At 46.9% G+C, this 58,990-nt stretch overlaps 3 protein-coding genes across 18 annotated transcripts; 1 reads left to right on the top strand and 2 right to left on the bottom strand.

Moving 5' to 3' along the window:
- Positions 1-17,855: 17,855 nt before the first annotated feature.
- Positions 17,856-19,362, top strand: LOC120641985 (WUSCHEL-related homeobox 4-like). 2 transcript variants are annotated; one of them, XM_039918353.1, is made up of 3 exons: positions 17,856-18,306; positions 18,474-18,755; positions 18,856-19,362. In XM_039918353.1, the coding sequence occupies exons 1-3, from the start codon at positions 18,067-18,069 to the stop codon at positions 19,036-19,038; spliced, it is 705 nt and encodes a 234-aa protein (XP_039774287.1). In that variant the 5' UTR covers positions 17,856-18,066; the 3' UTR covers positions 19,039-19,362. The 2 variants fall into 2 exon arrangements, with proteins under 2 accessions (XP_039774287.1, XP_039774288.1); XM_039918354.1 differs by having other exon boundaries at positions 17,863-18,306; positions 18,483-18,755.
- Positions 19,363-21,857: 2,495 nt separating this feature from the next.
- Positions 21,858-26,888, bottom strand: LOC120641984 (filament-like plant protein 4). Of its 8 annotated transcripts, none has more exons than XM_039918345.1 (7): positions 26,730-26,877; positions 26,235-26,414; positions 25,226-25,326; positions 25,007-25,139; positions 22,994-24,893; positions 22,862-22,925; positions 21,858-22,622 (listed from the first exon to the last, which is right to left on the bottom strand). In XM_039918345.1, exons 3-7 carry the CDS (start codon positions 25,277-25,279, stop codon positions 22,104-22,106), a joined length of 2,670 nt encoding a protein of 889 aa, XP_039774279.1. In that variant the 5' UTR covers positions 25,280-25,326; positions 26,235-26,414; positions 26,730-26,877; the 3' UTR covers positions 21,858-22,103. The 8 variants fall into 8 exon arrangements, with proteins under 8 accessions (XP_039774279.1, XP_039774280.1, XP_039774278.1 ...); XM_039918346.1 differs by lacking the exon at positions 26,730-26,877 and adding an exon at positions 26,535-26,689; XM_039918349.1 differs by having other exon boundaries at positions 21,882-22,622; positions 22,862-22,922; positions 26,730-26,802.
- An 8,151-nt stretch (positions 26,889-35,039) lies between these two features.
- Positions 35,040-38,988, bottom strand: LOC120641981 (APETALA2-like protein 5). 8 transcript variants are annotated; one of them, XM_039918337.1, is made up of 11 exons: positions 38,721-38,988; positions 38,096-38,599; positions 37,784-37,809; positions 37,619-37,649; positions 37,387-37,474; positions 37,141-37,289; positions 36,911-36,970; positions 36,641-36,768; positions 36,401-36,567; positions 36,195-36,293; positions 35,040-36,110 (listed from the first exon to the last, which is right to left on the bottom strand). In XM_039918337.1, exons 2-11 carry the CDS (start codon positions 38,479-38,481, stop codon positions 35,805-35,807), a joined length of 1,440 nt encoding a protein of 479 aa, XP_039774271.1. In that variant the 5' UTR covers positions 38,482-38,599; positions 38,721-38,988; the 3' UTR covers positions 35,040-35,804. The 8 variants fall into 8 exon arrangements, with proteins under 8 accessions (XP_039774271.1, XP_039774270.1, XP_039774272.1 ...); XM_039918336.1 differs by having other exon boundaries at positions 38,096-38,988; XM_039918338.1 differs by having other exon boundaries at positions 37,141-37,286; positions 38,096-38,978.
- Positions 38,989-58,990: the final 20,002 nt, after the last annotated feature.

Raw genomic sequence — 58,990 nt, 5'->3', positions numbered from 1 at the left:
TGCATGTGTATTCCACTAAAAAATTTTCAGGTACATAACCTATGTGCATATTTGTGGATCTGTTGTTGTTTAGTTTGTTTTCCTAGGGCTAAAATAAATGTTTTCTAACACCAATAAATGTTGGTAAATTTTTGTTGCATGTCCTTTCAATATCTTGTCTTACTGGTAATTTTTGGGTAGCTCGTTTAGGTCTGTAGGCTGTGTGTTTGCATTTATTTCGTTCCTAACTGCAGTTTTCCTTTTGTTGTTCCTTTTGTTGTTAAGTAAATTCTATTATGCGTTTGTGCTTTTCCGTATTTTGTGATCAGTGGTAATTGGTGCTAGTCGTGTCCTTCTTTTTAGTACCTCACTTTGCATCATGAGTACCTTGTATCATTTCCTTGCACTGTTTTAATTGTTGCATGGCATCTTTTTTACACGTGTAGACGCCACAAACGAAGCCGTCTACGAGTTGATCGCTGAGCCGATCCAGGAGCCACAAGCAAGAGAACAGCAGGAGGATGCAGTCGAGCACGCTCACGAAGAAGTCGCTAACCCCGCTGACTTGCAAGGCAAGCCCCGGAGCATGACCCATTAATTCAGTATATTAATATTTGTCGGTACCATGTAACAGGGATACCCACTCTTACTGCAGCAAGGCAGGACCCGCGTAGTTACCCGTAGCTGCGCGGGAAAGATGGAGTAGCCAGGCCCCACAGGCCAGGTTATTCCCTCACCAGGCCAACGGCCCCCGGACCGTTCCCCGCCTGAGGATGGGTCCGGTGACGCCACGTGTCTACACAAAAGGGAAGCTCCGAGCTGACCGCCGAGGCCTCGGACCCCCAGAGGGGTCCGGGACCTCCTGCGCCCGTCCGGACTCCCCTCACCGTGTAGGGGTCCGGAGCCGCCACGTGTCCCGGAGACGTGGGATTGTGCGCGAGTCTTCCGCAGGAAGACTCGCCCACCTACCGCATTTAATGCGATGGACAAGGCGTGCTCTGCCGCCGCGGTACACAAGACAGCCTTTTGTCAGGCCCTGCTGCGCGCCGCGTATTACCAAGGAGCACAGTGGAGCCGCCTGAGCCGCGCCCGCGCAGAGCCCGTCTGCCGCGTTAAATGGATACGACGGCCCGGCACTTTTCCATCATGCCACCTACGCCGCTCCCTACACAGCCGCTCAGCTACGTAACAGGCGATGCTACTAGCTGCGTCGGGCTCCGCCTCGACAAGACAGCGCCAAGACATGATGGACGGAGGGCTCCGGGGGCAGGCGAGGGAATCCAAGAGAGAGATCTCCTTTGCCTGCAACGCCATAATGTATGAACACCCTGTTATTTTATATCGCATCGTTGGACCCACCTGTCGGGGATCCAACAGCCGTGTACGCGCCCCCTTGAGATATAAAAGGGAGGTGCCCGCTGTGCACAGGACAATCTCCACAATCCAGACAGGCTGAAACACTCGCACCTTCTCACTCTCGTGGGAAGGCAATACAACACACAGTGGACGTAGGGTATTACGCTCCGGCGGCCCGAACCACTCTAAATCCCGTTGTGTTCATCGAGTTCTTGAGGAAGATTGATCTAAGACTAGCTAACCCCCGAGTACACACCCTCTGGGCTAGGGCGGGTGCCTTCCGCCACCCGGCTGTGGTTTGCAGCACCACGATAATATTTATTTAAGTATTTGTGCATTTACGTTCTAGGAGTTGTATGGAACCCTAGTATGCATGTTCTCCCTAGGTACCTGAGGGTCAATATTAGTATGCAGGTGTCGTTAGAAATGCACCGCTAAGTAGGATCTCGGTAGAAGTCGAGTGATTCTTGTCACTCGCAAGATTTAAGATCTTGTTACTTATGGCAATGTGGTTTGAGAATGAATCAATGAAGAAAGAGAAATGAAGACCGGGCGGAAATGAATTTGGTTCTAGATATGAAATGGATGGCAAGTAAGCCTCCGCTTGTGTCGATTGAGGACCGTACCGTTGTTGGAATTGTTGATCGAGGATTGAACAGTACTAACCACATGCCGTGAGTAGGAGGTAGTCGAAACCGGTAAGCTAATTACCTGATTTGCAACTATACTTTGAATCGTGAACTGCTACTCTGGGAGTGGTATGATGGCGGGTGTTGGATAGTATGTCGCCTCCGGGTTCTCCGGGAGTTCGCTGTGAGGGACCCTTCTCCCGAGTTTTGGTAGACGTGATTCAGACGTCGGGGTGATGATGGGAACAGTTGACGTGTGTGGCCCGACGGGGCTTGCACGTGTCGTGTTGGTTAGGTCCACCTTGCAAGGTTAAATCAGATCGATTCGCCGTGACTCGCGGATATGAGAGCCTTGGTCACTGTGTCACATCGTAGTAAAGAAGTGGAATGAGAACGGAATGGAAATGTTGGTTCGTATGTTACTGAAAGATAATTTGATCTACCATGTGTGCTCTAGATGCTATAGCGAACCTAGTTGGTACTCGAATACTAAACTTGAGCTAAAATATTGAAAGTAAGGATTTACTACTAGTAGCTTTTCAGCAAAACCAACTCCAGAGCCAAAAAGCTTTGCATGTCTAGATATTGGGCTAAGTATACCCATAGTCGGGTAAGCCTTACTGAGTATTAGTATACTCATGGTTGTTGTTGTAACCCTCCTGAGCAGGTTGTGTCCCGCTGACTTCGAGGAGGTCTGTGCGTCCTAGATTGGACAACCGCTCCCTCCGGGGTGGACCGTCGAGTGGGCCCCATCTTCTCCATGAAGATCGGGCAGGTTGGCATCACATCGGTGGGCGGGATGTGGAGCTCATCTTGTTTCGTCGTTCGTAGTTACCGTTTTGTATTTCGAACTCTGTTTTAAACTTCCGCTGTGTGTTTGAACTCTGTCGTTTGTATTCAAAACTTTTATATAAAACCGTGTTGTAAATTAATTTGAGAATCTTTGTATGCTTGTATCACCTATGCTCGTCATCGTGCGAGACTTCCTAGTGCAATTATGATCCTGGAGTACAGTAGTTTAATCGGGAATTACCCGACGGACTGCCGGATTACACCGTTTTAAGTGTGTGGTAACTTGATTATTCTTTAAAATAATGGTTAGCGCACTTAAGCCGGTTTAATTTGGGCAGATCTGCTACAGGACGGTCCGCGAATGCTCAGTTTTCACGTGTTTTGAATATAACGGCTAGATCCCGAGGGGTACTCTATATATATATATATATATATCTCATGTCCGGCCATAGGGGAGCGCTCTTGGCCTCTTGGAAAGCTTTCTTGACATACTAGAGTTTGTTTCCCCCTCTATCACATACTCTTTGCTTAGGGATTGCATTCTTGTGAGTGTGAGAGCATCCTAGTGCATTGTATCAAGAGTTTGAGCTTTGTGGCACTAGGGAATCTTCAAGCAAGCGTCATCGACTTGTTACTCTTGGGAGTTGCCGCTCTCTAGACGGCTTGGAGGAGTTGATTTCGTGCAGACCTTCAAGGAGATTGTGGAGGAGCCTCGAAATTGGTTGTGAGAGGTCTTTGTGCTCACCTCGCCGGAGTGGTGAAGAGCAACTCTAGTGGAATTGAGGTTTGGAGAGGTTCATTGATTCAAGCCGGCTCAAGATCAAGGGGAGTCTTGATAAAGGAGCGGTTGATTCTTTGAATCCACTTCAACGTGGATTAGGGGTGACCGGCAAGTCATCGACACCACGTAAAAAATTCTTGTGTCAAGCTTGGTTATTTCTTTACTCATTTCAATACTTGCAATTTACTTTCCTGGTGCTTGAATTGTCTCTTGTCATCCTAGGTTGCAAACCCAACTACTGATAGGTCTTGCTAGAAGTTGAAGCTCTCTTGTTTTACTAATTAAATTTCTCTAGTGTTTGTGTTTGAAGTTTAAAACCACCTATTCACCCCTCTCTAGTCGGTGTTCTTGATTCTACAAGTGGTACCAGAGCTAAGTACTCCATTAAAAAGGATTTAATCATCTCGGAGTAAGAATAATGACTAGTGAAAATGAGATTCATGTTGGGAAGCCACCTCAATTTGATGGGAACAATTATGATTATTGGAAAGTTAGAATGACATCTTATCTCAAGGCATTGAGTAGAAAACTATGGAGGGTCATGAATGATGGATATGTCATTCTTGATGAGAAAAAGTTGATACCTCTAGATGAAGAGAACGACTTACTCAATGATCAAGGCGTGAATGTGTTGTTTAGTGCTCTTGATGTTAGTGAGCTCAACCGGGTCAAAGATCTTACCAATGCAAATGAAATATGGAAGAAGCTCATGGAAATTCATGAGGGTACATCAAGTGTGAAAGAGACAAAATTGTATGTGCTCAAAGGAAAGTTTAGTGAATTTGCCATGAAGAAAGAAGAAAATGTGCCCGAGATGTTCAACCGATTGAATGACATTGTGAATGATCTCAAAGGTCTTGGATTTGATGTACCAGATGAGGATTTCTCTCACAAGTTTCTTAGATGTCTTCCGGAGAGATATGACACTATTGTGACTTTGCTAGTGAGATCAAATTTGAAGACCACAACTCCCACACAAGTTTTGGGAGAAGTGCTCACTCATGATATGTTCAAGAAGTCGCAAGATGAAGTGTATGGTGTGACAAATAATGAGAAAAAGAAGAGTGTGGCTTTCAAGGCACAATCCTCCAAAGGAGAAAATGATGAAGATTGTAATGAGGATGAGTCGGATGAAGAGATGACTCTTTTTGTAAAGAGATTAAACAAATTCATGAGTAAGAAGAGTTATGGAAGGAAAGGTCAATATTCAAAGAAAAATCACTTCATCAACAAAAAGTGTTTTGAGTGTGGTGAAGAAGGTCACATCATTGTCAATTGTCCAAACAAGAAAAATGACAAGAGCAAGAAGGGCAAGAAAGATGATGACAAGAAAAAGAAGAGATTCACCAAGAAAAAGAAGAATGGCCAAGCCTATTTTGTTGAGTGGGATTCCGATGCAAGCTCCGATGATGATGATGATGATGATGATGATGATGATGATGATGATGATGATGATGATGATGATGATGATGATGACAAGCCATCCAAAGGTGTTGCCGAAATCGCCATCAAGGAGGCTCCTTCACTCTTCTCCACATCACATTGCCTTATGGCAAAAGGTGGCGAAAATGTATTACAAGATGGTGAACTTGATGAACTCACTTATGATGATCTTGTTGAAATGCTCACTGATGCCGATGAATTTATGAGAAAAAAAGGCAAAGTTGAAGGACTTGAAGTTGAAATTCACCTCACTTCAAGCATCCTATGAGGAGCTAAAGACTTCTCATGAGAATCTCAAAGAAACTCATGAGAAGTTTGAGAAAGCTCACAACACCTTGCTTGTTCATGAAAACAAGGCAACATTGAGTATTGGTGTTAGTTGTGATTTAATCAATGATAAGTGTTGTGCTTCTAGTTCAACTGACCCCATCTTGTAGCACAAGTGACTTTTCATGCTCAAGTAATACATCCTCTTGTGATGAGTCACTCATTGTGGAAAATGAATTGTTGAAGAAGGAGGTCACTTGTTTGACCAATGATTTGAGAAAATGCTATGGTCAAATGGCTAAATTCAATCATTGTTGGGGGAATCAAAAATTCTCAATGAACAAAGAAGGCCTTGGATACATTCCCAAGAAGGGAAGGGCAGCCTTTGTCCACACATGGACCACTTTTGTGAAGGCTAGTGGTGTTTCTTATTGTGAAAATTGTAAAAATCTTGGTCATGATGAGAAAAACTGCACAAACAAGAAAGCTATATCCTTTGATCCTAGATATGTTCTTTTCAAGAATTCTAAAGATTGTGTTAGTTCTAAATTTATTGGTATACCTATAAATGGTGCTAAAAAGAATGTCATTTGGGTGCCTAAGGCTTTGGTCTCTAACATTCAAGGACTCAAGAAAGTTTGGGTACCTAAACGAGGATGATTTTCTTTTGTAGGTGAACTACAAGGCCGGAGGAAGACATTGGGTGCTTGATAGTGAATGCACTCAACATATGACCGGTGATCCAAGTATGTTCTCCTCTCTTGAAGAAAATATTGTTGGCTATGGTGACATAATCTTTGGAGATAATAGTCGAGGCAAAGTTGAAGGAGTTGGTAAAATTGCTATCTCAAATGATCACTCTCTCTCAAATGTGTCGCTAGTTGATTCACTCAAGTTCAATCTTTTGTCGGTTACTCAACGTTGTGATCTTGGGTACAAATGCTCTTTCACTAGTGATAGTGCAGAAATGACTAGTTTGGACGGTAAATATCAAATTTTCAAGGGTTTTAGACATGACACTATTTATCGTGTGGATTTCTCTTCCGATGATGCAAAGTTGACAACATGTCTATTCTCAAAATCATCTATGGGTTGGTTATGTCATAGAAGGCTTGCTCATGTTGGCATGAAACAACTCAACCGGCTCTTGAAATATGATTTGGTTGTTGGGTTGAAAAATATGAAGTTTGAAAAGAATAAATTGTGTAGTGCTTGTCAAGCCGAAAAGCTAGTTGGAAATTCACATCCCTCCAAAAGCACTATGTCAACCTCAAGACCATTGAAATTATTGCATATGGATTTATTTGGTCCTACTGTATATAGAAGCATTGGAGGAAATTGTTATTGTCTTGTGGTTGTGGATGATTACTCAAGATACACTTGGGTATTCTTTCTAAATGATAAGGCCGACACTTATGACATTTTGAAGAAATTCTTGACAAGGGCCGAAAATAAATTTGATCTCAAAGTGAAGAAAGTAAGTAGTGATAATGGAAGTGAATTTAGAAATAAAAGAGTTGAAGAGTTGTGTGATGGCAAGGAAATCAAGCATGAGTTCTCATCCAAGTACACACTGGAACAAAATGGTCTTGTTGAGAGGAAAAATAGCACTTTGATTGATATGGCAAGATCAATGCTCTCCGAGTACAATGTTTCGGATAGTTTTTGGGCTGAGACAATCAACACCGCTTATCTTGCTTCAAATAGGCTATATTGTCATGGAGTTCATGACAAAACTCCATATGAGCTGCTAGTTGGAAGGAAGCCAAATATTTCTTATTTGCGAGTCTTTGGTTGCAAATGCTACATTCTAAGGAAAAGAACTCGGTTATCAAAGCTCCAAAGCAAGTGTGATGAGGGATTTCTTCTTGGATACTCATCTTGTAGTAAGGCTTATCGGGTTTATAATAAAACTTATGGTATTGTTGAAGAAGTGTATGATGTGGAGTGTGATGAAACTCAAGGCTCACATGAAGAAAAAGATAACCTTGATGATGTGAGAAGTGATGGCTTGAGAAATGCAATGAAGAATATGTCAATTGGTGATATTCGACCAAGAGAAGAAGATGAGGAAGAAAATGATTTATCTATTCCTATTAGAGTGATTCCATCTACCTCTACTTCTACTTCAAATGATCAAGCTCAACCAATTGATCAAGCCACTCATGATGATGATTCTCAAGCTTAAGATCAACCGGACTCATCTACCTCACCATCTACTTCAACTCAAGAGCCCGTAGCTCCACCAAGAGTTCATCATGCCATTGCAAAGGATCACCCCGTGGATCAAATTATGGGTGACATTAGTAAGGGTGTTCAAACTTGATCTCGTGTTGCTTTATTTTGTGAATACTATTCTTTTGTATCTTCTTTTGAGCCTAATCGTGTAGATGAAGCACTCATGAATCCGGATTGGGTGAATGCTATGCATGAAGAGTTGAATAACTTCACCTGGAATCAAGTTTGGGATTTAGTTGAGAGGCCCAAGAATTATAATATCATTGGTACTAAATGGATCTTTCGAAACAAAGCAAAATGAAGATGAAATTATAGTGAGAAACAAAGCAAGATTGGTGGCTCAAGGCTTCACTCAAGTCGAAGGTTTGGATTTTGGTGAAACTTTTGCTCCCGTAGTTAGACTTGAAGCAATAATCATCTTTCTAGCTTATGCATGCTCATATAATATAAATTTTTTTCAAATGGATGTGAAAAGTGCTTTCTTAAATGGTAGAATTAGTGAGCTAGTGTATGTTGAACAACCTCCCAGGTTTGAAGATCCTAAGAAGCCAAATCATGTGTACAAGTTGTCTAAAGCTCTCTATGGTCTTAAGCAAACTCCTCAGGCTTGGTATGAGAGACTAAGGGACTTTCTTGTTTCTAAAGACTTCAAAATTGGGAAGGTTGACACTATATTGTTCACTAAATCTATTGGAAAATACTTGTTTATTTGCCAAATTTATGTTGATGATATTATCTTTGGTTCTACTAACTCAAATTTTTGTGAGCAATTTGGTGACATGATGTCTAGGGAATTTGAAATATCCATGATTGGTGAATTAAGTTTCTTTCTTGGACTTCAAATCAAGCAACTCAAGGAAGGCACATTTGTGTGTCAATCAAAATATGTGAAGGATATCTTGAAGAAATTTGGTATGGAGGATGCTAAACCTATCAAGACACCTATGACTACAAATGGACATCTTGATCTTGATGAGGGTGGTAATCCGGTTGACCAAAAGCTTTGTAGATCCATGATTGGGAGTTTGCTTTATTTGACGGTATCTAGGTCCGACATCGTGTTTAGCGTTTGTATATGTGCTAGATTTCAAGCTGCCCCAAGAAAATGTCATTTGACCGCTGTCAAGCGTATCTTGAGATATTTGAAGTTCACTCCAAATATTGGCTTATGGTATCCAAAGGGTGCTCACTTTGATTTGGTTGGTTATTCGGATTCGGATTATGCCGAATGCAAAGTTGATAGAAAAAGCACTTCCAGTTGTTGTCAATTTCTTGGAAGGACTCTTGTTTCTTGGTCTTCAAAGAAATAAAATTCGGCTGCTCTCTCAACCGCCGAAGCGGAATATATTTCAGCCGAAAATTATTGTGCTCAATTATTGTGAATGAAGCAAACACTTCTTGACTTTGGTGTGAAATTCAAGGAAATTCTCTTATTATGTGACAATGAAAGTGCTGTGAAGATTGAATCAAATCTGGTTCAACATTCAAGAACAAAGCATATTGACATTCGGCATCATTTTCTTAGAGATCATGTGAACAAGGGAGACATCAAAATTGATGGAATTGGCACCGAAGATCAATTAGCAGACATATTCACTAAGCTTTTTGATGAAAATCGATTTTGCAAGCTGAGAAATGAGCTAAATGTCATTGACTTCTCAAATGTGTCTTGAAACCGAGTGCATGTACTATTTGGTACTCTATTGCATTCTTTGGTTTAAATTTCTAGTATTTTTGGTGCATTTTTGAGCTATTTTTGAGTTTACCTTGATCTTGCAAGTTTTATTTGATTTTCTTGATCAAACATGTATACATTACTCCTTGGAAGGTTTTCCCACTGGTTTTGCAATTTTTGAAATTTTCTATGAGCCATGATCCCAAATCAAATTTGAATTTGTGGAAGTTTAAGTGGAAGTCTGGGCTGTCTGGAAAGTGCATCGCGGACTGTATGCAGGTAATAGGCGGACGGTCCGCCCGTGGATGAATTTTGTGGACAGAAACATGGCAGAAACCTTGTGTCTGGGAGGAAATTATGCGGACGGTCCACCACAGGAACACGAACGGTCTGCTATGATCTGTGCAAAATAAAAAAAGGGGGAAGAAAATGAGGACCCGGCGGACGGTCCGCCGGGATCCAGCGGACGGTCCGCGAGTGTGGATCCCGCATGGGCCAGCCAGGCCGTAACCCTTTATGCCCCCTGTCCCTTTCTTCTCCACCAAAACCGGCCACACATCTCTCTTGCTCTCTCTCTCTCGTTCTCAAGCACGTGGAAAGGGACCCCTCAAGGGGAGGGCATTTGGCGTGATCCCGGACGGTCCGAGCGCATCCCCGAACTCTCCGCGAGCTCCTCCACCATGTCCCATCAGCCGTTCGAAGGTTTTTCTCCGCTGCTACATCAAAGCTTACAAAGGCAAATGCATCAAAAAGGCAAAGAAGATATGATGATCTGAATGATGAAGATTATGCTCCTAATCAGAGTGATCTAGCTGCTGAGTCCTCTGCTGCAGAAGATAGTGATGATGATGAAGTTATTGATGTGCAATCCATGAACCAGCCTGGCAGACGTTGAACAACCGAGTCATATGCAAATGCAAGATCAGTAAATCAACTCCATCAAGACCGAGATACAAATGTGTTGTTTTTCAAAACTCAGGTACAACAAGATGTCTTTTTTGGTTATATGCTCAAGAAAACTGTGTTCAGCCATCAGATTATTGACCTAGCATATATGAGTAATCAAGCAGTCATGGCTGACTTAGTACCTAAATTTGAAAGTATGAGATTAACTAATTCTTTCAGCATAGATGTGATTGGAATGAGACAATTATCCGCCAATTCTATGCAACCTTAGAGATTGATTTAGTAGAAGAAAAATTCTGGTGGACCACTGGAAAAAGGACATATTATGCATCCTTTGCTCAGTTTGCTGCTGCGAATGAGTTAGATTATGAGTTTATTACAGCTGAGAATAGTGCCAACATTGTGCTGAAAAATTCTATGAATGAGGATGATTATCCCATATTTTATGAGTCTGCTCGGTCAGGAATTCGTCGTTCCTTTGGTAAAACTCATGGTCTTAAACACCATCCTGCTGTGATCAACAAGATTGCAAGAGTCACTTTTATGCCAAAGAGTGAAAATAAAGATAAAGTTCGTGGTCTCTATTGAAATATGATCTCTCATATCATGAATGGAGAAAGATAAACATTATTGCTCTCATCATGGATCAAATGGCAGAATTGAGGCTAAATCTTGAGATGAATCTATACTTTGCTCCCTATATCATGTCTGTAATCAATGCCAAGACCAACTTTAGAGGTCCTTGTGAGTGCAAGCATACTCCATTCAGGCCATTCAAGAATGAGACTGCATTTCTTCAGAGGCCATTGACTCCATTCCATCCTGAGCATGAGTCTGAGCCTGAAGGTGATGAAAATGAAAATGAGGGTGATGAAGAAAATATGGGTGAAGATGAAAACCAGGAGGCCATGCCACCTCCTCCACCTCCTATGCAGCAGCCGTGGGTGTCTCCAGCTGGATATTTTGATCCATACTTTGCAAATATGTAGCAGAACATGAATACTCAGATTGAGGGGCTTGCCACTCAGATGCAGAATCAAATGAACTTGGGATTTCAAACAATGGGTCAAAATTTTCAGCAGCACATGAATGTAGGATTTCAATCCTTTGGGCAACATATTCAGAATACCATGTATCAGCCCATAATGAGTCAGTTGCAGTATGTTCAGGAGACTCTGCACTCAGATATTGCAGCCCTGGATACTCGTTTTGATGATTTGCCTTATTCTGAGTAGTATGAGCAGCTTGTGGAGAGCCAGCGGCAGTTGCAGCAGAGCTTCAACACATTCAACACCACATTCACGGGCTTCTCAGATCATTTCTACTCAGTGCATCCAGCTCCAGTGCCTCCTCCTGAGTTCTATCCGCATCAGCCGTTCTACCCGCCACCTCTGCCTCCGCCGCCGATGGATGATTGATGGATCTTTTTGGCAATTGATGCCAAAGGGGTAGAGATATGTGATCTAGGGGGAGCTCATGTGCTTATGTGTTATTTGCTGCGTTGAACTTTGTTTAGTTTGTGTTTAAACTCGATGTGTGTTGGACTTCTTGCATTGCATGTTTATCTTTTCGCTTGCATGAACTTGTTGGTTGAACTTGGAACTTGGTTTGTAATATGTGATGAACTATGTTGATTCGTGTCTATCTTTTGAAACCATGTGGTTGTTTCAAGTTCTTGGAGATTTGAGGTTGTGCTAACCGTTTAAGCTTAAATTATATATATATGCCTCGATTTCCACTTGTAGGGGAAACTCTGTCAAATTTTCAAATTCATAAATATGTGCAATTGGTCTTCATTCAAATTTATATGCACATATCAAGGGGGAGTTCTCTCTACTTATCGAACTAAGGTGAAATTTATCCATACCTTATTGTGAAATTTTCAAGAAAAATGGATAAGTTCTATCAAAGTTCAATTCCAAGTCTACCTTATGCCTTGTGTATAAAGTTGACTTAAAAACTCTTTATCACTCTTTTGAAAGTGTTGTCATCAATTACCAAAAAAGGGAGATTGAAAGCATCTAGGCCCCTAATTCGTGTTTTGGTAATTAATGACAATATTTATGGACTAACGATTTCTTGAGAGAATTTGAATGTAAGGTTGGTCCAAGAGAATGTGTGCATAAGTTGATTCCATGAAAAAAATTGGAGATGACATGGATGGTTTCGCTCAAGGCAAAGGTATATGTTAGGGCTTTTCTATTTTGCCGGTCATAAGATGATTAGTGGTTGAAATATGACTGGATTAATAGGATACATAGCCGTACTATCAAGAGGGGTTGTTGTACCCTTACTTGACTGTTCTTTAGTGCCATTTTGCTCAAACATAAGTTGCATGCATGAGGGCTAACGACGTTTTGAGAAAACGGTGACTAAGTTTAAAAAGCTTGAACTGACTGTAAGGGCGGACGGTTCGGCCCCCTAGAGACACTGCCTTCTCTGAGTCATTTAGCTTTTGAACTGCGGACAGTCCGCCCCTAGGGAGCGGACAGTCCGCGAAGTGCTGTAACGGTCGACTTTGACACATAATGATTGGGTTTCTAGCCGTTGGCTTTGACCAGCGGACAGTTCGGTTTGTCTAAGGCGAACAGTCCGCGAATGCTCAGTTTTCATGCGTTTTGAATATAACGGCTAGATCCCGAGGGGTACTCTATATATATCTCATGTCCGGCCGTGGGGGAGCGCTTTTGGCCTCTTGGAAAGCTTTCTTGACATACTAGAGCTTGTTTCCCCCTCACTCACACACTCTTTGCTTAGGGATTGCATTTTTGTGAGTGTGAGAGCATCCTAGTGCATTGTATCAAGAGTTTAAGCTTTGTGGTACTAGGGAATCTTGAAGCAAGCATCATCGACTTGTTACTCTTGGGAGTTGCCGCTCCCTAGACGTCTTGGAGGAGTTGATTTCGTGCACCCCTTCAAGGAGATTTTGGAGGAGCCCCGAAATTGGTTGTGAGAGGTCTTTGTGCTCACCTCACCGGAGTGGTGAAGAGCAACTCTAGTGGAATCGAGGTTTGGAGAGATTCATTGATTCAAGCTGGCTCAAAATCAAGGGGAGTCTTGATAGAGGAGCGGGCGATTCTTTGAATCCACCTCAACGTGGATTAGGGGTGACCGGCAAGTCATCGACACCACGGGAAAAATTCTTGTGTCAAGCTTGGTTATTTCTTTGCTCATTTCAATACTTGCAATTTACTTTGAGCAATTTACTTTTCTAGTGCTTGAATTGTCTCTTGTCATCCTAGGTTGCAAACCCAACTTGTAATAGGTCTTGCTAGAAGTAGAAGCTCTCTTATTTTACTAATTAAATTTTTTTAGTGTTTGTGTTTGAAGTTTAAAACTGTCTATTCACCCCCTCTAGTCGGTGTCCTTGATCCTACAACTGGCGGAGCCGGAATTAAAATCTACATGTGGAGGAATTATAATCTACATGTGATGGAGGTGCGGTGCGGCGGAGGGTGAGGAATCGACGGGCGACGGCGCCTTCATACGACAATTTTTGAGAGCTGGTCATAGGCTGACGGCTCAAAAGTAAAATCTAAGAGTGTCTCCAGTAGATTACTTATCTCTCATCTCCTATATATTTTCTCTCTCCGTTATCAATAATACTATTTATATTTTTGGTAGGCAGTGTTGTAGCAGATTACTCAAAGAAGGGTACGGTGGAGCCAGGAAGCCCCCTACATTTGATCAAGAGGGGATAAATAACAAATTTTTAGTATTGGGGAGAGGATAAATAATTTGTTGGAGATGTTCTAAATGTTTTATCTTCTTCTTCCTTTTGTTTCTAGCCAAACAAACTTCTATTTCTATGATGGCAGAACCTTACAGGAACGGGCGCCGGGGGTTCGTCGGCCACCAGTTTTTATTTACATGTCTAATTTTGATTAAATTTATAGAAAAACATAGTAATAATTATACTATCCAACATATGCACTATCAACCTATAGTTTATGGTGGATCCAATGAAATAAATTCGGTATTGTAAATGTTATTATTTTTTATATAAGTTTGGTCAAAATTTGTAAAATTTGACTTAGGACAAATCTAATACTATAATCTTTTATCTTATTATTTGGCCAACAAACGGAGCCTCCACGTTCGCTCTCAAGGCCTAAAAATTTCTACATTAATCGAAGAAAAATAGAAAAATAAAAATTACCCATCACTGTCATTACGATAAAAATTAGCCTAAAATACCCATGAGCCTAATTAAAAATCACCCACCAATGCTATTATGAAAATTGAAAAATTTGTATGTCGTTGTATTCTTACTTAAAGGTCATACTATATTTTTACCATACATCATGCTATCTATTATCGTAAATTATATTTGCAAATGCGCGGGCTATACATCTAGTATATAAATAAAAACAGAAAAAGTATAGTTATGCAGCTATGCAGCTACGCATCCCCACCAATCCAACGACACACACCATTCACGCGTGGCACGCCGTCTCGCTCTCTTCGGCCCGGCTTGAAGGTGAGGCTGCTGGCCTGCTGCTGCTGCTCTGGAGTATAGTAGCTTTTTCCCTTTTCCGGCCGAGCTTTTGACCCTTCATCACTTCTTTATTTATCGGGATTGGCAATATCTCTTTTTTCGCTAATCCCACACCACGAAAACATACAGCAGGAGTAGCCAGAGCCCAGAGCCAGGCTCACTCCCTGCACTGCACAGTCTGCACTGCTGGCCTAGTAGTTTCAGCGGCCGGGAAGTCAGGCGCCTCTCCGATCGATCCCTCTTGTTAATACTATCATTACTGGGGAGTAAAAGCCCGACAGATTTGACGCCCTCCCGACACTGCATGCTGTATCGGGGTGTGTGTGTGTGTGACGCTCGCTGCAGGCATTGCTAGCTGATCCAACTCCATTCTTCCCAGGCCAGGACCAGCCCATGCACGCATGCGTATGTATGCAAGATCGATCGATCAACAGCCGGCTGTGATTGCTATGACATCGACCGCACACTGTATAGTATTTCACAGCAAAGGAATGGAAGCAAGCTGGGCTTCTCTAGTGGCCGAACCATGTGCCACGTCGAAGACACAAACCGAATCCTCGCCGCTGGAGAAGTCGAATCATGGAGGAGAGAGAGAAGAGTCGAATCCCAATTGAGAGTAGACTCCCCACGAATAAAAAAATGATTGGCACTCTCATCTCCGAGCTCGTCGCGCGCTAGCCCGAGCGTTCGCCGCCGCGCTCGCCGTCGTCCTCGTCACCGAGCTCGCCAGAGCCGCCGCCTCCGCGCTCCCTGGCCTCCTCGTCGCTGAGCTCGCTAGAGCCGCCGCCTCCGCGCTCCCTGGCCTCCTCGTCGCCGAGCTCGCCGGAGCCTCCGACGCCGCGCTGTTCGGCCTTCTCGTCTCTTGCTCGTCGCCGGGCTACCAGGCTAAGCCTCCGCCATGGCGTCGCCGGAGGATCCTCGTTGCCACGCTCACCTGAGCCTCCGCCGCGGCGCTCTGGCCATCGGCTCACGGATCTCCGATGCGGTCGAGGCTAGCTCGAAGAAGCAATCGCTAGCTAGCGATGGGAAGAAAATCAGTGGAGAAGGAAACGGAGAAAGAGAGGCGGAGGAAACGAGGTCCGTCGGACTCGCCGAGGCCCCGCCGCAGCGCTCGCCGAGGCCCCGCCGCCGGACTCGCCGAGCCCCCGCCGCCACGCTCGCGAGCCCCCGCCGCCGGACTCGCCGAGTCCCCGCCGCCGCGCTCGCGAGGCCCACCGCTGCGCTCGCGTGAGCCCCCGCCGCCGCGCTTGCGAGGGTTTGTGTGCCCGCGATTGACGCCACCCGCGTCCGCACAAGGTTGAGGCGTGGCCTTCTCGATGAGGAAGAGCTCCGCCGCGCTCGCCCGAGACCCGTCGCCGCGGATGGCGGACCCGGGGAGGAACGAGCGGAGACGAAGCCCTCGAGGATTCGACTCGCCACTAGAGGAACGTGCGGATGGCAGGAGTCGACTCGTGATTTTTGGCTACGTGGCTCTCTCTCTCCTCGAGGATTCGACTCGCCACTGGAGCTGCCCTAAGCACGCCCCTCGTTTTCCTGGGCAACTTTCGCCGGAGAATGATGCGCGTTGCCGTTGCCGTTGCCGTTGCCTGCAGTGATGCGTCATTAGCTAGCTATCTAGGGATCGGGTGGGTTTTCTCCCTCCCCACCTGATGCTTCCTTCTGCTCTTTTTTTTTTCTTAGGGCGTCCACAGTGGTCTGGTGAGTTGGGCCGGCAATTTGGAGGAGAGAGAGAGAGGAGGGCAGCAGGTGCTCGGGACGCACGCGCGTGAGAGCGAGCGGCATCGGCGACTGTGCAAGAGCTAGCGACGAGTACTGTGCTGTCACTGTTTATCGATTAAAATAATCAAATCGCCCGCTAAATCGTCAACCACTGCGGACGCCCTTATACTCACCGTGTTCGGCTGGTCTCCAGCCCTATAGTATTTCACTCTCACACCACACCACTCCAGCTCCAGCCTCCAGCCACCAGCCAGGTAACAGTATTTTTCTCTCACACCACTCCAGCTCCAGTCTCCAGCTCCAGCCTGCCGAACACGGTGATTATATGGCGGCCGGCTGTTCATGCGCAGTATCCTGTTCCAGGTTCAACGGCGGATGGCGGCGCTAACTCCGAGGTCAACCTCTGCATCCATGCATCATGCCGGTTCTCGCTTTCGTCTGCATGCATGCTTTCTCCAATCATATATCAGCATGCATGTTGCAGCTTCACTCACTGATGATGCCCGGCCCTTCTGTCTTGGGTCTGGGTTCATATGGAGGGGGTGATGGTCTAGGCCTCTGCCGGTAGCTAGCTAGCTACACGTAGGCATGGCAAAACCAATCTTGCAGATTGTGGCCAAGGATACGCGCGCGTCTCGCTCTTTGCTGGCCTTTATCTGGTATGTGATGCGCGATCGATCATCATGCAGATGGAGTGCAGGTTTTTTGCAGACTAGAGAGAGAGCTAACGCACGATCGACAGCATCATGCATGCACAGATTATTGAGTAGACGGCAAGTAAGCTATAGAGGTTACCAATTGTCGGATGAAGGTTTGCTAAGTTAATTACTTGGTCGCTTTGTAAATCTCAAAACTTATTACTACTAAGATCAACAGCATGACAAGCTGTTAAACACCCAGGTTAGGGCATCAGAGTTGAGTATTTATATACACGCATAAGGTTACTGAACTCTGATCGTGCAGATAATTATTCTCAGATGAAGAGATATACATGCATAAGGTCACTAATTGTTAGAAGAAGAGTAATAACTCAGTAGAAGGTTGGTTGTATTATGAACCCCCAAATTTTACAGAATATCTCAACTGCATGATAACAAGCAGTATATGCATGCATAATAAAGGTTACTGAACACAGGTAACATGGAACTTTCTAGCTGTGTTCTGATCAGCAGTCATTTTGATTACTTCTAGAGGTAATAAAAAGCTATCTGTCGTGTGATCTGATAACACCGTGAATACTCTCTAGCCAGGTGAAGATTATATATTAACTGACGACGTAGGTCTAGGCTGGATTCAAATTTGCTTTAACAGCATGCAAACGTACAGAGAGGAGAACCGATATTCTCCCCCATCTATTCCTTGTCAATCGCCATGAATTTCGACAAGAAAGGTGAAAGGAGAGATGCACCATGCGAGAATTTTTACCTTTTCACCTTTATTACTGCGCCTGCTTTTCGTGGCTAGCTCTGACGATGATTGCGATTCACCAATGCTGACGCCCTCCCATCCCACCACCAATATCTCCACATACCCTGTCGCTCCCCATGAGATGAGCAGTCGAGCACGCCTTTCGACTGTTGCCTCGATCTCGATCGCACAAGCACTCAAACCCTTGGCACCCTTTATCCATCGATCGCCTCCGGTCTCCCCATATATAAACACGCAAGGACGCTGGGACTCTTTCTCACCTAGCGAGCCCTAGTATGTAGTAAGTAGTAGCTCCCTCCCCAGCTTTCCATTTGAATCCAACAATTAAAGTAAAGAGAGTTTATAAAATTGAACCATGAGGCTTCACCACTTCCATGGTGTGGCTTATTTTGACAAACCGGCCTCGCCGTCGCCGTCGTCGTCTCCGCCATCCATCTCATCCTCGTCTCTCAGCTCATCTGCTACTACCCCCTTGGGCGCCCTCCATTGCTTGCGCCCGCTCGCGCCCAAGATCTCGTTCCCTGAAGCGAGGAAGATGGTCGTCCTGCCCGAGTTCGCTCGTGTCAGAAATGCTGCGAGGCTGCTCCACTGCACGGTTAGTTAATTAGGATAAACCAATAACTTTGTGCTAGCTTGCTAGCTAGTAGTAGATCGACAAGGTGCAGTGTTATATTATCAGCTGGTCATGCATCACTGACTCGATCGATCTCTGCAGCTAGTAAGCTAACAGATGATGATCTTATTGCTTTGTGCTGCAATAAGCTGCTGCAGGTGCCGGCGTCTGGCACGACGCGATGGAACCCGTCGCCGGATCAGATAAAGGTGCTGGAGATGCTGTACCGCGGCGGGATGCGCACGCCCAACTCGTTCCAGATCGAGCAGATCACGGAGGAGCTCGGCAAGTACGGCCGGATCGAGGGCAAGAACGTCTTCTACTGGTTCCAGAACCACAAGGCCCGCGAGCGGCAGAAGCAGAAGCGCGCCGCCCTCCTCACCCTCAGCACCACCACTACTTTATCATCTCTACCTGCAGCTGAAACCAAAGTAATTCTAATCGTCCATGGCAGCCTTGCATGCGTATGCATGATTTAGCAGATGCAGTGAACAGTATTCATCGTCCATGTGTTCATAAATTCTAATGCAGGATGGATTGAGGAAGAAGGAGGAAGCGTCTTCTGAAGATGCATCGAGCCGCAAGCGGCGGAGGTGCAGGACCTGGGGTGACGTTCATGGCGATGTCACGACGACGACGGAGGTAGTAGCCGACTGCACCGACGATGTGACCCTGGAACTCTTCCCGCTGCGTCCTCAGGGGAAAGCTAATTAACAGTGTCTCCTTGCAATAATATGCATGCATAGTCTCCCGGATCGGGTTGCTGTTCATCGTCGTCAAAATTTAGTCGTTGCATCCACGTGTGCTTTGTATTGTAGTGTGGACATGCTTGGATTGCTTAGACCTGCGTGGGCTTCCTTGTCCCCGTGAGTGCTCAAAAAGTAACCAGTTACTACCCCAATAGTACCTTTGATTTGTTCAAACTACTGCATGCTGCTGCTCGAGACAAGGAGACCAATTAGGGTAGGTGATGCTACTTCTAGTCTAGGGAATGTAATCCCATTCTGCTAACAAAGATCACCACAACACCACAAGTCACTACTATCTTTGGTTGGCCACACACCACAAGATCACTACTAACAAGGACACGAGTCTAATATAAAATAGGGTTTCACTATGATTGTCAAGCTGTATCAAGTATGAACACGTGGAACAAAGTGCGTGTAATCCGGCCGCGTGTTGCGTAAAGAGCCAAGAGCTACGGCAGAGAGCACGCATCCCATTTAGGCATTTAGCAGGGTTTGTAGACTATAGATTATTGTAGGTAGCATTCACAAGATAAGTATGTCTGGTAAGGCCAGAGTAGAGTTGGTAAGCGTTATCATGCATGCATGCGAACAAGCACTGTCAAGAGCAGAAAAACAACTTGCACGACAGATCGACACTGCTAATAATGTAATTGACAATACAAAAAAATGAGCAAGGTGTGTATTATGCAACAAATGCATTGCTTATTACACGACACTTACAAGAGGCAATTAAGAAGTTGTAGGCCAGACGACCGATCGATCCTGTTCCTCCATGCAAATTAAATGATTTCTGTATAAGCTTGTAGCCGACGCAAGTTCAGGCTTTATGAGGCAATTATACCCATCAGGCCTGACTCGAGGCCTTCGGCTCCAGCTTTATACGTTCCTCGGCTCCCCTGCTTGCCTGCTTTAAACATGCGGTGTACCCATGACATCATGGTGATGATTGCCTGACTACTGAAACATGCTCTCTGACGCCAATCATACTGACTTGGTCGGAGCTTCGTACGCCGTGCGTGTAGTATACTCCTATATGACAGGCACCATGCATGTACCAGTACCACTGGCTAGCTAGCTAGCAGCAGAAGAAGAAACATACATGACCAGAGGCGTACACCGCGCAATGGTCATGTATCTCTGCTGTTCAGTGCAGGTGAAGAACAAAATACATGGAGGAGTTGATCGAACTCTCGGTCATGGCGTGCAGAATTTCTTTCTTTCCCAGCTAGTACTTGTGCACAATCCGGTGGCCTGGAAATGGCCGACGCGGACGAGCGGAAAAGGTGGCGAAACCGTTGGTGGACACGGCATCAGGAGGTATCAGCGCGGGCCAGGCCATCGCACGCTGAAAAAAAGACGATCAGATCAGACCCAAGTCCAGTCCCCAGCAGCAGGCGAGGCATGCCAATATGCCATGGATCGCCCAACCGGACGGGGCCGGCCGGGGAGCCCACGCCCACGCCGCGGCCGGCCGTAGCGGAGGGGACGGCACGGCGCGAGCTGGGGGACGGTGAAGGGAGAGAGCAGAGAGGGGCGCGTGCAAGCAAGCGCGGCGCGCTTTTGTCGCTCTTTACCGAGACTCCCCCGCAGTGGCGGCCGCGCCATGGCTTTTGCAAAGGCGCGCACGGACTGGACGTGCGCTTGGAAAACGACGCTCGCGCGCAGGTCAGGCCAGGCGGCGGCCAGCGCCACAGCCGGGGGGGCCGCCGGGGAGAAAGCAAGCAAGCCGGCGGGGGTCACGGCATGGCATGGCCGCTGGCAGCTGCTGCTTGCGCTGGCGGTGGTGCCCGTGACCATCTCGTGAGGTGCCGCCGCGCCGATGGCAGGGTGCCCGTGTTCAGGTGAAAGTTTCAGGAGTCAGGACTTGTTGCCACACAACCGTTACGATCCTTACATGTTCTACGGATTAGTAAATGATGACTACTGATATGTGCGCAGAAACAAAATGTTGGTTTTGATAGTTGGTAATAATTAGCCGAAATTGGAATAAAAAAAGAGGTAATAACGAGACTAAGACCAAGGCATTACTCTTTTGAACAGCTTAGGATTTATGTCTCCCAGCCTTGTTCTCTCCTGAAAAGATTCAGTGAAATTTTCTAAACTCTGGCCCGTGACCATAATAAACTTGCAGGGACTACTTGTGCTGTCTTACCGAACTGATAGATGACCATAAAGCCCCTTCAACCTGTGCAAAGTAAGTCCAAAAACTGAATTTCAGGTGTAAGTAATCACCAGGTCAATTTATGCGCTAGACAACTTCACTGCGTCAGGAAACAGTCAAGCTGCTCTTAGCGTTCATCTTCGGAGAAAGGACAGCTAGAACTTAGGCAAAGACAGAATAAGGAATTCAAACCGCTTGTTTTGTAGACTAATGTATTTTTTTCGTTTGGTGAGGCCAGGGTAAACATAATTGAAGACGTTTGACATGAGCATTTGAATCAGACTTTGTCCTTGAGTCGGATACCTTTTCTGAAAAGTAGTCAGACATTTGGTTAGGCTGGGCATGGTGATGGGTGGCTGGACCGCTAGCGTCAGGATGGTCTGTATAAGAGCAAACAATCAACTGCCACGAAGTAGAAAAACAGGGCACTATTAAGTCTATAACCTTAGCAAGATTCTGGCCTTCTAAAATACTATGACAACAGATACAGCCATACAGGTATCCACCAAAAGAAACCGAGAACCAGGATACCAGCCACAAAAATTGCTCCCTCGACCAGGTTCAAAAAAAAATGCTCTCTCGACCTGCCAAGTGCCAATGAGCAAAATTCAACACCCTCCGGCTTTTTGAAAATTTCAGACGCTTGATAAGAAACCCCCCAGAACACACAAGCAGGTAGTCTTATGAAAACAATGTCACGATGAGCGCTGTGTCACGTACCACACTAATCCATACAGCATATACACAACACACAGCAACTTTATTACTAATCTCACTGGCCTGAACACGGCTACACACGCAAACGAACACACTTAATTTACACCTGAAAGAAAGACTTGCCGTGTCCAGGGCTCCCACCCTTCTGTCAGTTAAGAACTCAGTACCACCTGTGGCTTGGCCATGGCCTCCTTCCTCCTCCCCGTAAGAATCCTCTTCAGCAAGCTGCTGTTTCCCTTCTGCTTTCTCGGGACAACGGCAAGTGTTACTACCTTCACATCAGCTTCGCCTTTGCAGGTTCCATTCACCCTGCAAGCCTGCTTTATGGGTTGTGCCACTGGCATTGGGTGCGAGGAACAACATGCTGCAGCAGAACCACCATCTCCCTCGTCGGCAGAAAGGTTTCTTTCACTTGACGCCCTTGGTTCAGTACAGATGATCTCCTTGGTTTTGGGGGAGCTTGGGTCATATAATCCACCATCCTCCATGGATAGCATCTCGCTTAGTGATTGCGATCGGGGTTTCCGCTCAGACCGAGCTGCAGTCTGGAGCACCTGGTCGAAGAGGACCGCATCCTTTGGAGATGCCAACGCCTTCAGTTGTTTCCCCAGGTTTAATATTGTCTGCCGGCACTCAATCAGCTTCTCTGATGCCGTTGAGATCTCCAGCTGCTGTGACACAAAGATTTTTAAGGTACAGTTAGAAAATGCACTAGTTTTAAAGTTCAGTTAGTCATTTGGATAAAGAAACTGAGCTTTTCTGGTGGAAAAAAGAAATGCATATTATATTGCTTAATTTTACAGTTGAGATACTAATTTGGACATCTAGAATGTTCTTCGTCACATACAACCTGAAGTGCCAACTTCTTTCTGGGAAATGATAAGGACAAGAAAGGTCCTAAGGATCTCACCATCTGCAGATGCTTCTCGTCATTCTCAGCGACATTTTTTGAGCCTTCTTTAGCAGGGCAACTGCTAGCAAAATAACTTTTGTCAGACAGAATATTATCAACTATGAAAGGACAGGGCTGAAAAAGAATTACCATTCAAGCTGATGTTTGGATTCAAGACAACTAACCCCCTCTTGCTTGCCCTTATGTGTGCTACATTCATTCATTTTTCCAGATTCATTCAACTCGTTAAGTTCTGCCTGCAAAGTTGAAGATTTTTCCTCTATCCCCTGAAATTTGGAGACTGCTACTTCATTACCTGTTTTCTGTGTGCTAACATCAACTTTAGTTCCAATATTTATACAACTTAAGTCGGGTAATAACAGCATCTGAACATTCTCCTGCACTCTAGGCTCATCTGCTGTATGGATTCCAGTGTGCCTGGTTACTGCAACAATTTCAAGTCCATCGCTGTTGTTTAACTCCAAATGCTTCATAATTGCTTCCTTCATGTCTGATACATCTCGAAGTGAGAAGCAGTGGTTGATTATCCAATCTAATGTGAGTTGGAGGTCATTAACAAAGCTTTCAACATCAGTACTTCCATACAGAAGCTCATTGCATACAAAGACAAAGTTTTGCAGTACAGAAGTAAGTTCAGACGTATTCCACAAGAATGCACGAGCAACGTAGCCCGACAGTGTTCCCTGGCCATTATCCTCATCACTGCCAGATAACACAACTGTGCTACTACAATCCTTTGATGATCTTTGAATAACTCCCTCAATAAGTTCAATCAACTTCAGGACAGCCTTCTCAATCTTAGGTTGGCGAATTTGATCAGTTGCTCCAGTCGGGACATCAACTGGAACTATCTCTTTTCCTGATGACTCCACGACCTCTCTCTTTGAACCAAATGGTTCCACAGGTTTATCATTACATTCCGATGCTAGCTTTTCAATCTCTGCAAAGTCATCCATGAAACTCATGTCTGATACTCCTGTGCTCTTACTTGAATGTGCTGTGAATTTCCCCTTCTTTAAGTGTTCCAGTTCAGACAATAAGGCTGATGCCCATGAGCCTGAACAGCTGACATTATCTTCATTGCAGACATCCTCAGAGATGGATGAAAGAGGATTTTCAACCAGTGTAGGGCTACCTTTTACCAATTCCGCAGCAGATCGACCTCTCGATAATTCTTCAAGCTGGGCTTCAGCTTGGGAAAGTTTGGAAGTTGTGCGAGCAAGCATAGTCCGAGAAAACTGAAGCTCACTATCCTTCCTAGAAAGAGATTCATTTATGGCCTTGTTTTCAACTTCAATCGCGTGTAGCCTTGCAAGTAATGGTGAATTTACAGGTGATGCATCATGGGAGTTCTGTACTGAAACACCTGGGTTCTGTGATGTCACAGAATTCAACTTTCTCGCCCTTGCGATTGCTGTGTCGCTACCCACTGTTTCAACTTCACTTCTCATTTTGGCAATGGCAGCAGGACCTGGTAGCCTTTTACGTACCATTGAACGCAATCTCTGACATTCTGATTCAAGCTTGGTTATCTTCTTTACGTTCTCAAGGTGTTGTTTGTGCGCAGCATCAGCAGATTTGAGACTAAATTTCCTTTCCTCGCTACGAATTTCAAGTTGCTTCTGCAGCATGCAAACCTCATATCTAAGTGAAGAATTTGATCTTTCAGATGACTCTAGCTTTACTGCAAGGTCCTCGAACTTTGATTCTATTATTCGCTTTGACTCAATTAGCTCTGAGATGATGTTCTCTTTCACTAACAGACCTTCAGAAAGTTTGTCATTCTCGGCATCTAAGCTAGCAATTATGTTTATTTTATCCACTAAATTTTCTTCCAGCTTCTGAACTTTGTCTTGTTCAAAAGAAATCATTTGAGCTGACTCCTTTATTAATGAGTCCCTCTCTACCATTGCAACATTTAGAGCCTCATCAAGCTGACAAATCCTCTGGTCCATTGCAGTTTTTTCATCTAGTGTATCATCAAGTTGTGTCTTGAGAGCTAGTGCCTCAGCCTCGGCTCTCTCCCAACCTAGTATCAATTAGAAATTCAAAGACTGAGTAAAAACAGTTTCTGACGTATGCACATACAATTTCTTTTTAGTGGCAGGCCATAGGTAAAAATATTTATGGCCATAGTAATACCTAGTATGGCTTCTTCAGCTACTTTTGCCTGTTTAGCTAAAATACCACCCTTCTCAATGCACTCAGCCCGAGCAAATGAAAGTTGTCCATTTAAGTCTTGCAATGATTTCTCTAATAATACAACCTTCTCCTTCTGCATGGAAGAAAAATTGATGTTAGAAATAAGAATCTAACAATTTTATATGAACTTGTTAGTTTTAAGAAGTGCAGATGGTATACCTCCAGCTCCCTCTCTGTTGATTTCTTTCTCCAGAGCCATGTCTTATGATCCATCGATGGATACTTTATATCTGTCAGTACTCAACTATGTGAAAATTTCCCTGGCAACAAAAAAATCAATAGATGCAATGTAAGCTCTACAGGAAGTACTGTTTTAGGGTGGATACAGGTAGAACATCTTCTAGGGCTGCTACTTAGCAAGATAGTTCAACATGATACATATCAGATACAATTAATTATCAGGTTCTCTTTGCACAATAAAATATAGAAACTGTATATCTTCAGTGTTAAATGAGAACACATGTCTCATGTTGTTTCTTGTAGTGAGCATTATATCCTTCATCCATAACTTATTTGATTCCATCACCATTATGCACTATGTTAAGAAACAATCCTTGGTCAACTTATCAATTAACTTTACTAGTTAGATAATTGTTGTTCTCATTACCTAAACCACTCATCATAGCTGACAGTTTCTTTGCAACTGGTATATGATTTTTTTATATACAGAAAGTGATGCTCAACTAAAAGAGAAACAGAAGGATTATAAGGTTGGTTCAGTCCATCCCTAGTACACCCACCAGCCACCGCAAAAGATATTTTTTAAGAACAAAATCAGCCAACTAATTCAGGTTCTGCATGAACTCTACTAGTGGTCAGCTTTCTGTCATTTAGCTTACCAAGTTGAGACCAACCCAACAAATGAAGTTTCCAACACTGGTAGGTAGGTACATGAAACATTTATGTGACACAAACTACGACGTCTCCAATGTCAAAAGAACTAAAGGTACTGTAAGCACTAGCATATAATAAAGATATGCTTCTCCTAAAGTGTGAATAAAAATGGTTCTGGACAGAATTGCAGCTGTAATGCAGTAAGAATCGCACCTAACGCAAGTACTCTTTCCAACAACCTAATACAAATCTTAAAGGCCAATGCAGTGGAGTGCGAACAAAGCAGTCAAGTTGATTGAGAGCTGGGGACAGCATGGCACTATCTGTACTCTACCTCTCACTGAGAATTGGCTGCACCAAAGTTCCAGGCAAAGAACTTCACTACGCGCAAGGAGGGGGATGAGGAGGCCCCCAGCAAGAAGTGGGAAAAAATTCTATGCACTGGACAGTCTCTGCTTCGAAGTAGAAGAAGAACAATGGTACAGCCGTACAGCAACACAGTCTCACCCAAAATCTAGCAAGAAACAGAGCAGTGAGGGCTCAATTGTTAAGCAGCACAAAGACAGCAGGGTCTTTGGCATGCATGCAAATATGCAATGCAAGTACAGTGAAGCAATTAAGCCAAAAACATCACCATCTACAAGCCCCATCCCCCCGAATTCTCCATCAGGCACCAGATTTCCCCCATCGTTTTCACAACCACCAAACAACGAAGATGGAGAGCGCGCTCACCGCACTCCATGCACACCGACAAGATCCAAAGGGACAAGAGTAGCATAGAAGGAAGAAAGATTCAAAAAAGGCAGCTGAGATGAAGTGCTGAACTGACCTCCGGCCGGTGACAGTGAGTAGTGGAGTGGCTGTGCTGCAGCTCACCAACAATGAGCTGCCGCTGAGTGACTGCGCCCCTGTGAGGCTGTGACAGCATCCTATGAAGGAGAAGGGGAGATGAGGACAAGGACACAAAGGTGGATGGTAGGGAGAAAACAGGAAAGGTGAGGCGGGTATAAGAACAAAGCTCTTGTTGTGGGAGCTACCTGGCAAATAAAGGCCATGTTTAGTTCTTTACCTGTAAACGCAAAAATGTCGTAAACGTATTATTTTGCGAATGAATCTTACTAATTTGAAGTACTAAATGAAGTCTATTTACAAAACTTTTTGTATGGATGGGCTGTAAATCGCGAGACGATTCTAATGAGTCTACTTAATCCATGATTTGCAACAGTGATGCTACAGTAACCATCCGCTAGTTATTAATTAATCATGGATTAATTAGCATCATTAGATTCGTCTCGCGATTTACAACTCATCTATGCAAAAAGTTTTGCAAATAGACTTCATTTAGTACTTCAGATGACCAAGATTCCTTTGCAAAAAAATTTTGCAAAATGAACTAAACAGGCCCAAAGGTGTCCTTGGTAGGCCCTTGAAATGACGCTAGTACAGCGATGCTGGCATCGCCATGGGCAAAAGCTGCGATTTCGGGTCACTGCCGCAAGGGTCCGGGCCCCAAAGGCAGCCTCCATTGCCGGTTAATCGCAGTGCGCAAAGCCGTTGATGATCCAGCCGAGTGGCTAGATTAGCACGATGGCAGGGTTTAGATTTGCATAATTGGGGGGCTTTAAAGTGTCGGCGGTGCCGCCGGTGGACAGGAGAGTTGCGTGCAACAGCATTTGGTTCTCCATTAAATTGGGTGTCTTTTGTTCCTTCCTCTTAAATTCTGTATTCGTCTGCTCCAGGTGTCGTAGCCTATCTGATTGTTGTGTTGAATATTGTGAGGGATGAAGCTACAGCTCCTGACCAGCATTTTTCTGGCAGGAGAACTCGTTGTTAGAGAAATCAGAAGTATACTTTACGCTGTTACGCACAGTACAGAGACAGTTTCAACAACCTAGAATCAAACGAACTTTAATGATACTCACCGCGTTCGGCAGGCTGGAGCTGGAGGCTGGAGCTGGAGTGGTGTGAGAGAAAAACACTGTTACTTGGCTGGTGGCTGGAGGCTGGAGCTGGAGTGGTGTGAGAAGGAATTACTGCAGGGCAGCCGAACACGGTGACTAATTGACTGGAAAAAAACATGCAGACTCCAGTGGATGATGCAGGTATGGCTGTCAGGCAGAGGCAGGCAGGGCACTGTGTGGGGTATGCTAAGGTTCATCTCAAATGGGGAGTATTTTTGTTCAGTGTTATTCGAAACGCTAAACAGTAAACAGTTGGTCACCTATCGATTAACTCACTATTCGGATAAAATGAGTGTTTAAACGGGAAAAACGATTGTTTAAACGGTCAAAACTATCGATTAAGCGGATATAGTGTTTAAACTGGCTAAACGACCGTTTAGGCGAACAAATGCCCTTATCCATTGGAACCTAAAATACCATGCCAGATTTAGTAGGCGCATTACTAACCTGCGATGGAACTTGAGGGCGAGCAGGATATCATGACGCGGCCGGAACGCCGTGTAGCCGGATTGCAGCGGGCGAGAAATAAGAGCGGCCTCGCATTGGCGTCGGCGCGTCGAACGAATCGAAGCAGTTGGTGAAGACGCGGGCGAGGGGTGCGAAGGCGGCAGCGACCGCCGCCGCGCAGCGCGAGGAAGCCGCGGCGGGTTCATCGAAGCCACCACCACCGGCTTCGCAACCCCCTCCGCCTCCGCACAGGCGAGCCGCCGGCGGCAGACTGGAGCTATCGTTTTCTCGCTGCGCTAGATGCATGAAACGAGAAGAGTAATAAAAGAAGAGCCCATTACTTGAGCCCAGACCGTCAGACGGCCCACTAACCTGTTGGCCCAGAAGACAAACCTTCAAAGTTGGGCTGGGCTGTTTCTTCGATCCGCAGACATACATGGATCTTTGACCCTAATTGGTGGCACGGCCCATACGTGCTTCGTGCTTATGCTTCCGTGCCACCATGCATAAACGAAGGCCCCGCCACGGCGGCTCGATCGCTGTTTTGCACAAGGTTTTTTAGGTGAACGCCCAAGAAGATAAACGAACTGGGTGGCGTCGGTTCTTTGAGTCGACAAGCACGGACACACCTGATGCACCACTGGTTGCGCGATTATATTTATGCGTGCCGACACGTACGTATGCGAGACGGTAGCCCAAAATAAAGTTGGTTGCTAATGCTTGTCTGCTCCACTCGGGCCAAATGCGGCGGCGGCGCCATCCTAGCTAGCTTAATTTGATTTTCTTGAGCTCCGTCTGCAGCATCAGGGCGGCGCATGCATGGTGGCATCATTACAGATCAGCACCCCAAGTCAGCCAGGTTGCGTGCACAGTCGCCGCTTCGCAGCTCGCTCGCTTGCTCGGCAGCCTCGCGGTCGTACTCGTACGTAGTATTGACTGCGCACTAGATAGTCCCCGGGCGGCTGCGCACCCCGTCAAAGCTCAAGCGTGCACGGCAGCAGCCCCGGCCGCGCCGTGGTCAAGGCCTGTCCAAGTACAGGAAAAGTTTGCATGTTTTGCTTGCTGCAGATCGACACTACAGAACCAGGAGCGTACGTCGAGAAGCTAGCTCGTCAGCTCGAGATGCATGGTCTGTACTAAATTAATGACCGTAAAGCGTTGCATGGCCTGCTCGGAGCAACCAGCCAAGCAGGTCGATCGAGTGCCACTTGCCGATGCTGCCTGCTGCCGGTGTGTGCGGCCAGTTAGTTGCAGAATACACCTCGACAGATTATGTTGGTCGGCGATTCTTTTGTAGGCAAATGATACTATCTACACTTGGGAAATGGTATAGTGATAACTAAACACTGTCGGCAGTTGTCACGGAAAAAGTATAGTCAATGCAGTCCGCGTAGCAATTCTGTCAGATCTAGCAGTAGCTAGCTATGTTGCTGAAACACTAGTGCTACCACTGGTACTAGTGCACGATATGTAGGTATTGTTGCCTTGTTGGCGCACACGGCAGTCGGCGCAGGTACACACAAGCGCTAGCTGAGGCCCAGCAGTAAAAGCAGAGCCTGCTTTGATTTCGGCCGACAAGATCCAACCGTGCACGCGGCGCCCACGGACAGCGATCAGCTAGCTAGCTAGCCCGCGCGCGGCGCAGAGCGGAGGCGCCCGCGCGCGGGAGGCCAAGGCAAGCAAAGCGCCGGAGCATGCAGGCAACAAGCAAGGGTACGGTAGAGAGACGCCGGCCGGGGCCGCGTCGTCCGGCCCTTAGCTTTTCCAGTGTGGCACCGCGCTCTCACGTCGCCATCGGGGCACTGGCGCTGGATCTGGAACGGCGCGGGCGCGGGCGCGGGCGCGGCTTTTGCATTGGGCGCCAGCTTCTTCTTCGGCCGTGATAGCTGCGCGTCGGTGCCCACTTTCCGTTTCGGGAAGGCCGGGGCAGGCCGCCAACAGGCCCGCCCCGGACCATGCATGCAGTGCCTCTCCGTCGATGCAGTGCGCTGGCTTACCCTAGCTAGCGGCCGGCTTAGACGACGCTAGCTAGGCGCGCACTGTGCGGCAGAGGTAGTTGGCCATTGCCTTCTCCGATCCATGGATCCATGCATATCCACCGATCGCCCGGCAGTGTATATATAGTACGTGCGCGCCGGTGTAGATCGGTGAACAGCGGCTTGCCGGCCTGCTGCATGCCGCCGCGCTGGCCACGGCCACCTCTGTGCTTTCCTTTTCCTTCGCCCATGTAGCTTGTCGTTATGGGTTTCGTCCATGTTAGTGGCTTAGTGCGCCAGCTGCTTGTGCGCATGCACGTTGCACCCACACGTACCCAGGCGCCAAACTTGAAGCCAGTCCATCAATATGTCGCTGTTGTTACCGGCGTTGATCGTCCATGCATCCCATGACCACCGCCCGTGCTCCTGCCGGCATTGTGGACTAGTCAACTGGCAGCACGTAGAATCCATGTGCAACAGAAGCAGATAGCCTACCTAGGCGTCGCGTCGCATGGTCTGTGCGGTCGGTCGTCTCGGTCCGCGTCCTCGCACGAGAAAAGCCAGCACCCAGCAGTGTGCACCCGTCGACTCGAAGGTCTCTGTTGACGACTAAAATAGCCAGTAACCTGAACAGATCAGTCTGACCGGTGTGTCCAGGCGGTCTGACCGGTCTAGGCGTCTGTAGACGGTCTAGCATGACCAACCGGTCTGACCGGTAGGTCCGACCGGTCTGACCGGTCTAGGAGGAGTCCGAGTACAATTAGAGTTCTTAATAGATTTAGATCTATAAACAGGATTTATTGCGGGGTAAGTCTTCCCCACCCTATAAATATAAAGGGTCACGGTCGATTGAAGAGACAACCCAATCGAATTTATCAAAAACACATCTTTTATCTTTTTACCTTTACCCTACTTTTCCAACCTCAACATGCTGTTCTTCTCTCGTCTCCATGGCGTTTGAGGACGCCCTAGCTGGCCAGCCGAGTCTAGGGCAACCCTACACGCGCTTGCCCCGACGGGGTCCCTCCCGGGCAAGCATTCGTAGGATCGTCGCCGTTCTGCACGGCGACCGGTCTGACCGGTCCCTCTGACCGGTCTGACCGTTCCACGCAGGAGGTGTTGCAAGGAGCCCCTCCTCGCGTCGCGCGACCTAGCGCGATCGTGTGTTGGCCCGTAAAAGGCGTCAACAGTCTCCAAGTGCGTGCGCCGATGCCTGCCGGTTGCTTCGTTCACCTGGACCTGGACTGGACGTCCCTAACGCGCGCACAAATAAAAATGATGCTGGACACGTCCCGTGTGTTTGGTTGGAGGTGCGGAGCGAATCTGGTTGGGGCCGACCCACTTTTGGTCTGTTTGGATGAGGGGCAAAGGGAGCGGAGCGGCTCCGGAAGAGGATATTCCCACAAGATGCGGGTTCGCTCCGCCCGTCGAATTTCAAGGGACGGAGCTAAACCGGACGGGTTCCGTCGGCGTCCGTCTCGTCGTCCTCGTCTCGACCTCGTTCCGTGCCACCCGTCGTCGTCCTCGCTCCGCGTCGCCCGTCCTCGTCTCGACCTCGTTTCGCTCCGCCAGTCATCGACCTTGTTCCGCGCCGCCCGTCCTCGTCCCGACCCGCGGCGGCGGAGCTCGCCAGCGGCGGCTCGTGCCCGGCCAGGGAGGGGAGGGAGAAGGGGGGAGGAGGACGGCCATGGCGGGCGGGAGGAGCAGGGGCCACCGGATTTGGCCGCTCCGCCGCGTCGAGAAGGCCGCCCCGCCGGCCGGACCTCCGTGCAGGCCGCGCCCGCGCCCGTGGAGGCGGAGGGGGGGTGGCCAGGAGGCGGAGAAGGGGGTGGGGGCGGAGCCGCGTCGGGCGCGTCGCGAGGAGGTCCGGCGGGCCCGCGTCGGGGGCGGCGGCGGCGGCGGGGAGGTAGCGGCGGCGGCACGCGGGCCCGCTTCGGGGGCCGCGGGGGCGGAGCCGCGTCGGGGGCGCGCGGGCCCGCGTCGCGGGCGGCGGGGGCGGAGCCGGGAGGGGGCGTCGCGAGGGGGGCGGCGAGGGCGGTGGCGGCGGGAGCGGGGCGCTGGGGGGCAGTCCGGCAGTAGGAAGAAGAAAGGAGATGGAGAGAGAGAAGACTGACATGTTGGGCCCACTAACGGAGTGAGGGTTGCCATCCAACCCGTATTTCCAATTCCCTAAACCAAACATGTGATGGGTTGATTCCGTCCCTAAAATCAGAGCTGCAACCAAACAATAGATGAGTTGGCTCCGTTCTCAAAAAATGAGGGTTGGATAAACCAAACCCACTGATCCCGCGACAAACACACGGGTCCTTGTCTGCCGCGCGCTTCCGTCCCTTGGAATCGCAAGACAGTCACCGGGAACACGCGCACACGGCACGGCACCAACTTTATTTCACCCTTTCACGGGAGACGAGACGACGACGCAGGAGGCGCTGCGCAAGCATCTGCCCGGAACACATGGATTTCCCTGAGAAGGTGCTTGTTGCCATTGCCACATGGGAACCGGGGCGTTCGCCGGCCGGCAGGAGAGAAAGGAAACAAGGCCGTGCACCTGGGGCATGCATATCAGGGGATGGCCGAGGCGAGAGAGACGGAATCGAGCGCGGCCATTAGTACCTGTGGCAGGGGCAGGGCTAAGGTTGAGAACCTGACAAGGAGGAGGAGCAGGGGCATCGTCCATGAATGAATGAATGAATCCTTTGCGAGTGAGAGAGACGACGACAACGACGAGCTGCGATCGAACTGATTCGGAGGAGGAGGGCCGGCCCCTACTTGGGAGAGCGACAGGGCACCGGACCAGTCCCACATTAACTTGTCCAAAGCCGCCAGTTGTTGTTACTGACTGGAATCAGCTCAGCTCAGCTTTACCGCGCCAGCCAGCCTTTGGGAGCCTGGCCCAGCCCACTTTAGCCTGCTTTCGCTTGCTTGTGCCTCTCCTCCTGGCCTGGCCGGCCCCTCTCGCCAATGTTGTTGGCCAGCGACCCAGCCAGCTGCTGCTCTGTGCCGCGCTCCCTTCCTTCCTCTTCACCCTTCAATTATTCACTGCCCGAAGTAGAAACAAGGAATCCCCTTTCTCCGGGAAAACGTTAGGTCCACTTGCCCGGGAACTGTTTCTCTTCTCTTCTCTTCTCTTTCAGGGAGCTGCCTAGGCAACTCATTTTGAAACCTCATCCAAGGATGTGCAGAGTGAATTTCAGCAACAAGAAAAATGCTTATCTATGTACATTTTTCCTCCTCCCATTGTAGGTTAGGGTTATCTACCTACTTCTTTTTCTTAAGGAATGCACGAGCACAGTTAATTGAGTACTATACTAACGCTCCAAGATTTGGAGCGCTCCCGTTCGCTCTGGGCCACGTGGGGGCCCGGGTACTGTTCATGTGGGGGTCCGGGTACTGTTCATGGGCACATGTGTACTGTTTAAGTGGGGCCCACATACTATTCAAGTGGGGCCCACATACTATTCAAGTGGGCCCGTGTACTATTCAAGTGGGGCCGCGTATAAAATATATTTAATTATTTTTTATATAAAAAATAATATGATTTTGTATACTGCGTTCACATGTAGTAGCTCTACTGTTTGTATACTATAAAGTGGGGGCCCACACCATTTGCGACCCATGCACATTTAATGTGCCCCACTTAATGGACTCACGGTACTATTAGGTGCCTCTATCATTTGAAAAAAACATCGATGATGATTTCGTATACAAAATATAAAATAAATTTAACTTTTCCTATATATATGAAAATAATAACTTTGTACACCACGTTCATCTACGATAGCTCTAATATTTTTTTTATAATTTGTTTCCCGTACATAAATTCAAAAAATAGGATCAATTATTCTTTCATATGTTCATGTGGGGGTCCGGGTACTGTTCATGGGCCAATGTGTACTGTTCAAGTGGGCCCGCATACTATTCAAGTGGGGCCGCGTACTATTCAAGTGGGGCCGCGTATAAAATATATTTAATTATTTTTTATATAAAAAATAATATGATTTTGTATACTGCGTTCACATGTAGTAGCTCTACTGTTTGTATACTATAAAGTGAGGGCCCACACCATTTGCGACACATGCACATTTAATGTGCCCCACTTAATGGACTCACGGTACTATTAGGTGCCTCTATCATTTGAAAAAAACATCGATGATGATTTCGTATACAAAATATAAAATAAATTTAACTTTTTCTATATATATGAAAATAATAACTTTGTACACCACGTTCATCTACGATAGCTCTAATACTTTTTATAATTTGTTTCCCGTACATAAATTCAAAAAATAGGATCAATTATTCTTTCATCACTAATTTTATACGTTACTCTGTCAGCTATTTTTACTCACACCTAAAAGTCAACGGATTTCTAAAAAAAAGTTATACTGTGCTTAGATGACCATTATGATAGCATAAAATATCTAAATTTAATATTGGATTGAGTACAACAAAATATAAATTTATGTTTCATCATTCTTTTCAAGTTAATATCTTCCAAATAGACGCGCATCGCGCGTCAACCTGTCTAGTTCATTTAAAGTGGAAGCAAGTAAGTTACATAAATATCTGAGAAATAAGGTTGTATATCTTCTGACAAGGTAAAGAAATTTTTTCTTCTACTAGGATGAGAAATAACATGAGATTATGGAGTGCAACCAAAATCTATTTCTAAACAATTACTACCGCATGGTATTGATGCGCTTACAGATGACCTACGCGATCTGCGTGGTTATCTAGATTTTGTTTCCAGGAAGCTTAACAAAGACAAGGATGTCGATTTCAAGAGAACAACAACAATGGGGCTTGAGACTTTACAGGAGAGATCAATTACCATCCAATGACGGTTAAGGACTCGGGCACCCTATCTGATTTCCAGCAGTAAGCCGTACGCTTCCACATGACAGGACAGGAGCCGCAGTAATCTCAAGATTACTACTACAACTATCTTATTATCTGAGTGCTGTCTGATGATGACACTTAGCACATAATACTAGGTTTTAACACGAGCACGAGACCCACACCCCACATATTCTAAGATGAAGGCAGGTTCTGTCGGCCCACCGTTGGTGGTGGTGGTGGTGGTCTGGTGGACGCAGCAAATTTCCCCAGCCATGTCCGTCGTGCAGCAAGTGATGCAACATGAGACCAAACAAAATGAGCTGTGATGTTGACACCCGGTGCCATCGGTGCTGGCCAATGGTGAATAAAAGCGGCGAAAAGATACACTGCTAGCTTGATGCGACGCCTACCAGTCACTCGTCGTCGTCTCGGGAACTCCTCATTTACATGCCCATCCATCCTCGAATCCATGTCTCTCACCCAATCAAGAAACAGAGAGAAAGAAGAAGGGGCAATACTGGAAGGGAGAGAAAAAAAGAAAAAGGGGGGAAAGAATCGCGGCCAGTTGTCTCCGGTAAACGTCGCCGCGGCTCGAGGAATCGTTCGGCTCTGGATCGTCAGATGGTCTTTGCCGTGGAAGACGATCCACGAACGCTCCGTGTTCTTGACATGAGAATGGCTCTAGGTGGGTCTGGCCAGCGAGTGGAACCCGTTCTGCTGAGCCCAGCTCGGCGGGCCTTGCGTCGTAACGTAGGGAGGGAATCGTGATGATGCTGCAGCTGCAGTCGCGGCGGCGGCGTTGGTCGGCGGCGGCGGGTGCGGAGGCAGCGGCCAGCTCGTGCCGCCGCCGATGCCCCAGCCGTGCAGCAGCCTCTGTTGCTGCTGCTGCTGCTGCTGCAGGTGGGGAGGCCAGTGGCCGCCGCCCGCGCCACCGATCGCCAGGGACAGGCCGCCCGCTGTCCCCGGATCGGCGCCGTTGCCCAGGAACTGCCGCAATTTGGCACCAAAACAAGTGTCAGTTGGCGCCTGCCGAGGAACATTGGACGAGGAAAACGAAGTCCCAGTACCCACTTGCTGATGTTGCCTGGGGTCGAACGCCAGGTGGTGACCGGCTTGGAAGGCTGGAGGAGGGGGAGGAGGCATCTGGGGTTGCTTCGAGCTCGCGTCGAACTGCGACCCCAGCAGTCGAAACATGATGAGCAGCTTGTTGCTTTATAGGCCTATTTAAAATTTGGTTGCTGCAGAACGCTACGCGGGACCAAAACTGACACGGATACCTTTGCTTTCGTGCTCCGGGCCGCGGCCGTCTGCCAGTCGAGGTCGAACGCCATGGGCACGCGCTGGTCCGAGGTCTCGTCGTCGCCGCCGTCGAGGCTGCCCCTCTTGCTCCCCGCCGAGCTCCCCAGCGACAGGTCCAGGTTGTGCTCGTCGCCGCCCTTGGCCGCTGCACAGCGAGAAACAAATTAAACCGTCCGACATGAACGGAGAGGCCTGTAGCTGTAGCTAGCTGATCGCACAGTGATGGCGCATGGCATGGATCGGGGGGCACGAACCCGCCGGCTCGATCTCCTCGGCGTAAATGCTGGGATCGAAGTTTGTCACCGCGTCCTTGCCGTTGCACTTGATGGCCGCGCGGTCGTATGCCCTGCACATACACGCACCCGACAACCCCCACGGGCGCGGGGCCATCATCGATCAATCAGTTTCACCGCCCACGGCTGTGGCATGGCAATGGCATGGCGAGCAGCGCAGCGCAGCGCAGCACAGTTCGGGTCCAATTATTTTACCTGGCGGCTTCCTCCTCGGTGTCGAACAGGCCCAAGTAGACGTACCTGCGTGACACAGACCGGAGGTGACAGCCATGAATGGGGTGAGAGGCGCGGCGACAAGGAAAGGAGAGCTGATGATGACGATACGGGGGAATGGGGAAAGACGAGGTGGTTGGGGAGCCGGAGAGCTAGTGAGGAAGGAGGAGGGAAGGAGGAAGGAAGGGGCAGGGGGGCGATCGATGCCATACTTCTTGCCGAGGAACTGGCCCATGCGCGCCTCCCACCTCCCGCACTTGTGGAGCGTGACGCCTCTGTACTTGGAGCTGCCCCGGGGGAACCCTGTGCTCTGCCGCCGGAGCACGTGGACGAACTCCTCTTTGCTCAGGTTGCCCATCTGCTGGCACAGGAGGACGATGATTATTAGACCAAAAATCTGGCTGCTTTGCACAGGTATATAATTTGTTTGCTCCGTCACCCCGTTGTGTATCGATCACCTGCTTCATGTCGTCGTCGTAATCCTCCAAGCTGAAATTGATGTCGGCCTCCACGCCGCGGAACTTGATCGCCGCCCGATCGTACGCCCTGTGAGGTAGGAGGTCAAACAGAACAAAGATTAGAATTTGCCGGCGAGCCCCACTGCGATTGGCGGAGAACTGGACATGGGAGTCAGTGAAGTGAAGGGGGGCCAATAAAGATCGAGCAAAGAGGGACAGGCAGAGGCTTTACCGAGCCGCCGCGTGAGCGGTGTCAAATCCGCCTGCAAGTTGTTCATTCAATTCAGAAGCCATTTGTGAGGAATCGAGAGCGGGGAGGAAACGCCTCCGATTGGGCGGTCGATTCGTAGCAGTCCCAAGTATGGGCATGGACAAGATGGACATGAATGAAACTTACCCAAATAGACCTGCTTGCCGCAATCCCTGCATTGCACAAACAGAAAGCATGGGGGAGAAGAGAGAGAGAGGACAGACAGAGAGAGAAGACGACGGTGAGAGAAAGAGCATGGCATGGCATGGTAACAGCTGGTAAGAATAACTTTGATAAGATGTTGCTACGAGAGGCAAAAGGAGCAGAAGCAAGAAATGCCCAAAAGAAGAGGAATCCAATAGCAAACCAGCCCTCCGTCCTCGCGAGCTGCTGCCGCTGCGCGTCTCTGTTCGAGCTCTCGAGAGAGGAAAGGACGGCGGCAACGGAAACGGAACTTACCATATGTGCGACTCCCAGCGCCCCGTCCGGCGGTAGAACGTGACGCCGCGGTACTGCGAGCTGCGCGACCGCGGCCCGCGCCGGCTCTTCTTGGACGCCGCCGAGGCGCCCGCGGGGCCGGCAGGCGTCGCGCCGTTGGCGGCCGCGGCGGGCGGCGGGGCCGCGGCGGACAGGCGGAGCCAGCCCCCGCGCGGGCCGGCGGCCGCCGCCGGGGCCGGGGCCGGGAAGAACTGGCGCGTGACCACGGCGTCCGCGGCAGAGTCGTCGTCGGCGTCGTCGGGTATGTCGACGTGCGCTGCCGCGGACGAGGAGGACGCGCCGGAGTCGTCGGCGGACGGGGACGGTGGCGTGGCCTCGGCGGCCGGCGAGTCGTTAAGATCCCACATGGCTGCTACTAGCTAGGTGGTGGTGTCCGTGTGCGTGTGGTGCACCGAGGCGGCTCTCCCTCGACTCGATCTCCTCCTTGCCTCGCACTCCAACGAAATGAAGTCGAGTGGTGGATGTCTGGATGAACAAGAGACGCGGAGAGGTTGAGGAGGAGCCCAGCCAAAATAGGAGGGGGGAGGGGGGGCGAGAAAAGAAGGCAAAAAGCAGGCGCTGTTGCCTTGTTGGGGTATGCAAGTACTTTCTCTTTTCCTATCCCCTTGGCGAAGACTCTCCCAAGTCCCAACCTAGGAAAGCAGAGGAGGCAAAAGGCAGCGAGCAGCCCGAGCTCTCACGGCCTCTCTCTCTCCCTCAACTCTCAAACTTCTCAAGAGCAGCAGCCGGAGGAGGTTGCCGCGGTTGCAAGTTGCGGCCAGTTCCGGCTGGCGGCATAGTGGGATGGATGATGCTCGGCGGCCCAATAGGAGAAGAGGCGACAGAGATAGAGAGAGGCGCGCGCGGTTATAGACGCGCGCCGAGGACGACGCCCGGGCGGGCAGGCACAGCCACCACTGACCACACATCCATCCACCTGCTGATTCAGGCATTCAGCAGTAAACAAAGGCGCTTAAGCTCCGGCGGCCTTCCGGTTTCTCTGCGGCTGGGTCCGACGATGGCACCAGCTAGACGTGTTGGCGCGGGGATTCACCTTTTTTTTTTTGAAAAGAGGGGATTCTCCTTTTGGGGGCGGCACAGGGTGGGCAGAGACACAGAGCAGCAGGCCAGGGGGCAGAGAGCTCGGCAGCTCGCCTGAGTTTTTACTTCACCGTCGTGTCGTGGGGGCTGCTGGGGCGAGGCCCGCTGGATGATGGCCCTGCAGCAGCCAAAGTCACATGTGGTTACCTGGTTATCCGGCGTACAACGTGAGACTCCCTTTTCGCACCGTCCTTAGGGAGGAGTCAGGACCAGGATCAGATCCAACACATGGCAAATCTTGACCGAGCATCTTTTATCTCCTGTGTATAGGTAGGTAACTATAGGATTTACGTTCCGTCTGAAAAAGGAATGGGGTTACCTGCACTGCAGGAAGCGTCTCTATTCACAGAGGAATTAATAATTAATCAGTTGGTTTGCGAATTAACACGCCTCATGGACAAGTCATATCACGCAGTAACCTCAGGACTTGAGCAACCGTAACCGTTTCTAACGCTGCATGTTTTCTTGAGTGCCAGATCTTTCTTTTCTTTTTACTGCATCGCTTTTTTTTACCGGACAGGAACGCAATCGAACACATCTGTTTTTTTTAAGGTCACCGGGAGGGGAGAGAATCCCCCACCTGAATTTTCATCTCATCCGGCCCTGAAGTGGCCCATCAGAATGTTTCAATACATTTTACAACAAGTTCATTTGGTGTTACATTCGGAATTAAAAACAGAGCACCATGACAAGCTAAGACAAAGGTCGCCTGGCGGCAGGCGATACCCCTAGGTTTTGGCTTCCTCTTTTGCAGCGCGTAGCACGGTGCCCAGGTGGTCATTTTGCTGCTGAAAGATGGCGTTGTTCCGTCGTTTCCAAAGTTGCCAACAGCACAGTAGGAGAAAGGTGTGGAAGTGTTTACCAGGGATATGCGCCGGCGGGAGGAGTAGATGAAGCTTCATCGGCGTCATATCCGGGGGCAGGTCGATGTTGATAGCAGCCCAGAAGGAGGTCGCAAAGCTGCACCCAAACATGATGTGCGCCGTAGTTTCCTCCGCGCCATTGCAGATCTCACAAGCAACGTCATGCACCACGCGCCTCCGTTTCAAGTGTTCCCGGCTCTGAATTCGGTCCCAGACGAGGAGCCAGGCGAAGAACTGCACTCTTGGGGGAGCCCGGTTGTGCCAAACGAATGCAGCGAGTGGGCTTGTGGCGTTCCGCGTGGAGTGCAGCAGCTTATAAAGCGTCGTGGCGTGCAGCACAAACGAACGCATCTGTTGACAACGAGTTACCAGGCTTTCTACGGTACTAATCCTGAATTCCTGTTCAAGCTTCAGCTAGACACGTCTGTGCGGCGAGAAACAACAGCCAATCAGGTAGTAGTAGCAGCAAGGTAAGCGCTGCCAAATCGGAGAAATCCCCAACGTCGTAAATTTCCAGTTCCATCGATCATGGAGCTTCAACAGTGGCGGCCACCAGCTATACGTCCTTGCTGTCTCCCAGACTCCCAGTATTATTGGACCTCTCTTCTCTTGCTTTTCTCTCTATGCCTTGATATCTCGAGCCCCGAATCATACAGCAGTAGTACAGCTAGAGGTGATAACGGGTCATGATTCTAGTGGTCTCTTCACAGCCCAACATGACTTTTAAATTTTTTAGATCAAAATTGTATAAGGCTGTGAGAACTGTGAGGTCAACTAGTTTTCCCTATGTATTTTTTCTTTAATGGTGTGAGAGTTTCCCTTTCTTATGTAATCACAAACAATGTAAGTTTCGGCCTTCTGCTCCTTATATGATCCGGAAGTGCTTCTGCTCTATTTTCAAAAAAAAAATGTACTAGTATAATATTACAACCCGACTCTTTTAGATTTCGGCCCTTAGATTTTAAAGTCAAAATCTAGAGCCCTTTACCACTCCTAAGTACAACACAACCGTTCTTCTGATGATTGGTTTCATTTCAACAAAGATAAGATCAGATGCTCTCTGCTGCTTTATCTTTCCTCCTTTTTTCAAGAAAAAAAACATAAACCAGATGACCTTCAGCAGAGAGTCAGGTCTCTGCTTTAGCGCCCTCTGCATGAGTCCTGTCTCCACCATGCTCCGGACGACCATGACTCCTCATCACAGATCACACGCCTGACGCGCGCGCGGCATAGCCTGTCAAAGCCGGCAAGTCAAAGCATCCAGCAGAAACGATTGTGTGTGGATGTGCTGCATGGGGGAGGACCGGAGGAGGGAGTACCTGGCATCCCGGCCCAAAACTTCCAACTCATCCTGGTACCCCTGCAAGGTACAGGTACTAGCTAGCTTGGGCGCCCAGTTTCCTGGCCTGTCCACGAACCGGAGCAGGACCCTGCATCCATCCAGCAACAGCGTTCCACGATCCCGGCGGACTCTGTGTGGCCGTCGTCTCGCCGCCGTGCGACGGCGACGCGTGGGCGCGTAGATGCGCACGCAGAGGCATCAGGCGTCTAGTCGTCCAGCTCCGTCCCACTACTACAGGGAAGCGATGAGGAGTTCCGTTTTTGGAAGGGGCTTGCGTGCCGCGACCCCATTGGTAGGCTCGGCACAAGAGAAAAAAAATCTGAGGCGGCAATGGCGGCCGCATCGGTGCGCGTCTCGGTCGTGGGTGTTGAAGCCTTGACATGACCAGTAACTGTCACACGATCTATCCAGTACTGTGCCGGATCTCTCCCTGCCTGTCACCTCAAACCGGCCGGCGTTCCCAACTGTATGATCTGAAACGACGGAGAATGCCAATAAGTTTCTTGATTTTTTTTTTGAAGGACTTCTGATTTCAGAACTTTGTATTCCGATCTGATCGAGGCATCAAGCTTGTGGCACTCGCCATTAGTAGCCTGGTGGTTTGCGTGAAGATCTCAAAGAGATCCAAGCCCTCTTTTGATTTTTCAATTTAAGTCATAAGTACCATCACATCGCATATTTAAACACCAATTAGGAGTACTAAGTATAAATTTATTATAAAACTAGTTTCATAAGTCATGACTTAATCACGAGATGAATCTATCTTACTATTACTAATTGGAGGTTTCTTTTGAAACCTCCAGATGAAGCCACATAAGATCAAAGGTGGATAGTCTAAAAAAATAGAGAAATCCTACAAATTCTCACAAAAATCAGAAAACATCCGGCCATCAATTCGGCAACTCTAATCATAATAGCCATTGGATCTGTTATTTTTTAATAAATTATCCACCTTTGCCATTATAAAAATAGACTAAAGTAACCCCCTAGACATGTATCTAAATTACCCACCTCTGTTATTATAAAAAATAATCTAAAGTACCCCCTAATCTTCATATAAATTACACACTTATGTCATTATAAAATAATATCAAATAACCCCTAAATTTTCATGTATATTATCCAATGAAAAGATAATAAAAGTTAAAATCAACCCCAAATCTGAAACAAAATTATATTATTATAATAAAATCTTAAAGCGCATCAATATAAAATTCTAAATTACTATTCCTATCATTATTAATATATTATTTATTAATATATTATTTATGCTATTATTTATATAAATATATATACTAACCATAAGGTGTTTGTCACCATATATTCATGTACAAGAGAAGAGATAAGAATACCAATTTTCATGTTGTTCACATAGCTCAAATAAAGTATTCAATTAAACATATATCAAACATATATGGGGTGTGATGCAAAGTGAGAAAATTGTTAGTAACTAAACCTATCACATCTATTACAATTATATAATAATAAATATGTATCTTTGTAGTATTGGATTAGAATATTTAATTGGTTAAAGAGAGCGTGAAATAGATAATTATTAGATATCTCTAACTAGCCCGTGCCGGAGCACGGGTTGATAGGCTAGTTAAGTCTAATTAGTCTATAATTTAATCACTAATTGTTATAATAATCATTCACTAATCATGTATTAATTATATTTAATAGATTCGTCTAAAGTCCTAATTGCAATTTATACAATTAGTTTTATATTAAATTGGCATCTGATCATTCGAATTAACATCGAAACATTCAATGTGACAGCTATCGGAAAAACCAAACGAGGCCTAACCGTGTGTGGTTGTCATACCATATCCGGAGATCAAGCCGGCGCCCGTACCGGACGGCGAAGTCCGAGGCCACCCAACCCCATGGATGGCCGGCCGGTGAGTCCTAGCTCTCGCGCGGACGGGAAAGAACAGTCCCGCCAACGCGGCAACTCAACTCTGCTACTAGCTAGATGCATGTTAAGGTGCGTGGAGTGGCCATGAAGTGCGGCGCCGAGCTACCTCATCGCCATTACCGGAGGGTCTCGGACAGCGACGGCACCTCGGGACCTAGCTCGTTGGATTCCCTGGGTTCATCCTCCCTGGCGGCTCGTCGTCGATCGGCCGCGATCGGTGTCCCGTACGCCGGAGATCATATCAATATTTGGCACGCCGTGTGGGAGGGGGGCTCATGCCGTTTGGGGGCTTACCCCTTCCGGCGGGCCGGGGAGGCGCACGCCTCGGTACTGGAAGACAAGTACAGGACGGGGGCGCTGCTACAGTACCACCGCTGCGTGTCACGTCTCGGCACACTGTATCCTGGGCGCCGTTTTTCTCCGCGCCTGCCGTGATTGGGCCGTGACTGCTTCGTTCCAGCAGATCTGCGTCACGCTCCAAAGCGTTGTGCTTTCTTTCGTTTCATTCCTTTTTTTCTGTTGCGAAAAGCGCAAGATCTTTATTTATTTTTCTTCTTCTTTGAAGCGAGAAGATATTGTTACGAATACTAAAAGGCGTTCCTATGGATTTCTGGCTTTGCTCGCGGCAAGACCGAAAGCAAATCCACAAATGATTGGATTTTTTTTCTCCACAAGAAGCGAGAAGTAGTTCATATCTCTCTCGTACAAACAATCTTGCTAGGTCTAACTTTACTTGATAGTGGCCCCGGTAAACAGAGGTGTGGGTGAAGGAAGGGACGACACATGGCTTGAGAGCACAAGATTCTACGCTTCCGTATTCTGTTGCTAGGCTACTTATGATGAAATTTCAACAATTCTTACCGTCGTACAGTGGACCGATTTACCACACTTTTGTCTGAAACAAAATGGGACACGGCAGGTATTCCAACTCCGAAGGGTATGGGGAGCCATGTTGACTCTCCAATAAGGGCCTTGAGCACATCGTGTCATCCCAAAGAAGAAGCGTGTCTCGCCCGGGTTGGAGCTCGGCGGGCGTGTTGCCGCTGTTCATCCCGTACCAATAGCTGAGATACGAGTATTATATTTTTTTTATTTTTTTTCTCTAGCTCCTTCGTACGAATATTCTCTCCTATCCGATGCAAGTTTAAAAGTTGTGCTGCAATGGCAGCAGGGGCAGAACTGGGACAACAGTTCCCATTACCTTTCAGCTTTCTGTTGTTGACCACAGCCGCCTACTGGCCACCAGCTAGGGCTAAAAAAAGAGCGGCCTCCATCGCAAATCGATCTCCATGTCCTGTCCCCTTTCTCATGCAGATGCAGCGGTGCTACGAGCACACCAGGCCGGCTGTGTTATTCTAGCCATTTCCCATTCTTCCTATACTTCTAGACCACCAGGGCCAACTCGGTCCTGCTTTGCCCATCTATTTATTATCTTAATACAATAGTATTAAAAGAAGCCACCACGTTCGCCGAGAGGATCTATAAATTCTCACATTAATAAAAAAAGAATTTGCACCGTTGGATTTTATGAAGATCCAATGGTCTAAATTAATCCAAACAATCTATATCAAATATGAGTACTAAATATATCTAAATTCGGAATTAACAAAAAAATAAAGCTAAAGCTGATTTCAATACGGATTGGATTGTAGCCAATGACCGTTGCATGCCATCCATATTACCATATTATGTAATAAAGAACTAATTTAGCATGCACATGTACTCCATTGCTTGCCAAGCACACTCAGATTATTTGATACTGAGTAAAGTACAAAAGTACAACTCTATATTAAAATAAATATTAGCCTACAAATATAGCCTTCAGTGGAAGAAAATGTTAGAGATGAGGGTTTAATGCAATGCCAAGGAAATAGGAGAGCAAAAGAATGATGTAAGAAGACGGCGTGGCAAAGATGTGTGAATGACTGGATAAGGAGCAGTGTCAGACCTCAACCAACGGGGAACCACAAACCAAGATCATCACAATGATGGCCATGTTGCATATCCGCATGTGGCATACATACTTTCTAAAAAAAGGTAAAATAAATAGGTTGGGCATGATATTTCATATTAGCACGATGTCCAGCACAGTGGTGATCCAAATGTTGGTAGGATAGTGCAACTGAAAGCACCAATTTTTCAAGTGGGGACAACTGACCAAGACGACGTCTTTCATAAGCCGAAGGTGTCTTTAGAACATAAATCAAGATGCAAGTATACTTTTGCTGTCTGATTGATGTTCTTAGGAGAAGCGATTGGAGTAAAAAAAACTCACCAATGATTGTATTGCAACATTGTATTGCCAGAGTTGCAAACAAAGCATCCAAAACAATGCATTACAACTATTATTACCTCAAGAGTGCAATGGATAAGCGCTGGATAGAATCAGTAGGATGTGAAAAGAGAAAAGAGTTGTCGATTTCCACTATGCCATGAATTGTCTTCTAGGCGACGGTATGCCTGTTGAGCAGGTGTGAGAAATAGGAAGGTATAGGTGAAGCACCTTATGGAAGGTTGAAGGTTTCACAACTTTAGGTGAACACACCAAGCAGTTGTGATGGCGGCAAGATTGAAAGAGGGTAGAAGAGAGAGAAATAGATAAATAAATAAGTTTTTCTAGAAGGAAAAAGATGACCAACTACAAAAGACGAGGGTGGGTCTCGAGGGTGTATCCCCTATTAGTTTGCAAAAAACATTTGTAACTAATGAATTTTCATAAAGGTGTATGAATATTAAATGGACTAAAAATTTACGGCATTAACTATTACTGCATATCAATGATTGGCGCAAGAAAACAATAGAAGGAAAAATAGCAGTTTATTTTTCATAAACTTTGGAATGTAAAGTAACTAACAATAGAAATAAATACTAAAAGTCCATTAGTACAAAAAAACTAAATTTATCTTAAATAAATAGTTCAAAAATATGATAGAACAAATATAGCCAAGTTATTTGCACGGTTGCTACACTTGGAAAGTACAGTAATAGCCCATATATGAAAATTAGGGGCACAGTAGTAACACAGCTTGAAAATATTTGTTTAGTTATTTTTCTCATTGAAGAATAGTGCGCGGTTTGGTCCAAACCTGAGCTCTCCTCGAGCTGGGCCCGAATTTGCAGGCTCCATATAGCTGATTTTTTTGACCTAAAATAAATCAGGCTTTTTATTAGTCCAACCAGAGCCAGGTTCTATCCACAAAAAGATCAAGAATTCATCTTCATCTTTAAAGAAAGGTAGCAGGAAAATCTACTTGAAAGCAAAAATAGGAGAGAAAGAGAGGGGGGTAGGCGGGAGAAGCAAAGAAGAAGGATATATGTTACTAGAGAGAGAGGACGAGCACAAACGATAACTCTATACACCATATCACAATATAATAAATTAGATGACCCGCGTGAAGCGTCTCCTCATAAGAGAAGACTTAAATGTGATACAATATCAGTCCTAGGAGGCTGATAACACATTTATTACATCAGATGGTACATCACCGTACAACTCTACGCGGTAATGGGCAGTGAAGCGCCACTATCGCGAGGATAACAACTAAAACCCACACAACGATATTAACTACGAAGAGGTCATCATAGTCTTGTGCCATACGGAGCTTCCTGCGGGTGACCCTATCCACATGCAAGGTTGGGTGCAGGACGGAACCCCTACTCAACGTCTTCGGAACGAAGTCTGGATCTTCCTCTGTAAAAATTAGAAAAGAGGTGAGTACAAATGTACTCAGCAAGTCCAACCACACCCACGGAGGGGGTATAAACAGAATATATTACACAGGGTAAATCAAGGATAAGGCTAGGGTCCAATTTGCGGAAAACAAGTTTTTATGCAGGGGTTCATTTGCAAGAAAAGGGTTTTCAAAGCAACTTTCTCAAACCGAGTAACACGTAGGGTTGATCCACACAGGATCCAAGTTTTAGATTGCTACCGGACTCCTCATCCAAGTTTCTCACATATGCAATTTTGTAAAACAAGCCAATAGGTTGTGTTTATAAAAATTGGGACAAAACATGCATCAAAGGGTGGGATTGAACTTGCCGTTCTCAAAGCCTTCCGGGAAGTTCTGATCGAGGTACTGTCCTTCGGGTTCAGGGTCACAGAACTGGTCCTCGTTCGCTTGCTTGCAGTACTGCTCGTCGATGGGTTCTCCCTCGTTCACACCGTGATCTACGACTCACACAGGCAAGCACACAATCAAGAAAAAGAAATAAAAGTTTTATCGATGAGCTCGAATCGGAAACAATTAAGATATGGGGATAGGAGTAATATTTTTGGGCGGTTTTCTAAAGGCATAGATAAAATTATGTTATGAAAGGCGTGGTAAAGTTTCAGGGCAATTGGAGGATTTTTGGTGCATGAAATGATAGGTTAAAGGAGTGGTTAGGGTTAAACCGGGGTTCAGGGGGCCTTTTTGTAAATATTTTTGAGAGGGCAAGGGCTTGATTGGAATTTTAGAAAATAATCGGCTATTTTGAAAAAGGTCAGGGGTTATTTAGAATTAAGTTTATATGGTGGAAGGGTTTGTTTTGGAATATAATAAAAGGGAGGATTTATTTTGCAAAAAGGCTAGAGAGTGGAAGTGCTCTTAATTAAAACAGGGAAAGGGTAGGGGGTTTTGGGCATATTTGCCCTTCTTCCTCCTCTCTCCCGCGACCAAAACAGGGGAGGCGCGCCTGGGTGCCGGCGGTGGAGAGCTAAAGGCGGCGGTCGGCGTTGCGGAGCTCGGGAGCGACGCGGAGGCCTACTTATAGGCGATGTAAGGCAGTGGAACGGGCGGGGTGCGGCGGAGGCCTGCGAGCGGTGCGGCGAGCCTTAATGGAGCTCGGTGGCGCGGCGCGACGGCGGCGCGATTCGCGGCGGCACCAGGATGATGCATGTGACACCCTAGGTGTCTGCACAGTAGAACTGTATTTATTCTATGCATAATGTGCTTAAATTGCTTGAACAAGGGTCTTATTTTAAAAATATAAGGTTAATTGTGTAAATTTGATTTGATACAAGGTCCTTCCTATAATTTAATTTGAATAAGATGGGTGAATGTTGCTTTTGTGGAGGGTTTTTTTGTAAAATTCAGTGTAATCATTACATGGCAGGAAATTTTACTTTTCAGTCTAAAATTAAGGTGAATTCATTTTGGAAAAGACGAAAGTCCATTAAATTCAAAATCATTTCTATGTTTTCAAAATAACTTTTCAACGTTTGGTCAAATCAATTTTTGCACAACATCAAAGTTGTAGATCTTAAAAAGTTAAATAACTTTCATATTGGGCACTTTTTCATTTGAGCCCTAGTTTAGGAGTTATTTTGTTTTACAGTAGGACCCCTAAACTTTTCTGATTTTGCAAACAGGTCCAGCCTATCGTCTTCCTCCTCTCTCTGTTTCCTCTGTCGCCGGCGCAGAGCAGCGCCGCCGCCGCTCAGGAAGGCCCGGAGGCCACCTCCTGCTACTCCATCGCCACACGCGGCACCCCCGCAACCCCCTGGCCCCACTCCGACCCGCGCTGGAGCCCTCCTCCCCTCGCCACGCTGCCCCGGCCATCTGCGCGGCTGCCACATCGCCGCCGCCGTGGCGAGCTCGGGGAAGAGCCCCGGCTCCCTTCCTCTCGTGCGCTTCAGCACCAGGGGAACCCCCGCATCCCAATCCCCTCATTTTCTCGCCAGTTCCCCGCCCCGAACCTCCAGAACGCCACCACCGCATGCCCGAACGTTGGCGAGCTTGAGCTCACCGTCGTCCCGCTCCTCCACGACCGCTCCGCCCGCGCAGACCCCACCCCCAGCTCCACCTCGCTCTCGCGCAGCTCACCGGCCACTCCTCTTTCACCCCCGACCGCCGGACCAACCTCGCCGCCGCCGACCTACGCCGAACCGCCGCCATCCACGCCGGTGACCACCTTCCCGACCACCCCGACTTCAATCTCGGGCACCAAAAGGTGCGCGTCGACGTCTTCTAGCTATTCCCCTACCTAGCCCCCACCTCCGGCAACCATCCTCGCCAGGATTAGCCGCGTCGAGCCTCCCCTGCTCCGGCCAGGGACCTCCATTGAAAAGAAAAGAAAGTTCCTGGGGCTAGATCGATATATGTACATGAACAATAGCATTCAAACCAGTGAACTTCAAAAATACCTAAAAATTCGTAGAAAAATCATAAAAATATAAATCAGAATGTTCTGGAATCCTTGTGACAAGATCTACAAGTTTGTCCACAGACCCTGGACAAAGTCTGGATATTTTATTCTCTAGGATAAATGGAAGAATAAATGGAGAGAAATTGTTCTAGGAGTTGTACTTAGTAAATTCATGTGATTTTTGACTAGAATGTGTCTTGCAATGTTACTAGTACATGATAAAAATTGAAACACCTTTTGACACCATTAACTAGGTCAAAGTTTCAAGATTCCTAGATCTACTAGTTTTGCTAATGTATTTATGCTGGTATAAATATTAAAGTTCTGTGTCTGAAACTTTTTCCATACATGTATGTCACTAAAACCTTGCTATTGCGAAAGTTTGGGAAATTTTAGATCTGTTTAACTATATCTTTGATTTAATGTTTGTTAAGTATGTTTTAATTATAATAAATAGTTTCCTTTTTATAAAAATCTTAAAATATTTGTGGAACTCTATTTTGATCCTATGTTCATGTATAAAAAATTTGGGATCCAGAAACACTATAGAACTTTCTGTACTAATTAGTTTTACCATATATGGTTTAATTTTTTCAAAATTATTACTTCTGTTTTATGCCTAGATAAATTCTAAAAAATTTATAGGATGATAATAAACATGTGAAACCTGTTTTGCAAAATTTTGAGCTTCATAAGTGTTGTAGTTTGTTCTGTGGTAATTCATCTTCTTTTAAATATAATCTATTTTGAGTATTTTTCATGTATTCATGCTTTACTGTTTTTAGCTAAAATTTTTATTACAAGTTTATAATTAGATGTACTACCTTTTATAAATTTTGTAGCTAAATAATCTGTTCTTAAATTATGAATTAAAATAGTCAAATTTCTTCATGCATTTTAATTCGCTTTTAAAAACTGCCAACCAGTACATTTTATGAAGTAAAGTTAAGATTAGAACTACTCTATAAACAATTGCCCATATGATAAGTTATGTTTGCTAATTTTTAGACTGCAACTTTATCGCGAAGTGTGTATGATTGTAATACTATTTCTTGCATCACATATAGATACGACTGTTCTAGCTGACGGGACGTACGAGCTGATTCCGGAGTCCGAAGGAGGTGATCAAGAAGCCCAGGTGAACACCGCTGCACTCACTGAAGACCCGGACCAAAGTCCGAAAGAGCCCAAGGCTGAATTAGCTAGTGACTACCGCGAAGGCAAGCCCCGGACATAAACCCAATATTTCAAATTATGCAACTTATCGTTATTATTTACTTGTGCATTTAAGTTATTGGAATTGATTGAAAACCCTAGTTGCATAATTCTAGGTTCCTATTGTTTGAACAGTACATTTTGAGTCCGAGTTAGATGCTATGCTAATAGGACAGGTAAAAGTCGAATGATTGCCTGTCACTGGCGAGCTTATAGGAGTTGATTATTTACTTCCTGCAATCACTATATGGATCATGGGCGGATTTGTTGAAGTCCGTCTGTGTTGATGAACTTGATAAGGCCGCAGTGTGTGGTAGCGGTGGTTAAGTGTTTGAACGTACTAACCACATGCCATAAATATGGTACGCGGTAAGCCTAGTAGCTGATCGGCCCAGTGAGTAAATATACATTTCACTCTCTCTTAGAGATAGGTTTTTATTTATGGTTATGTTGCGCAACATCACGGGTGCAGGGAGGAAGTTGGTGCCCTGTAGTCGGGGAGAGTGACCCTATCCACAAGCCGAAATGAAAGGTCAACGGTTGTTTGGGAACGACCCGACGGTGTTCTAAATGTGTGTGTTAGGTTTACCTTGCAAGGTTGGAAATCCGATTCGAATCGCCGTTTCTCGCGATATTGAGACTACTTGATCTCTTTGCCACACAGAGTAATAAGAGTAATGTTTTTATGATCAATCTTGATGTTTGACTAAAGTTCTACCATGGTTGATTAGAATTAGTTGCTTACATAGAATGGTTAATCAACTAGAATATTGATAGCTAAAATATTAAATTAAGGACCTACTCTTTGTTGCTTTTCAGCAAAAAGAAAAATCAGAGCCTTACAGAACCCTGCATAGTCTAGTTAAGTGGACTAAGTATATCCATTGACGGTTAAGTCTTGCTGAGTATTAGTATACTCAGCCTTGCTGTTGAATCCTGTTTCAGGTATGAGTTTTGAGGATCAGACCGCTAGTCTGACTTGGCCCTGCTCTTTGCCCCCTGGCTGGTCCGTGGTATGGGATCCGTCCCCGGCCGGCAATGACCCCGACGAGTGATACCTTACTTGGACTAGCTTGGTATCCTTTTGCGACGTGTTGTAGCCGTCGTGTTTTCTTTCCGCTGCTTTAACTCTGAACTTTAAACTTATGTCTTGTATAACGTTTTACTGAGTTTGGACCTGTAATAATACTTTGAAATGTTGTAATAACTACTATGCCTGTGTTGTAAAATATATGGTTGAATATCTCTAGACTCGCCTTCGTGCGGGGTATGATTGTTCGATCCAAGATCCGGTGGTTGTATCAGGACGTTACCCGACAGACCAAGAATTGTTCCGTTTGAAGTGCGTTTGAGGCGGCCACGTGATGCGCGTGGGAAGGGGCGCGCGTCGAGGCGGCAAGGAAGCTCGGCATGCGTGACGGGGATGGGGCAGGCGAGCAGGGCACTGGGGGGGAGGCCGGCGTCGTGCTCTGTGCGGCGCCGTGCTGCGCGCGCGGGGGGGAAGGAAGGAGGAGAAGGGAGAAGGAGGGAGAAAAGAAAAGGAAAAGGGAAAAAGAAAAAGAAAAGGGGAGGGAAAAAGAAAAGGAGAGAGAGAGAAAGAGAGAGGGAGGGAGATCGCGCCGGCGCCGATCGCGGCGCCGATCGCGACTGGACGAGCACGCGCGCCGGTCGGTCGTGACGCGCGGAACGAGGAAGAACAGGGAGACGGGACGTCGATTGGATTCGGATGTCGGGACAGGTTTTTCGGGAGATTGGGAGATTGGGCGGGGACGATCTTCGGATTGATTGAGCTCAACGATGAAAAGAGATTTGAAAATATTTTTAGCGCGTGATTTATTTTGGTAAATTTTTTGGGATGCCACACCGGGCAAAGAGTCGTGCTGGGAACATGATGTAAAAGACGTAAGAAAATATGAGGGCATAAATGCAATAGGGTTGTGGTAGATTTAGATTGGAGAATATGGAAAAGAAAAGAGATATGGATATGATGAAAACTAAAAAGGATGCATTCACTTCTCATCAAGATTTCAATGCAAACTTCAAATTAAATTATGAATATTGTTTCTGGTGGTACACACAATCACTCACTTAGTTATTCTTCTAAAAATTCTAAGGATAATTTGTCACCGTGAAAAAAGAAACCGTACATTGCTGAAAAAATAATCAAATATAATTCTATAATACGTAAATATTTGTATATATTATACAAAATCTTTTTTATTTTCTTTTTATATTTATTTTTGAAAAGATATGGCATAGAATATGATAATGAAAAAGTTTCAATATACTTTTATATGTGCCGTTAGAGCAAAAGAAATAAATGACATGACTAAAAAATATTTGCAATAATTTATTTTTGTGTAAAAATATATATACTAATATATAAAAAAACTTAGCTACCCGCGCTATTTGCGCGGACCATCTTGCTAGTTATCTTAGTATTTGGCCAACAAACGGAGCCTCCACGTTCGCTCTCGAGGCCTAAAAATTCCCACGTTAATCGGAGAAAAAATAGAAAAATAAGAATTACCCACCACTACCATTACGATAAAAATTAGCCTAAAATACCCATGTGCCTAATTAAAAATCACCCACCAATGCCATTATGAAAAATTAAATATAAAATATCATTTAGCTATGTATCAGTTATAAATATATTATATAAATAAAAACTAAAGCTAACAACAATCAATCAAAATAAAATGAAAATAAGAATAATTATCTTCATAATATTATTAAAGCTCAACAAATCTAATTATTATTATAGGTAGATCATAGTTGAATTGGTTTAATCAATAATAAGACATAATTAACTATAATGAACAGGATGGTGTATGGTAAAAAAATAGTATAACTTTTAAGTAACGATACAACGACATGCAAATTTTTGAATTTTCAATACTAGCCGCGCAAATGCGCGGGCTATACGCCTAGTTAATGAAGAAATTGAGAGACTACTAAGTGCCTAATTGCATCGCTTAGCATAGTCAGACAAAGTCAAGCTATTACTAGTACGAGTCGTGTCAGGCAGACAAAACTCGTGTCACCAAAAGCCGGAACGGATAGATGGTTTCGTCGAAAGCGTGAGCGCGAGCTGCAAATGGCATGAGGCCACTGCCGTCGTCCCTGCCCGGCCAGTTGCGTCCATGGCTGCAGCCGGAGGGAAAAGGGGAAAGGCGAGGCGGCAGCGGCACGGACGCACGAATAAGGAAAGGGCGCCATGGTTTATACATGCCACGCCGGCGCCGGCGCCGACGCCGACGCCGAGACGAGCTAGCCCGGTTGGTGTTGGTTGGCTGGTCCGTCGGAATTGGGAGGGGCTACAGCGACCGACGTCCCCGTGGCCCCGGCTACGGGTAGCGACGAGCGAGCTGAGCCGGGCCTCCGGGATTCGGGAGGAGGTCAAGTGCCGGGTGGCCTAGATAGGGTCGCCCAGGGCACTTTGCTTGCCACAGTTGCTAGCGCTGTACGCGTCCTATGCCAAGTTGCCAGCACGCTTCCTCCAGACAGCTAGGTTTTGCTGCCTGGACGCCGCACTTCCTCGGGATCACGGCAAGCTTGATGAACCCAACCGGTTAGGGCGTCCGCAACGGTCCTCGTCAGCACCTCCCGTCGCTCAAATCGATCGGCGACAAACTCCTCGCTAGCAAACACTGTGCGTTTACTGTTCATAAATTTAAAAATAAAATCCCTGGCCCAAAACGCCTGCCGTTGCGGACGCCCTTAGCTCGCGAGTCACAGCTCGTGCCCTGGGTATCTAGGGTTGGGTTGGGTTTGGCCTTGCCGCCACTAGCTGCTAGTGCATGCCTGTGGAGTTAGCTTTTCCGATCCCTAGCATATATAGCTGCTTGCTTTCATTGGGGGATGATCTCTGCTCCTGCACCAAATATCTTCCGAAATGGGGCATCCACCAGCTGGTGGTAGCGACTCCGATAATGGCAAGTTTGGTTGGTTGGTTGGTTACACTGAATCTAGGTACTAGATTTGCAGTAGCAGTCAAGCAGGGGTGTTTCTATCTGCGCAGGGATGGATCCTTGCGTTTTCTTGGCCGGCGTCTGCATCTGAAAAAATCACTTCGGTTTTTTGTTCCTTAAATTTCTTCGTCGGAACTGATCGGTCGTTCTCAGCTACTCCATTATATTGATCGGTCACACTGCTAGGGCTAGACCCAGTACGAGTCAGACCCATGACGTGATGCGGCCGACGTGTGCAGTGCAGGGACGGCAGAGCGGAGCTGCACCTGCATGGTTAATCGGAGCAACTAGGCAGGTTGGCGCGCTTTGAGCGCCTGTAGCAAAAGATTTGATGTAAAATAATAATAAAAATATATTATCGTATATTATAGTTAAAGCAATATCGTGCTGATATATTTTGGCAACGTGTTGATATATTGAATGAAGTGTGATAGGTATAGTTGATAGATTGTCATATAATTATATTTTGCGAGTTTATGAAGTGGAATTAAAATCCAATAAGTAGTCGGGGCTAGCACGTGTAGACGTAGTGTATGAAATATGGTTATTGTTTTCATGTAAATAAATAATTAAATATATTTTGTGGGTGGATTCCAATTGAATATTATGTGGGTAACACCTAAATAACACACAGGGCCCATCCCTGTATAAATAGTACATAGAAGAATTTATTTTGTGTATGTTAGTAGATATAATTGATGGATTAGCTTACACTAATTATTAATTTTGGTAGAAAAAAATGATAGGGTTAGAAATGAATGTATGATTCAATTATATTTTGCGAGTTCACAAAGTGAAAATAAAATCCAATATATAATAGAGGTAAATGTAGTATATAATTTTTTTCATAAAAAACTAAACATTTAAACACATGGGGCCACTTTTTAATTTTTTATTTTTAATTTCGAATTATATTTTTTTATTATGAACAGTACCCGGAGGGGCCCACATGAATAGTACCTTTTTATTATTTTTTATTATGGACAGTACCCGGCCCACATAAACAGTACATTTTATTATTTTTAAATGATGAACAGTACCCCCGGCCCACGTGGGGCCGCGACGCATGAGCGCGCGCCAATTCCTGGCGCGTATTTTATTATTTTTTAAATGATGAACAGTACCCCCGGCCCACGTGGGGCCGCGACGCATGAGCGCGCGCCAATTCCTGGCGCGTTAGTATAGTACTCAATACCGATCAAGGCTCGCCGGCGGCCGGCTAGGGTTAGGCAGCTTCTGCTCTGATATGGATCTTTTGGTCTGAACCCGGTGGTGCTTTCTGCTGGTCCGTCATCATCTGGCACCGAGAAAAGCTCCTATTAGGCCTGTAATAAAATCAAAACCTGCCAATCGGGTATCAACAGGCCATCCTTCCTCTCTCATTCCAAAAGCAGAGGAAGACGCACACAATTGGCCTTTCTTTTAGTCTAACCACAAAGTGGGCATCATCATGCATGTTTGTATTTATGTAAGTGCCACTAGCTATTACGGGAATACGGCAAGGACAAGCTGGTGCGGCCACGAGAAGCGTCGTGACGCTCCACTGCTCGTTTCGGGCAAGTTGCCGGCGTTGTCAAATATTAAACGTCAGGCATGGCTTCCGGCCGTCGTGGCCGCATGCCCGCCCACAAAAGAATAGTATTGTGTTCGACCCCTGCTGCCCTGCATACGTTGGATGAACAAAATATATTATCACCCTCCACTTGGGCCGTTGGGCACGTCGACCTCGGCACCTAGCTGCTTCCGCTGAATGAATTATTGCCACCGTTCGTTCGCTGAATCCCATGATGGCAGAGCAGGAGGAAACGAAGCGAGCAAAAGAAAAGAAGCCGGCACGCAGACAGGAAGCGATGATTGATGATGGTTTGATTTCCGAGCTGAAGTGGACGTATTCTAGAAACCCTAATGGCGAATGGCGAATGGCGAATTGGCGATGGCATAGTCATTAGAACTACTAGCATCTGCAAAAGCAGTTGTAATTTGTGAATCGTCCCAGGTCAGTCAGGTCGCACTACACCGCACACACCTTTTCGTACCTCCTACGTGAGGTGAGGCAAGTAGGCAACGACGACGACGACGACTCTGACCTATCATCTCCGACGAGAAACTAAAATCTAGACGGTCTGCTGGGCTTGGATGGTGGCGTGCATGATCAGTGATCACGCACACACTGCAGGCCATGCTAACTGTAGCCGGGGAATCTGATTGCCTGTAGCTGCTGAAGCAAAGCAACAGCGGCGTCGCGTCATCCTCTGAACTCTCAGCTCAACGGGGACAGGGACAGCAGCAGCAGCAGCCCGCATACATGGTCCCGATTCTTATTCCGCTGCGGCCGACGGGATGCATCCGACTAATCGCGGGAAGCTGGTTCTACGGGTGACCGGGTGTTCGGCTTCTCACGATTGATTTGACCGCTCATGTGGGTAGGTTCCATAGCCCAGTACTAATTCTACAGTCCACCTCATGGTCAATCCGACCTGCACCTGTCCAGTTCGCAAAGCGCAAACCAATTCACGTGGAGGGTCCCACGCCCACGTCGCCATCTTCTCGCATCTTCATCCAGTGTCTAGTCTTCTCCTTTTCTTTTCTCCTTTCCGCTTTCTCTCTCTTCTCTTTGCTGGATTCTTTTCCTGCGACCATCTTCTTGCTGGCAGCCTGCAGCATGCGTGGAGAGGAGGTGCGGAGCTATAGCGGCGAGCAAGGAGGGTGGCAGGCCAGCGTCTGGAACTCCACACGGTGGGCGGGGATGCATGCCTAGACGTGGCCGGCATCGGTGACGACGGAGCCCGGCGTGGCCGGAGGAGCTGCGGCGGCGGCGCGCTCCACCGACGTCGCCGCCGCCGGATCCGCCTCCCTGGGGTGCGGCGGCCTCGCGCCTCCCGGGGCCGCGTGCTCCCGTCGGCGGGGAGGACGACGGGGCAGCGCGGATCTGCAACCGCCTCGCGCCTCCAGTTTTTTTTTTGCAAAAATTTTTCAACAAATTTTTTTGAATTCCTTTGATTTTTCGGATGAATATTTTTTTAACGATGCAAAAAAAATTCTTGAAATTTTTCTGCTCTCCAATTTGTTTTCTTGAAATTTTTTTCTACTCTCTATTTTGCTTGAAATGTTTTTTGGTCTCCAAATTTTTTCTTGTATTTTTTTTAAATTTTTTTAATCGGAAAACGACAAAAAAAATTCTATAAATAAAAAAAAACAACGGTCGGAATATCGACCGTAGAGAAGGGGTCCCAACGGTTGACCGTAAATTAGCGTGGCCCGGCTAATCGCCGCTGGCCGGTCGATTTGGGCGTAAATGCTTTCCTTATTCGGCAGTGGGGCATGGCCGCCGAGCCGCCCTCAGGGTACGAAAACGGCAAGGCGCCGGGCCAATGGGCGGCCGCGAGGTTACTGGCTAGCCCATCGCCGATCGCCCCAACCAACCGGTCTAATCCGGGCCTAACTTCGTACCCGCTACAGTAATGGCGAAAGTACCCGCTACAGTAACGCTTGCGTCACGGAGCATGAGGAGCAAGACTTGGGATTGGGAGGCCATCAGTGTCATGAACGAATCTCTCTGCTAGTAGTATCTTCTTGGTTCTTGGACAGGGAGTAGTAACTAGTAGTTGTAAGTGGTTAGCAGTTGTTTGTTATTACAGGTACAAAGGGCTAGATAGGAGTAGATGGAGTGATCTGGGTTTGGGGTAGCATCTTTCCTGTCAGAATTCAGTAAGTGGTGGTGGTGGTTGCCCTGGTTGGAACCTTGAAAGACAACAGCAAAGCGGTTGCAGCTTCCTCGTCAGGCTTGAGGCCAACAGCAGACAGGGGGGAGGACACAGGACATGGGCAACCCTTCCCCACATTCCTTAATGAGCACAAACCAGGCTATTAATAGCCATGTGCCCCAGCTTCATCGCAGTTACCGCTAACTAACAGTACCAATCCTAAACCGCTAGCTCTACTAACTCTAGAACGCTAGCAGCAAAAGGAAGCAGCCGACGATCAGCAACTTCATCCAACCTTTCCTTTCCGGAGGCGGATCACGGGAACGGGAAGGGACCAGATGGAGGAGAGCCTCCCGCTCCCGGAGGCCGGAGCAGGCAGATAGCTACCCTCGGAATCTCGGATCATCGGAGCGCTGTGCGCATGCGCCCGTGTTACCCGCATGTGATTTGTCACAGGAAAGGAACCCAGTGCTACCATTTTTCTGCTATTCTGAGGCACCATCTCCTGCAACAAAAGCTGGTTGTTGGCATCCCTGCAGCCATGACACCATCGAAATTTGACCGGTAAAAGGAGAAAGATGCTGGCCGAGTGGGCGTACGGTCTCGCTGCTGCTGCTGCTGCTGAACATGT

This window comes from Panicum virgatum, chromosome 7K (genome assembly GCF_016808335.1).
Source record: "Panicum virgatum strain AP13 chromosome 7K, P.virgatum_v5, whole genome shotgun sequence".
Classification (NCBI taxonomy): Eukaryota; Viridiplantae; Streptophyta; class Magnoliopsida; order Poales; family Poaceae; genus Panicum; species Panicum virgatum.
This window is presented reverse-complemented; position numbering and strand designations above follow the sequence as displayed.

Bases quoted from the DNA above. Each gene is read 5' to 3' on its own strand.
- LOC120641985 (XM_039918353.1), top strand. From the start codon at position 18,067: ATGAGGCTTCACCACTTCCATGGTGTGGCTTATTTTGACAAACCGGCC. The intron at 18,307-18,473 runs GTTAGTTAATTA...TGCTGCAATAAG, and splicing joins CGAGGCTGCTCCACTGCACG to CTGCTGCAGGTGCCGGCGTC. The intron at 18,756-18,855 runs GTAATTCTAATC...ATTCTAATGCAG, and splicing joins TACCTGCAGCTGAAACCAAA to GATGGATTGAGGAAGAAGGA.
- LOC120641984 (XM_039918344.1), bottom strand. From the start codon at position 25,279: ATGGATCATAAGACATGGCTCTGGAGAAAGAAATCAACAGAGAGGGAG. The intron at 25,140-25,225 runs GTATACCATCTG...TCTTCCATGCAG, and splicing joins CAACAGAGAGGGAGCTGGAG to AAGGAGAAGGTTGTATTATT. The intron at 22,926-22,993 runs GTAATTCTTTTT...TTATTTTGCTAG, and splicing joins TCCAAACATCAGCTTGAATG to CAGTTGCCCTGCTAAAGAAG.
- LOC120641981 (XM_039918336.1), bottom strand. From the start codon at position 38,481: ATGTGGGATCTTAACGACTCGCCGGCCGCCGAGGCCACGCCACCGTCC. The intron at 36,294-36,400 runs GTATCCGTGTCA...CTGGGGTCGCAG, and splicing joins CCCGGAGCACGAAAGCAAAG to TTCGACGCGAGCTCGAAGCA. The intron at 36,111-36,194 runs GTGGGTACTGGG...AAATTGCGGCAG, and splicing joins ACCCCAGGCAACATCAGCAA to TTCCTGGGCAACGGCGCCGA.